The sequence below is a fragment of the Ambystoma mexicanum genome, chromosome 7q (genome assembly GCF_040938575.1).
Source record: "Ambystoma mexicanum isolate Mex_15411 chromosome 7q, UKY_AmexF1_1, whole genome shotgun sequence".
Lineage (NCBI taxonomy): Eukaryota > Metazoa > Chordata > Amphibia > Caudata > Ambystomatidae > Ambystoma > Ambystoma mexicanum.
The window spans coordinates 695,620,128-695,692,216 of NC_090941.1; positions in this window are offsets into that span (position 1 = coordinate 695,620,128).

Sequence of the window (72,089 nt, forward strand, 5' to 3'; positions counted from 1 at the left end):
TCAGGAGACCGTCCTCCAGCCGCAGAAGGGAGTATATCACTAGAACAGCCACTGTCTCTCCCCACAGTGTGCCCCGCAGCATCACGAGATGGCCACAGGGGTCCTGCTCCATTGCAGATAGTTGAAAAGGGAGACGCTTATGTAAGAGGATCAGGACTCCCCGGTATCCCATTGTGTACCCCACATGATACGCTAGTCGGTAGTTGGTTCTACGGAAGAACTGGCAGGATGAGCCCGCTAAATGGGTCTCAGTAAGCAGGGCTATGTCAGGAGATCGCCTGTTAAGGAACTGCATAATGAGCCGGCGTTTAATGCTTGAGCCCATGCCATTTACATTCCAGGTAAGGATCTTTAAGGACATGTGGCGTTCGTTGGGTGTCATTGGGGTTTTTGCATCTCCACTAGTGGACCCATCATGGTGCTGTGTGGCCATCACTGTCTGGGAGTCTGGGGTGTTGTGCCAGGTAAGTACGTAGTGCGTTTGGCCATGGAGACAAAGCGATCGCGCTTGGTGGGGGCATGAGCAATGAGCACAGTGTGTTTAGCGGCATCTTGGTAAACATTGGCATGATGTAACCTCCCGGAGAGTATCTAACATAAAACAACTTCCCTTCCACCCTCCCCATACTCCTCCCCAACATGAAGTATCTGTCGCCCAAACTCTACTGGCACTTAAAAACTATGTCGCCAGATCAACTTAGTGTAAACTGTTTTCACCTTCCCACCAACTTACTACTCCTTTGTGGGTCAAGCGTCTTGGGTCGGGGGTGTGGCTTCTGCCAATGGTATGGCATATTAGTGATGAGAGCATGTGACTCATTTGATCCTTCGTGCAAGGGTGAAGGCAGCCCTCTGTTGATGTCAATCCAGGAGGAGTGCGTTGTTGCAAGTGATTGCTGGTCATAGAGCGCACCAGTGTTTCAATCCGTTCTTGCCTCTGGCCGGTGTCATTCTTAACATTGCTAGGGATTGGGGCCTCCATCCGACTCAATCAGGATCTCCGGTATGGATTGCTGGGCAGGTCTTTCTCCCCTTGGTCAAGGTCCCGGTTTTCCCCTGCGGTTTTGATCAGATCTGGTCCAGTCTCCTCCGATATGGGTCTCCGCCCATTTCCAGGCTTCCTGCGGATCGGTAAAATGGACAGTTTTGCCTTTGTGTTGGATTTTCAACTGGGCCGGGAACAGTAGCCCATACCTCACATTCGTAGAGTGAAGCTTCCTTTTTAAGTGTTCGAAGGATTGTCTGGCCTTCTGGATTTAAGGCGATTCTGGCTCCATTATATGTGATCAACCCTTTTGTTCGGGCCATTTGTAGAATGGCGTCCCTATCGCGATAGTTAAGAAGCCTGGCAATGATTGTCCTCGGGGGTGCACCTGGGGCCGGGCGACCTGCAGGCATGCAGTGTGCATGTTCCACTGAGAAGAAGTTTGAGAAGGTCTTTGGCGCAAAGAGGTCAGCCAGCCACTCCTCCAGGAAAAGTTCCATGCTTGGTCCTTCTGTACATTCCGGCAGGCCCAGAATTCAAATATTATTGCGACGGGACCTGCCCTCTCCCTCGTCAACTCGGGCTTCCAGGGCTTTCAGTCGAGTTAGTGCTTGTGTAAGTTGTTGGTGCACCCCACCGAGATTGTCCTCCATGCCGGACATTCGTTGTTCCACCTCCCCCGTCCGGGATGAAAGTTTCTGGAGGGTGTGGCGGAGGAATGAGACCTCGGTGGAGATGCCGTCCATTTTCGACTCCATCGAGGAGCGCGAGTTGGCAATGGCGGCCATCACGTCTCTTAACGACAGTGGCTCGTCTGGCGGCGGGGGGGTCGCCCTCAGGTCCCCGACGCTCGGTGCAGTAAGTGTGCTCATGGCATATTGGTCCATGGTGCTTTGCGTCGAGGTTTTCTTGCTTTTGTCTTTGCCCATGATATCGCTTTGCGCAGATCGCTAGGTGTAAGTTCTGGAGGTGCACTCTTTCTCGTGGCGTTGTTCAAGCCTCTGTGTTGGTTGTGTTTCTTATTGCCTTGTATAAAGGCTCAGTTGGTTTTGCTGTTAGTTCCCCACCAGTTCCCTGGGGCAGTAGAGTGCTGATCCGGTCCCTGCTCAGCCAGTCTGCGTGGATCACTGCATGCCTCGTGGGCGTGTGGGGCCACCACTCATGAGGTTAAGTCTGGAGCCCTCTGGGTGCAGTAGAGCTGTCCTTCTTTTGGTGATCCTTCTCTCAGGCGGGTGCAGTGGCCAAGACAAAATTCGTTTTCACTTTCCCACTGGTCCTTGCTGATTTACTGGAGTTTGGTGTGGCCAAGAGGGAAGTGTGGTGAAAAGAAGCATATGGGGAGTGGGAGAACTGCCCTGGCGCCCGCCAATGGGCCGCACCCCGGGCCCGTCGTGTCCCAACACCGGTTGGTGGTCTATGCTAGTCAAGGTGGGGGCCCACCTGTTTGGAGGCGCCCCTCGTCCACACCGCGTCCAACTCTGCTGCCTCCCTTGCCGGCCCGTTGCCTCCCAGACTATGCCGCTATTTCTCCGGCTGTTGTGGTCTCTCCTCCTGGATGGGGGCCGGGGGGAAACCCTGCGCAGCATGTTACCGGTCTGTCTCCTGTCCCCTGGCAGTGTCTCTTATGCAGGGGTGTTCGAGCTCCGGGGAGAGAGACCGGAGGGCAGCTTCAGGAGTGACGCCCCCACCGCCCCGTTGCCTCCCAGTCTATGTCGCTGTCTTTCCCAGTGGTGTGGTCCTCCCAGGCCTCCGGCACGTGGACAGTCCGCAATTGCAGTTCGTCCCTCTTCCCTGGCCGTTTCACAGTGTCTCTTATGCAGGGGGGGAAAGAAAGCCTCAGGTCTCAAGAGCAACTCCCTCGCCCGTTGCGGCACACCACTCACAGCTTCCTGCGGGTCCGGGAGTGCTCACGATCGGGCCAGGCTCCCTCCGTCTCACCTCGAGTTGGTGCCTCTCTCGGAGGACGGGTTCCCCTTGGAGCTCCGGTCCGTCAGCTGCTCCAGATGGCAAGGCCCCTCCGGTCCACGCATCGTCCAGGAGCCAGGCAGCACTGGGTGGCTCTGTTCCATCGCGCCCCCTCCTTTCTCTGCCCCGGCGCTGATGATTTCCGCAGATGCAGGCAAAATACATGGAGTGTTGGCCCTCATTCACTGGAGGCGGCCCGCCGTGGCCATCTTGCGGGGAACCTCTTCTCTGGGCGGGAGCGGCGTTCGGCCCGAAATATCTCCTTCAGTATTGCGCCTCAGGTCTTCTAATGCTCGCCGTTTCCTCTGGAGGCTATTGTCTTGCCGGACATATGTTTATGTCGGTATTCTGATTGCCAATACAGGCTGTTTTTAGGATATTTTTTGGCGTCTCGGAGCTAGTGGGAATCACGTCTTCCTCGCTCGCATGCTGGCCATGTCCCCGCCAGAAGTCATTTTCGATGGTTTGCTTTTAAACCAGCTTTTCTTAGATCCTGTGTGATCAACTACAGATCATGCAAGTGTTTGGGCCAGTTGTCACTGTGAGCAACTATATCATTGAGGCTCCACAGAACGCCGAGTAAGGATTTAATACTCTGTCCATCAGCCACTGAATGGTAGCCAGAGCTCACTGCATGCCAAATGGTAAGGCCTTAAATTGGAATAATCCTTGTGGAGTTGAAAAGGCAGTCTTTTCCCTATCATCATCAGGATTTAACAGTACTTGCCAGTAACGCTTTGTCAGGTGTAGTGTCGATATGTACCTGGCCAAACCTAGTTTTTCGATTAGGTGTCAATCCATGGCATAGGGTAGTTGTCAAAAAATAAAATAGAATTTAGTTTTTTGAAGTCTATACAAAAACACCAGGACCGATCCTGCCTGGCCACTAAGACAATAGGAGAAAATCAAGGACTCTCAAAGGGCTTGAGGATATCAGTCTTGAGCATCCCCTCAATCTCTTTCTCAATATTCTTTCTGGCTTCTCATATAGGATTTTAGATAATGGTTTTCCCCCCTGGGGTATGGATGTAATCGAAGAAGTGTGCAACTCTTCCAGGTTGCTCCGAAAATGCCTCAGTAAATTGAGAAAGTTAGTCATTCATGGCTGCCTGTTGGGAAGTATGAGGTTGGGAGAAACTATGGTGTTTTCAGTTTCTACATTTGTGAGTAGAGCAGCCATTGTAACTGCAATAACATGATAGATTTGTTCTTTCTGGCAACATGATAGATTTGTTCTTTCTGGCATCTATCAGGTTGGGATACAAGGTATCTCAAGGTACCTTTATTTCTAGCATTTTATATGGACTGTGACAGTGGAAATCATCTTATTCTCAGATGCTGAAAGGAGCACTAAGACTGATTGTCCTATTGAAAAGAACGGGGTATAGTCTGTTTATTATAAGCTGCTTATTGTTGTTCTTGGGCTTGCCACAGATTTTATTTACAATTTCTCTTACTCTGGTCATATGGGATTTCAATTTCTGTGTGGTTCGGGAAATTGGTAAAATGGCTTCCTCTCTTTATCCCCACATTTCCTTCAGCATCTCTAACACAACACGGGATTTCATCCCATAGAGTCGTTCAAACGAGGAATATCCCTGGGATGCTATTGGGGTGTTCCTAACAGCAAACAAGGCCCGAGGCATCATGACATACCAGTTTTTCCCATTGGTTTTCACCCACTTCTACAAGATTCTTTTTAACGTCTGATTAAAAGATTGCACCAAACCATCTGTCTGGGGATGGTAGATCAGCGTTCTTAGGATTTTGATATTAAGTAACACTTTAACCTCTTGCATCAAGGGGGACATGAAGGTGGTGCCTTGGTCTGTAAGGATTTCCTTTGGCAATCATACGCAGGATAAGAATGGTCACAGATGTTTCATTTTCTTTTGTGTAGGGTTATTGCATAAGGGAAAAACTTCTGGACAGCGAGTAGCATAATCCTGAATTACTAAAATAAAGTGATTCCCTGATTTAGAATACTCCAACGGCCCCACCATGTCCATCCCTATTCTTGAGAATGGAACATCTATGATGAGTTTTGGTTGTAATGGGCGGTCAGGACTGGTGTTTTAGGAGGCTCCTAACAGATTTCACAGGTCACACAACATTTTTAACATCTGCAAAGACCCCATGCTAATAAAAGCTAGGTATTAAGTCAGTCAATATGTTTTGAAGGGGCCCCTGAGGGACCCTCGGATGTGGAAACAAGGCACAATCACCACACACGAACTGATATGCCAGACACAAGGTTGTATTCCCAATAAATCTAGGGTTTATTGAAAAGCAAATAGTCCCATTTGGCCAAATGGTTCCACGCCCCGCGACGTGTGTCTAACAGACCTCTGGGGACGCAAGAGAGCAAAAATTGTACATCAGTTACATATATACAAAATGAGCATCTTACAATCAGTACTGACACATTTGATGCCGCCCCCAATTCATTCCCTTTGAATTGGAGGCGATGATTGACCATTGTGACGAATATGACACCTTAGACCACCATATTTAGTAACAGTTTGCAATCTCAAATTTACAGACACTATTCTTTATTTGAGAGAACACAGCGCTTCTGTTTTCATGGACAAGCTGCGCGTAGGGGACTGGCACATTCCAGGCCTCACTATCTTCTGGTTTTGATTCATGCTCTAGAGGTCAGCTTGCTCTTTGGGCATCACAGTGCTCACAGAGAAGGGGGGCCGTAAAGAAGAACATAATTCAAACCCTTTAATATTCGTTTTGTACATTGCTATTCTTTCTAGGAGACTCGCTGGCATCCGTGTACTTATTACAATGCCTTGCTCCTTGCCTTCAAGGATATGTGCGCGAGGGAACCGGGCATTTCTGTCTGGCTCTCCAGCGTAATGTTTCAACATGTCTTTAGTAACCTTGGACCATTGAAGCGGAACAATATCTTCTGCAAATTAGTTTTACATGAGGCAAAGTAGCAGCGTTAGAGAAAACAGAGAGAGAAAACAAAATGGCTATTCTGGTCATCTTAAAATGGCTGCACTCTAGTTGAGCTAATAGCCACGTAATAACTAATGAGCATATATTCTTAACACTTTAAATGATGCGGTTGGTCTTCGGCCAATCAATTTTCATGCATTTCTTTCCTCTCTAGGGGTGTTTAGTTTTTTTAGACTGACAAACCCTCCTCTTGGCCGTATGCCAAACGCCTCATCCATACATTGAATCTTCCCCCGACTAAGTGTTTTGACTGGATTCGGAATCTGATTCCAACTCTGACTCATATACACTCGTTGTCTCCTCCTTATTATTATCAATATCAATCGCCATGAATTCTTTAATGGTTTTGGATTCATTACTATTGTGAGTGTTTGATTTAGTAATGTTTTTTCGTTCTACCATTTGTACACATTCCTCACTAATTTCAGTGCATACTATGGGGAGACAATGCATGCAACACCAACACGTCACGAATATTCCTAAAATTGCTACTAAGATTGCAAATAGCTTCCATCCCCAGGACCGCAACACTTCCCAGAACCAGGAGCTTATGTTCAATTCCCAGCCTCCTTCAGGGGGGTGAAGATCAAAGCTTAATACATGCAATTTTCTTATCGCTTTGAAAATCGTGGGGGAGGAGTCACTTACAAATACGCAACACGCTGATCCCACGATTTTGCAAACACCGCTGCGATCAACTAAGATTATATCAAGGGCCATTCTGTTTTGCAGTGACATCAATCTAATTCCCTTTCCCTCAAGAGTCATATTATTTAATATGTCGGTGGTTCCATTTATTGTTTCTTCCAATATTCTAGACAGTCATCTTATTTTATAAGAGTTTATTGCCTGGCCCCAAAATTGTATGAATGACTTTGCTATGTCTTCTGCAATCAACCCTCCTTCAACATTCCGGCGAGGTCGTGACCTTGTTAATTTGGCTATGTCTGCTGTTTCCGAAAGAAACACCCCAGGAAACAGAAAGCCTAAATAACACGTGCCTCCCCAGTTCCTAGGTAACCAAGGATATGCTTTTTCTCCACATATAAAGTACACAGGATCTCCCACATATATTGGTTCCACTTCTTTATCAAGGAATGCTATGTTCCTGCATCTAGTAAATCTTCCTACCTGGAAGGGACCCTTTTTCTTTAAACAAAATGGAACAGAATGAGGGTTATAATTCAGTGTATATGAAGGGGGTTCCGCATCCTTATTCCCCTATGGGCTCATGTGGAACGTGATCACAGAAGATTTATAAGGTACAGACAATCTATCCTGTGGCATTATTGCTGGTGTAATTAATCGTGTTCTATGGAATATAGAGCAACCCACTGGTTTCATAATCACTTCTTCGAACTCATTCATGTTTGTCTTGTCTAATTGACCGGTTTCCCTTTCGTTCCATTTCCCATAATACAGGGCACTCAGAGAAGCATAACATGCAGAAGTCAATGGCAGGGGCTGTATCTACCATCCTATTCCCTTACCACCATGTTGGGGCAAGTGGGCACAAACCCAACAGTTGTTTTTTCTTAGTATTGAGTGTGTCATGTTTATTATTAATAACAATGTGTTGTTCCCGTATCCTTCCCTATGTCTCTCTTCTATTGGGGACAAGGTATAGGAAATCACATGAACTGGGCTTTCCGTCGTGGAAATGTTCACAATAGGCAACAGTACCATAAGGGGGTACATTTCTTCTAGGTACCATAATACTGATATGGTCAATATTGGGGCTAATATACTCATTATACACATTATTATCGTTAAACCCAGCATACAATACTTTCGACCATGTCCCTTTTTCACCTTTCTATGTACTGCGTTTAACTCGCTATCAGCATTGGTTCAGGTGGGGGCATTTGCTGGTTCCGACATTTTTTTTTCCATCCTTCTTCTTCTACTATGCTCGTCTTGAATATCTCATGATGATGCACTTCTTGGGATGTTAAAGAGTTCGATAAATGTCTACAGTCTCTCGATGCTAGTTCTTACCAGCCTGGATTGCTTAATCATTTGGCAAGATCTCCGTGCATTCACACATTGCTCTAGAGTTTCAGAGCAGTTGCCTTTGTACCATGTGCACCCCGCTTGTTCGCTCGGGTTCCGGACACATGGATTTAGCACCGAGGAGTTGCGTTTATTGAGCTGTCTGGCTTGCACAACTCTCACGCCATTCTCCTCTAGGCCTCCGCTTCCTACTTCATCCGAGAATAGGAAACAGAGGCAATAAAATCACAAAAAGATGAAGATGTGATCACTCCTTTTTCTGCTCCGCCGGTTATACCGATTTGCTCCCGCTATCATGTGGTCGACAAATAGTGCGGGTGCACTTCCGGTCTCAAGCTTAGAGTCAGCCTGGGGCACAATGGCAAATGATGATGAGTGCCCAGGCGACGATGCAGGCTACGGCGCAACAGAAGATGGTGGGCGCCACAGAGGTATACACTTGATATCGGCCAGCAGTGATGCAGAATCTGCTGGACAACGTTGGGGCACTCTTTGCCCTTCCTCTTTTATGGCAATCTCATCAGGCTTTGTTTCAGGCAGTTTCTGTGGCAAAGAACTGGCAATTGCATTTTTCGTTTCTGGAGCCGCTGCTGTCTCTTTCTGGTCTTTGTCCCGATCAGTCGAAGTGTCAAATGGCGGTGGGACTTTATTGGCGTGCGTGGTGTGGATCCATGCTTTCCGTCCATCCACGCGTATCGCTGTCTGTGTGGTCAAAAGGATTTGGTAGGGCCCACGCCACCTGGGTGCCAGTGATGTTTTCCGCTCATAATTTCTAATCAGCACCCAGGTTCCTGGCTCCAATGAATGTCCTGGGCCAGTGTACCGCACCGGTAATGCCTCCTGCACCTGCTGATGAATCAAACGCAGTTTATTTACTAACAGATTACAGTAAATGCTGAGTACAGGGTATTCTACCTCTCTCTTTCTTTTCGGCTGGGGTGCACACCACACATTCGCCGGTCTCCACATTATGATTTCGTATGGGGAGAGCCCAGTTCTGGCTTGTACTGATGTTCGCATACACAGTAACGCTATTGGCAATGCATCTACCCAACTTAGATTGATGCATGCATAAATCTTACTTATTTTGGATTTCAGGATGCCGTTATGACGTTCAATAAGTCCGGCACTCATGGGATGCCTGGAGCAATGGAATTGCTTATCGATTTGGAGACCTGCACAAATCTGCAATATTACTGCACCTACAAAATGCGGACCATTTTCCGACCATATGACACGGGGCAGACCGAAGCGAGAGAAATAATCTTTCAGCATTACTTTCGCCGTGCTCATGGCTGTGCAGTCTTTCAATGGATACGCTTCCACCCATTTGCTGAATGCACATATGATCACCAGAACATACTTCAGGTTTTGGCATCTCTCCATTTCTATGAAGTCAAAGTGCATAGAGGGAGGTCTGAAACTTCCTGTTGGAGTCACCGTTCCCTTTCCCACATTGTGCTGTAGGCACGTTATGCAGTTCTGTAGTAGCCTTTCAGCATTCTTTTTTATGAGAGGATTTTCCCAGATTGTGGCTCAATGTTGGACTATTTTCTTCGCACAGATGTGGGTGGGACTGTGAACCATTGTTACCATCGCATTTACATAAACATTCGGCAACATCCGATTCCCGCTCTTCTTGTCCACCCAACAACCCTCCAAGTCCAGTTCTGCAGAGCCCTTGGCCCATCCCTGTATTTCGTTGGCGGTAGCTTCCGCCTGCATCTCTCTAACAATTACAAATCACATTTTCTATCATACAGAGTACTTCCTTCGATTGTACTGTTAACAATTTTGTATTCAAATCAGTGGCAGTTTGTTTCGCAATTCTGTCTGCAAATGCGTTTCCTTCTCCTACTTTGCATGTCACCTTTTTATGCGCCTCGCATTTCACTATCGGCAGGTGCTTTGGACACGTAAGTGCAGACAATAATTGTACAATCAAAGGGCCATGTTGAATTCTAGCCCCATGTGATGTTAGGAAACCTCTCTCGGCCCACAGTCGGCCGAACTTATGAACCACGCCAAAGGCGTACTGGCTATCAGTGTAGATATTTACGCTCAAGTTCCCTGAAATTTCACAAGCCCTTGTTAAGGCAATTATCTCTGCTGCTTAGGCAGAGTTGTATGGGATTCTTTTACTCTCCACAATGCTTTTTAACGTGGTGATAGATATGCGGCGGTTGATGTGCCTTCAGGTAATTTAAAGCAAGAACCATCACAAAACGGTTCTCCATCTGGTTCTTTTAATGGCGTATCATGTAGATCAATTCTCCCTTTTGTTTTTTCCTCAGTAACCATTAAGCAATCATGGGGAGGTGATTCAGTCTCATCAATGTTTCCCCGGGCATTGGCATTAATTCTACTGGATTCAAAGTGCTAAACCTCATAATTTGGATGTGGGGGGCGAACAATACAATTTCATATCTAGTCAATCTAGCAGAGGTGAGGTGTTGCGTCTGCGTACTATTGAGTAGAACATCTATGGCATGTGGCACCATTAAAATTAAAGTGTGCCCCAATACCATCCCTTCAGTTTGTTTCACTGACGCAGCAGCTGCTGCAGCAGCTGCTGCAACAGCTCGCAAACATCGTGGTAGTGCACGCGCTACAGGGTCCAGCGCGGAAGAAAAATAACCGCACAGCCTATTTCTTCCACCTTGTTCCTGTGTTAGGACAGACAATGCACATCCTTCGCTCTCATGCACAAACAACCTAAAAACCTTTTCATAATTCGGTGTGCCCAAAACTGGAGCAGAACTCAAAATGATTTTTAGCGAATCAAATGCTTTCTGACATTCTTTATTCCACTGCCAAGGCATCACAGCATCCTTTTCTGTCAATTCCACCATTGGTTTTACAATTAAGGCGAAGTTCACAATCCATTGACGGCAATATGAAGCCATCCCGATTATAGCTCTCACTCCTTTCTGCATCTTTGGAATAAGAATACCAGAAATGCTCTCTATCCTCTCTGGCGTTAATCTTCTCCCTTCCTTTGAAAGTAGATGACCCAAATAAGCTACTTCCTTCTGACAGTATTGGAATTTCTTTAAGATTGCTTTATGGCCATGCACAGCTAGGTGAGTCAATAATAAGACAGTACCTTTTATACAAATCTCTTCCGTGTCAGCAGCGATTAGTAAATCATCAATATATTGTAGCAACACACAGTCTGCCGGTAATTCTAACATGTCTAGCTGTTCTTTCAATGCTCTACTGTATATGCTCGGACTTTCAGTATAGCCTTGTGGAATACGTGTGAATGTGAATGATTGTCCTCCTAAAGTGAAAGCAAATAAATACCTGCTTTCTTTGTACTGGAATGCCGAAGAAAGCATTCTTCAGATCGATAACATTAAAGTATTCTGCCGAAGCAGGGATCATTGTCAAAATCGTAGTGACATCTGGCACTAACGGGAATTGGGGATCTACTACTTTGTTTAGTGCACAGAGATCAATTATGAAACGGTACGGTACCTCATTACACCCTTTCTTATACACTGGAAGAATGGGGCTGTTACATATACTGCCTGTAATCTCTTCAATCACTCCCAATTTCACCAAATCAGAAACAATACTTTTCAATCCTTTCTCCCTTCTGCTGAAATTTTATACTGCGGAATACACGGTAGCGTTACTCCTTATTTTAAAACAATTTTCACTGACTCTATTTTCAAGCATCCCACATCATTGTCATTCACAGCCCAAATACAAGTTGGCACCTCACTCAATTCCCCTGTTAAAGATTTCGTCACAAATTCAGAAGTCGGCCCACTCTGAGGACAAATAGTCAAAAATACCCCATCTGGTGTGCAGTGGGTAACCGCGCTTAGCTTTTTCAATAGATTCAATCCTAGGAGATTTTCCCCACAATTCTCTGTCAGAAGAAATGGACAATGTTCAGTAAAAGGCCCTATTGTCACTGCTATTGGTTTGGACTCAGGATTTATTAGTGGGGCTCATGCGATATTTTGTCGCCCTGACAGAGGTATATCTGGAACCAAGTGATGATCTATCAAGCATTTCTGTGCCCCCGTGTCTACGAGGAATCTATGCTCTTCATTCCCAACTTTAATTTCTACGTAGGGTCCTTTCTGATTCATGGGAATGGATACTGGTTCCGACCCCTGTCCTGGGCTGTCCTATTGGGGTAACAACACATCATCCAAGGTGTAATCACTACTGTTACTATAGTATGCACCTGTCTGAGTATCAAAAATATTCCCACCTCTTCCTCTGTTTCCATTTTGTCCAGCCTGATGATTTTGGCATTTTGATTTGGCGCCTGGCCCTGATTCTGTGCACCATTCCCTACTCTGGTGCTGCTGCATATGGTTTCTATTATGGCCATTTGTTCCTGGATGCCCTCTATGTTGTCTTCTCTGACCATATCCGCCTCTGTTTTGCAAGTGCGGTCATTGTTCCCACCAGTGTCCTTCCTCTCTACAATATGCACATTGGTTTAACCCCAGAGGCCCTCCATGCATATTAGAATTGACCCTGCTCTGCACATTTCCCCTTCCCCTGTTATGTCCTGCTACCTGCTGAAGTAAGACTCTTGTTTTCAAGTTTGTTCTATCCTTCGCTTCTCTTTCTTTCTCAGTATTTACCCGGTTCTCATAATATTGGGCCATGTGTAATACTTCTCCTAACGTTTTTGCTTGCCATGCACTTTCTGATGCCATTATCAAATTTTGAATCGGGAGTATTAATCCCCTCACATATTTATCAACAAATAACCTTTTTCCTGCTTCTGTGCTCACATCCTGCCCACAGAAATCTGTAAATACGTCTTTGAATCTGTTAAAATAATCTGTGGCCAGCTCATCTTTACCTTGAGCGCACACAGTCATTTTGTCCCACTGAATTATTTTCTCTGGGACAAATTCTTTTAACTTTTGTACTATTCGTACCGGTAATGCTAACATATTCGCCCCTGGCTGTGCACCCACCTCTTTATTTCTATCCTCCAGTATTAAATTTGCCCAAGTGGCGCCATAGGCCGTCTCATCATCTACCTTCCTTATTCGTTTCCATATATCCGCTGGCAGAATCACTGGGAATATTAGATCTATATCACTCATAGTGAACACTGAGGATTGCAATAAAGACTCTACTTCTTTATAAAAACCCGATGGATTTTTCCGTATGTCAGGGATCGTTTGTTTTATATTATTCACTTCCTGTCTAGAGATGGGAACGTGCACATATTGGGCTGTGTAATGTGCTGGAATTACCTGAGGTGGCGCATTGCCTACCCCAGGAGTCTCTACCTTTGGTACAAAGGTAGGGGGCACTTCTCTCATGGGGAATGCCACACTCACTGTTCCTCCCCCCTCTCTCATATGCAACAATATTCCCAAATCGAGGGATAAAGCTGTCTCTCCTGTTCCCCTTTCCATTGCCCTCTTATATACCGCCAACAGCTCAGGAGGGTTCACCTTTTTCTCGCTTATATCTTTGTTTATCAAATATTCAACCATTGTCTGTAACGCTCTCCTTTTCATTGATAGAGTGTATTCATCAAATATTCCATGTCTTTCCATTGTGGGAATACTAGGATCTGAAATCCATTTTAGTGCCTCCCGTATACATACTTTTAGTTCTGCACTAATTTGCGCTGCTGGTGACAAGAATCGCTGCTGTCTACCCCTCTCAATATTCTTTCTCCTATACCGCGGTGTGGCGAGTATCTCAGAATATTCTTCATCAAGTTCATTTTTCAATTCAAACAGTCGCTTCACATGCTCTTCTATTTCCTCATCTCTACCTCTACAACGGGCCAATGCATTTAAATCCAACAATCGCTGAGGTGGTAACTTCCCAACTAACTTTTTCCATTGTGCCAGCAAATATTCCCCCATGCATTCCAACAATACCTGTTTTTCATTGCTCCTCCTGAAGTCATGCATTGACGCTAACATGGCCATCCCATCGTTCTCGTCTATATACATTTCCGCTTGCTCTTGCAGCTCACGCTTTCTCTCCTTACTGATCGCGCTGCGGGTCACTCTCACACACTCGCTTTGTTCTAATTCGCTTATGGGGGTGGCAGTCGGAACAGGATTACCCCCTCGAGCGGAAGGTGTGGAAGGGGCAGTGGGCACGGGAGGGATCTGCTGGGGTTGCAATGGTTGCGAAACACTCAGGGCTGGCTGACTAAAGTGCAGTGCTATTACTAGCACTGCCTGTGGCTGTATTGGAGTTGGGACAGGCTGAGCAATAGGAGGGGGTTGGGTGGTGACTACTGACGTGGTCTTCTTAGTTTCACTCCTCGGGCCTTGTTTTGTCTCGGTTAGTATTTTGTTTATTAATTCATCTGATGAATGTAACTCTCTCTGTGGACATATGTTTTCAATATTGAACTGATCACGTCTATTTGCCTTTCTCAAACTATTGCTCCACTCCTCCTCCTCCTTTTCCTCCGCTCTCTCTGCTTTTGACTTATGCCTGCGTCAATGTTTCTCTCTAATTCTAAATCGGAGCATTGCTTCCCTCCTCCAATCCCTAAGGATATCAAGTGCTGCAGGACGCGCTTTCTTACTTATCAAAACCTTTTCCAGGTTATCTATCCGATCCATCTCAAAACTACCATTCCTCAGCAATTGAAGGTCTTCCTACTTTCTGGTTTGCTTATGCCAAATTTCACAAAACATTATCGCTCCCACACCATACTTCACATACATATCATAAGCCGCGCGACCTGGCCAGTTTCCAAAGATTGTTCGCCACAGCGGAAAAATCCCGCTAAGGTGGACAATACCCCAGGCATGTTTTAACCTTACCCTTGGCTAATCAAACTTACTCTGGGCATTTGATTTTGCAAAATCAACTCTCAACCAATATCAGGATGACTTACGAATCGGGGCACGACTCACCTGATTAGTCAATTTGTCTTTTCAAGACAAAATTCGTCTGTATACTGATGCAACCAATGACGTCGTGTCTGCGTATCTTGGCTCTGCCTCCTTTCGGGACCCTCGCCCCCTTGTTCACTGGCCAGGCACCTCGATCAGGGATCAGCTGTGTGCAGATCTGTAAAGGAGTCTCATCACTTTCGCAGGACACCCCGGACACCTCTTGATCCCGGCTCGATCGCTCCCATCCTCGCTGTTCTTGCCGCCTTCATCAATTTGCAAGGTACACGATGGAACAAGTGGGGGAGGGTCCCTATTTGGGCGCCATCTTGTAGGGGCCCCTGAGGGACCCTCGGATGTGGAAACAAGGCAAAATCACAACACACAAACTGATACGCCAGACACGAGTTTGTATTCCCAACAAATCCAGGGTTTATTGCAAAACAAATAGTCCCAGTTGGCCAAATGGTCCCATGCCCTGCGACGTGTGTCTAACGGACCTCGGGGGATGCAAGAGAGCAAAAATTGTACATCAGTTACATATATACAAAATGAGCACTGACACATTTGATGCCGCCCCCAATTCATTCCCTTTGAATTGGAGGCGATGATTGACAATTGTGACGAATATGACACCTTAGACCACCATATTTAGTAACAGTTTGCAATCTCATATTTACAGACACTATTCTTTATTTGAGAGAACACAGCGCTTCTGTTTTCATGGACAAGCTGCGCTTAGGGGACTGGCACATTCCAGGACTCACTATGTCCTGGTTTCGATTCATGCTCTAGAGGTCAGCTTGCTCTCTGGGCCTCACAGTGCTCACAGAGAAGGGGGGCTGTAAAGAAGAACATAATTCAAACCCTTTAATATTCATTTTGTACATTGCTATTCTTTCTAGGCGACTCGCTGGCATCCGTGTACTGATTAAAATGCCTTGCTCCTTGCCTTCAAGGATATATGCGGGAGCGAACCGGGCATTTCTGTCTGGCTCTCCAGCGTAATGTTTCAACATGTCTTTAGTAACCTTGGACCATTGAAGCGGAATAATATCTTCAGCAAAGCAGTTTTACATGAGGCAAAGTAGCAGCGTTAGAGAAAACAGAGAGAGAAAACAAAATGGCGATTCTGGTCATCTTAAAATGGCCCCACTCTAGTTGAGCTAATAGGTACGTAATAACTAATGAGCATATATTCTTAACACTTTAAATGAGGCGGTTGGTCTTCGGCCAACCAATTATCATGCATTTCTTTCTGCTCTAGGGGTGTTTAGTTTTTTTAGACTGACAGTTTATTCAGATCAATTCAAACATCAAACACATAAAACACAAATACAATACAATTCAAAAGCAGCAATTTAATCTCAATTATAAAACAACAGAGTCCACGTCTCAAGTTTGCACCGGATTCCTCAAACGAAATTGCTATTTAGAGCCCATTGGACACCTGAAAAATTGTTCAAGAGACAACTTTTGGACAGCGATCTTTGCTGGAAGTGTAAGCACTCAAAAGGTTCCCTCAGTCACTTGATTTGGTCATATCCCAAAACGATGCAGTTTTGGTAAAGGGTTTGTGAAAGGCTAAGTTTTGTCCTAAACACTGCGATTCCCATGAATGCTTCTTTGTTAGTTTTGGGCGATATCTCTTTGCTGGATGAAATTGACTTTGGCAGGAAAGTATGGTTACTGCGCGCATGCATAGTGGCTAAAAAAGTAATATTGAGGTCCTGGAAATCAAGTAGTTCTTTTAATATTGAGGACTGGTTGGATGAGCTTCTTACAGTTTCAACGTATGAAAAAGCCATCTACAAAAACACAGATGCAACTGATACATTTCAGATACAAGAACTGACGACCCGAGAATGATGCAAAGAGACGAAACGCCATGAATAAGGATATCGTGAACCTAAAATGAAAGGACGATGTCGAAATGCAAAGAAGTTTAAAGCTGTAAGCAAGATGAAGACATTCGACCAGTTTACACCTGTAAATATGCTTTGAACCGGAAGAAAGCTAAGAAAACAGTGTGGTTTTCTATGCTCAGTAGAAGAATAGTGCGGCAAGCGTCATTATACATAATCTACCTCAAAACGAAGAATAGTATCATAAGTGTATTTCTACTTTGCACAAGAAGCAGAATCAACCCAGGGGACTAAAGGCCAACTGAGAAAGATTCATATTTAGCAAAACGAGAAGAGACGGCTGAAACGAAACTCGGCAGAGCCAACTCATGCCAGGAAAGCCAAGGTCATATTAATAAAAGAGGCGAACAGTAGATCCATCTAATTGAAACTGAGAACAGAATATCCTCCCTCTGAAAGGTCGAGATAAGAAGACAAAGGCAGGTGCAGGCTAAATGAGAATCAAATACACAAATTGAGAGAAAAATTCATGGTGTAGGAACCATGTGACCAGCCGAGCAAGAAGAAGTGAGGGTTCACACCTACATTTGGCACCTGACCATGATTGATTGTAACCATAATTGGAGGAAGGCTGGGTAACTAAGGGGCACCCCGCACCTGGCCGACCATTCTGCGTGCTGCTAAGTGAATTGGAAAAGTATGCATGGGGTTGGTGCCAACCCAATCACAATGGACCAAATAATATAGGGTGCTATAGTTAATAGAACCAATGGAATGTCGTACCTTTAGTGACGTTTACAGTAGTCATTTTTGAAGGAAGGGCTTAGACCCCCACCTCACAGCGTTTACCCAATCCCCTCACTCTGTTACCATATACAGATATAGTACCTCTAGTAAAGTTACCTTTTCCTAACCAATAGAATTGCTATTAACTTTTGAGTGTTACACGTCAATGATGATGATTTTTGAGTATACATATTACAACTTGTATGACGTTCGTTGAAGTTGAAGTGAGAAGGACGATCGCATCACTGCTGATATCCATAACTCCCCGTTTTCTGTACTTGTCATTAAACAGACTCCCTTTGCCGAACCATTGAGTTGTCCTTATTGATTGGTTTTGGAGTAATGAATCTGCACCCCCATCCATCTCAAGGGTGCAGCTATCTAGTCTTAAAGTCTTCTGATCAAACCTCGGCTCTATGGGCCAGCTGGAGGTCTCGGAGTACACTTGGTAGCAGAGATTGATGGTTATCGATTAGAATAAGACACCCATTGACCGTCGACATAAAGTAACTCTAGGTCTTCGGCAATATCACAAGTCCTTTGCCATTCAGCCGAGTAGACCGTGAAGCTCCCCTTAGACAGTGGTAGTGTAAAAAAACAAAACCTGTAGGACAAGGTCTGAAGGGATCTGTGTTTCCCCACGTAAACCCTTCCCATTCGTACAGGCAGCTGAGCGGGAGAAAAGCCGAAGAAGGCGGTAACGAAGGTGGTGAGTGTTTTGGCAAAAGTGCATGCTTTAGAACAAGTAAAGGGAAAAGGTAACGGAGGGAGCCGGGAAAACAAAATATAGCTAGACGTAGAGAATAATGCATATATCTAAGGGGAAGGGAATTATGACTCAAGAGTAACTGAGAAGTAACTAAAGGAATGATACCGGGAGGAGACCCGAGAAGAGAGAGGGTACCGGGGAGGACACCCGAGAAGTGAGAGGATTTGCCTTATTCCTACGCTAATATAGCGGCTAGAAGAAACGTGTATCCAGAGTCCCAAATAAAGGGGAACAAATAGACTACCACAGAGATTAAAGACGCCGCAAAAGGGATATGTTTAAACTCCATGTCGGGGTCAAATTTAGAGGCAGAGATACATGTGACCAGCTGGTGTTCGTCTAGTCTGTTAAACGTCTGTCTTACATGTTGTTTGTTGTGATGTCATAAATTGAACATTTTCTTTAACAAATTGACTTAACTTTTACGCGATTGAATAGCTGAGATAATATAGTATACGGATTGATGTTTTTTGAGTAAAATAGAAGATATACAATTTTGTGAAAAAATCGGGATTCGAGCTTGCAGTGTTTGGTGCTCGCTCATATTGCTGGAACTGTTTAAGTCATGTGAAGCTTTGACAAGTTTACATAAGGAGAAAGGGAACAGATTTAAGCATGGAAGACATGGCACACCAATGCAAACAATTGCTGAAACATGCACCTAAGCTAAAAAAATACAGTACAGAGTCGGTTAAGGGGACCGCCCACAAAATGTTTATGCCATGGCCACAGGGCCGGTCCTTATATAAAGCTGTTTTGCAACACATGACAACATATTTGCATGCCACATACACAGGCAAAAAGTTAGACAAATGCCTAGCTGTTCTAGAGCTTTGGAAAATGTATGAACAGGGAAAGGAAGATGAGCCTCCAATAGATTGGATACTTAATGTTTGTTCAGAGGGGGATTAGACGCCTACCGCGCCACCCGCCCAGCCAAAATGAAGATTGAAGAAATTAAAGACGAGGGGTTATACCCGCTGAGAGAACTTAAAGCAGCTACAGGGTAAAGCAACCTGGCTTATGAGTCTCCTACGCAAAGTAGCGACGAAAATAAAGGGAAAGAAAAGTATAAGGATTTCATCTCCACAGAACCAAGGGACAGGGAGAGACGTGATGATGAAAGAAGGGACCAGACACAGACAAGTGCATCTCTCGATACGGAGATAGAAGATAAAAGATGGAAAGGAAATGAAGATAGAACTGATGAGATAGCATTCGCAAAAAGCAAATGGATGGGAGGGCAAATTGTATTAAAACTTGATGGCAAAGTCATTGATGATGCAAAGCAAAGAAAGAGGCTAGATGATGTACAGAGAAAAGAGAAAGAGAAAGAAGTAAGAGACGAAAGAATAAGAAAGAAAGATAGACAAAGGCGAGGACAGCTATATCGCGAAAAGCAAGAAAGACAGCTTGATCGCAAAAAGAGAGCAGCCAATGATCAAGACAGACAGAAGCAGCACAGGTCAGAGGAAGAGCATAGAGGAAGAGCAAAGAATACGAGAGACGAGAATAAAGAGACGAAGGGATGAGGAAATCCAAAGGGCAGATGAACGTAGAAATGAAAAGAAAAGGGAAGAAGATAGGGTCAGAGAAAAGGCGAGGAAGCGCAGAGAATTCGAAGATGATGTAGAACGTAAGCGAAGACAGAGAGCACGCAATCTTGGATATCTGGGGAGAGAGGTTAAAAAATCTGAGCCAGTTGTAGATTGGGAAGATATAGAAGATTTCTTCACTGCGTACGATTTGATACCAGGCACGTCTAGGGCGAATATCGAGGATGACTTCGACACCAGAAGCATCGGAGAAATGATCAATAGAACATATAATGAAATTGGGTTAGAACAAATACCCCATAGGGATGGAGAAGACGAGCGCCTGGCGAGCACCCAGTTGTACGACCCTGAGGATGTTTCCCAAAGTAGTGGGAATAGGGAACTATCCCTGGATAGACTAGAAATAAGTAGGAACAAAGAAGACACAAGAATTGGCACGAGTTCGGCACAGACAATGTCCGACTCAGAAAGGGAGGAGCGCGAGGAAAAGAAGGAAGAGAGAAGGAGTGAAAGACGACTCCCAAAGAAGAAAGGGATAAGGTGGTCAGATACTAGCGAGTCCGCACTGAGGGCATCGGAGTCAGCTACACAGTCAGACCGACACGAAGAAGTATCTCACTGTCAGAGGGGGGAGTCACCACCGCCCTATGTGAACAGGCTTAGGTCATTGCCAGGCAGGTGGCGATGCAGGAATATTACCCCTGCAATAGATAGCAGAGTAATGAGAGACGAGAGAGAGATCTATTCATCCCAATTTCCGTTACTCGAGAAAGGAGGTGTGAGACCATAATATATTCCCTGGCCACGCATGGATCGAGAAAATTTGAAAAACAAGCTTGCAATGCTGACATCGGGAGCTGGAATTTGCATACACGAGTTAGAAAAAATGACAGGAGGGAACACGTCAGCTATAGGGGATATCAAGGGTCTCCTAATCACCATACTTAGTGAAAGAGCAGACGATGTGTCGACAAGGGCAGGTTACCCTGGTGTGACCACAATTAATAACGTGCATGACGGAGCTCCATTTAACAATTGCAGAGCCGCAGTATGGAAGGCACTACAAGTAATTTACCCAGACACTTCTGATATGGGAGCTATAATGACAAGTAAAATGAAGGAATCTGAGGATCCGTTAATTTACATACAGAATTTTCAAGACGCATGGGTACTCGAGACTCATGAATCTTGGGGGAAATCTATACATGTGTTCTACCATATATTGTGCAAAGGGCTGCCAGAGCCAGAATCGCAAAAAGGAAGCTGCACGAAAGGGTGAGAAAGCGAAATTGGTGCAGAAGAAATTCTCAAAATATGCTCTTGAGGGAGCCATGATAACTAACACAGCTGAATCGAGCATGCAGCAGGTCAATAATCCACAACAGAATAATCAGGGCAATATAGGGTTTTATCCAAGGGGAAGAGGATGGCAGTGCAATCAGGGAGGTTTTCAAAATAATCAAGGAGGTTTTCAAAATATGCAACATGGTAATCAAGATATGTCAAATGGGCAAATGATCCGACCCCAGCCAATATGTTGGTTGTGTGGAATGACAGGGCTTTCAGCGTGCACATGCAGAAACCAAGGCATGGTGCAGAACAACCAAGGGACAGGAGCAGGCACGGTGAACTCGCCTACATTTTTACAGCTGGGTGTTGCACAAAATCACACGGTGCAACAACAAGCGCCATGAGCTCACCAAGGTTTGCAACCTCACTATAGTGAGTTTTCCACAAGGGCAGTCCCAACAGTCACCGCTGCAATTGTCACAAACAATGAGCTCAGGGTGGACCACGAACCCTGGAATGGGAAGTAACACTGCCAATGGGGGAAATCCATCAGTACACGGTGGGTCCAAGATATATATGGATCGGAACAGCTCACTCGGAACCCTGATGTGTTCTATCCTATCAGTGACACCAGACCCTCAACAGGAACCTAGGGTGGATGTAATTATAGGGGATAAAGAATATATCTTCTTAGTGGACACGGGTGCAACACGCTCATGTATACGTGAAGGCAAGTTTTCCTTGTCCGGCGAGGCCATAAATACTCAGCTTCATAGGAGCTACAAGTCGTGTTCCCTTCACAAATGCACTTCCAGTCTCTATAGGAGAATGTGAAATGAATGTCCATTTATTGTATTCACGACAGACCGCAGTAAACATTTTGGGTCGAGATTTAATGACAAAGTTAAATATGACAATCTCATTCACAGAGGAGGGCATAGTATGTTCAACTCCAGGAATGCACTATTCAAATCTATGCAAAATGATTAGAGCATACGCAGGGCACAAAGCCATGAGGGCTATACCATTAGAGCCAGAAATATTCACTTATGGAATACGTGTGCTAATGGCAGGGCTGCCAGGCCTTGCAGACAAAATCATGAGAACCCCAGATGAGTTTCTATTTAGACCAAGAATACCGATGCACAAGGAGAAAGGACAAGTATTTCCCTTGATGATACACACAGCTGCAGTACGAGGGAGAATGGCCTTGATTGATAGTTATGACGACGAAGGCCAGCAATGGTGCGCAGTAATCGCCATTGAAGAAGGATATTGATTGACTGACATCAATGATGACGATCTGTTTGAAGAGCAAGTATATATGGGAGAGACAATGATGGAAGTGAGTCTCACCTTTTGGGTGAGAATGATCAAAAGAGAAGTGCCTCAGAGAATGATGATGGCAAGAAACCGTCCTGAATATTTTGATGACGACATGGCCCAGGTTCCTGTCCCAGCGTGGACCACAGGACCCTATGACGTGGGCCTATTGAAAGGGGTTGGAGAAGTGAAAATCAAACTGAAACCAGGAGCAATTCTATTAAGAGCCCGACAATATCCATGTCCAGAGAGGCAGATGAAGGGATTTTTAAGACAATTTCAGCTATGATGGAGAAAGGCATCTTAGTGACATCAGAGTCATCATGCAATACTGTGGTTTATCCAATCAAGAAATCAAAGGGAGGGTCTTGGAGGCTAATTCAGGATTTACACACAAAAAATGATATTGTTGAGGCCGAGTTGCCTCTAGTCCCGAACCCGGCTACAATTCTATGTAATATACCTTTTGAGGCAAAATATTTCATGGTGATTGATTTGAAAAATGAATTTTTCTCAATCCCCTTGCACCGTGACTCACAAGATCTGACGTCATTCACGTTCAGACAGATGCATCTGAAAAGCATGAGGCTTCCCCAGGGGTACTGTGAGTCTCCTTCATTTTTAACATTGTCCTACAGATGGACCTGAGCAATATTGTATTGGAAAGTGTTGTCCTGCAATGTGTGGATGACATCTTAATCTGCAGCACGACAGAGGAGCAATGCAGGCCCGATTCTGTTCAGCTATTGACTATACTGGCTGAGGAAGGATATAAGGTTGACAAGGAAAAGCTGCAATATTGTGAACCAGAAGTACTGTACATAGGCCAGCTGATCTCAATTGAGGGAAAAAGAGACCCCAGAAAGGGCTGAAGCCATACTGAACACAGCTAAGCAAACACACAATAAAACAGATGCAGAGCTTTTTAGGCCTGTGCAACTATGTCAGGTCATGGGTCTTCAACTATAGCTCTTACACTAAGCCTTTACTTCAGGCCCAACAATGAAAGAAAAAATGGAATGGTCTGAGACCATGGAGGAAGGATTTGCTGAACTCAAAAAAGCTATTTGCACAGCACCAGTTCTAGGTATTGCCAACTATGCAGAGGAATTTTACCTATTTTCACACACGAATGGCAGCGTTATGACGGCAGTGCTCACACAGAGAACCACAATTGGGTACAAGTCCCTGGCATACTATAGGGGAAATTTGGACCCAGTAATGAGACGCATTTCCCCTGCGAACAAAGTTTAGCTGCCACAGCGTTCGCCATAGAGAAGGCTACAACCATTCTGATGGGTTGCTCAATGACGTTGTACATCGAGCACTCACTATTTGCTATTCTAGAGAAACCAAAGGGCACGTTGACATCCCAGAGAGCTTCTGCCTATGAGGTGATCATATCGAATCCATCGATTAAAGTAGTCCAATGTAAAATAGTGAACCCAGCTATGTTTATAGCAGAGCCAGTCACTGAAGGAGAACCAATACATGACTTTGCGAACTATGAAGAATTCTATGATGAAATTCCCAGGGTGAAAGAAAATGCTTTGGCAGAAGAAGAAAGTGTCTTTATTGACGGTTCTTCAAGAATCGATCAAAATGATGTGCAAAGATATACAGGCGTTGCTGTAATGAAACACACGCAAATGGAGAATTTTGAGTACTCCTTAGTCCTCGCACACCATCTCGCTATTCATCACAGGCTGCAGAATTATTGGTGTTGATACTCGCCATTTAAAAATCACGCAGACCAGGAAGTAACGTTGTACAGTGACTCCGCCAATGTGACGTCAACAGTCCACGCAGGGTTAGTGTGCTGGAAAAGGAGGGGCTACCTCCCAGCAGACGGCATGCCAGTGCAGTACAAAGCCTTATTGGACAGGCTGATCATCAAGACACTACAGCTCCCAGTGGGCATAGCGGTCATGAAATGCACCGCCCACACAAAAGGGACAGAGTTTATCTCACGCAGAAACCAAGCAGCAAACACAGAAGCCAAACGTATAGCATCCAAGAATGAGCCGATCATGGAAGTGGAAGTCACCCATACCAACGAAAGAATGATGCTTGCACGAACTACACCTGAAAGCTATAACAATCTAGGGCAAACATAGTTGATGGAACTCCAAGGGGAGGCAACACAGGAAGAGAAAAATCTATGGAAATGGTGAGGGTGTTCTTTAAACCCCTCTGACAGTTTGTGGCGACAAGACAGCAGTGGTAAAACGGTGATGCCTATAGTCCTGTTAAAATTAGTGCTGGAGGAGCTACATTATTCAGCACGCATGACAAAAGAGAATCTTGCGGCAATGCTCGCAGAAGACTGGTTCATACCGAATTTAACTGAGCACGTTGCATTTTTTATAGTGAATTGTATAATCTGCCAACAATTCACAGCTGGGTACACATTAAAAGTAATGAGAGGAGTCATCCCCAGGCCAAATGGGCCTTTTCAGCACTTGCACATCGATTACGTCGACATGATTGAAGTATGTAACGGGTACAGATACTTAATTGTTGTGGTGTGTCCATTCTCTAGATGGATAGAGGCATGTCCATGTACACACCCAGACTCTACCTATGCGGTAAATATTTAGTGAGAGAAGTGTTCCCCAGGTGGGTGTGGTGGGGGGTGTGTGAAGTCATGAGATCAGATAATGGAGCTCACTTTGTAAATGAGACATTCAAACAGATTAGCTTGCTGCTTGGTATAAAGCACAGGTTTTCATCGGCGTATCATCCACAAGATAACATGATCTGTGAGAAGCTCAATGGCTTATTAAAGCAAAGGATAGCCTAGTTGAAGCTTACTCTAATAAAGGGATGGTTGCACTGCCTTTGTTTGGCATTATATGCACTCCAGAACCAACCCGGTTCTGACCATCATCTTACTCCACACGAGATAGCCACAGGAAGAAGAATGCGTACTCCCCTGACACCCTGAGATAGAGCTAGATGTGATGTCCTGTCCACAGGAGAAATCTTAGGGTCTGAAATGCAAAATGATCTGAATTGCATGACATCTTGCCTTATTGTAATTTCAGACCAGCTGCAGCAATGACGAAAAGGGTGCAGGGCAGCACGGAACACAGAGGGAGAGGGGACTACGAGCGACGGGGAAGAACCACAGCACATGCAGACAAGATCCATGACGAAGAAAAAGGACGCATGATCAGCCAGACAAAGACAAAGAATATTTTGCAAATTGTGGCTTCCTCTGAACAAAAAAGGGGATAAGGGCATAAACGAAGGACACTTTGTGCATCCTAGTTGTAGTGTGAAGAAGAGAATTGCATGTATAAGCCACAACATAGTCGGTTGAACTTGAACTTTGGATCAAGACACAATAAAACTGTGACGAGGAAATAACATGCAAAATTTTGATCGAGGACACATACATTGGAAGAAAATACAGTATCCAAACTCATTCCACATTGAGAACATATTCGGAATTACTTACGGCGTCCGACAGTAGTGACATGTGGTAACATATTTTAATCTAGTGCTAAGATCATACCCGTCATTGGTGGGGAGACTCACCAGTGTTACTGACTTTCTTCAAGATCCCGAAAACGAAAAGACAATAAGAAGATTGCTTACTATAATTGCCGAACAATTTCTCCTACTTCCTGAATACAGCAAGGAGAAGCCAAATGTCCCAAGCAGAGAAGGAAGTAAATGAGCTTGTCAATACATTGTTCTTTTGAAAAATTGAAGACTGTTCAAATATTGTCGGAAGAACGACAGACACATTCACGTTTCTCCGAGATCCAGCGAATACAGAACGTCGGACCATACTCCTAAATAACATTGTGATCTTAGTTGCACTCCACACAAACGGACAGTGCAGACATTGTTTACATTGAAGTGAAAGCATACAGTCCTTAACATCAGCAAAATGGGACAGATGTCCCTGTCACCAGAAGACAGTAGATTGGCCCACAAAGTTTCTCTTTTGTTTAGTCACTGATTTTCCAGAACTAGTGGGGAGACCGATCAATGTTGACGTCCTCACATTCATCAGAGACCCAGACAATAATGCACAAATGGGCATGCTCTTGCATGGAATAGTACTGCCAGTGGAACTCTCTAACCATCAGCAGAACTATCTGAGGAGATCCTAAAAGCTTTCCCCGAGGGACAGATCGAGAGAGCATTGCCAGAGATTTCCTTTCTTATTTTCCATTAACAAAGGCAACATGTCTTCGGGACCAAAGCAGATCAGGGCATGGACTGGGAGCTGACATACTTTGAACATGCACAGTAAAGAGTCTGGCTGAATTATCACTTAATTTTGACACTTCTCATATTTTAGTAAAAGACCTGAATCCTGAGATAATAGACAATTCATTATTCACTAGAGGAGGGACAATTGTGTAACACCTGAAACTCACAACAAAGAATCCGAAAGACAATATTCTTTAAAGGAGCATCGTACGAATTAACTTTTTGGCAAATGATCGAGATGGGAATCCAGAGCAGCAACTTCGTCCTCCCGCAGGAGGAACGACGTCCCTATTTCTCTGGAGGTAAATGCTGCCGCCTGATATACAGGCACATAATGTATTTGTGTATTATATTCATCATTGTTTTACTGTCATTAATGATAAGAACTGCATTTTTCATTGGTGCACAAAGCGTACCAATTCCAGTGCACCCACCTAATGATGCACACATGAAGCCTACACAGGCACCCAGACCTTACATAGTCATTCCCGTCTGTAGAAGATCTGATGGTGGAATGAATGAACTTGAAATGGATGTGATTAGCAATGACGCACCAACACTTGTGGTAACAAACAAAAAGGAAAGCCGGAGACTGGGTCGGCAAAGCATGAATGTGACAAGATTACAGACAACCACATGCATGCAAACACAGAATGCACACACAACACGCCTAGTGGCAATGACTACAGAACCACAATCCAAAACATCAGAGAAGAAAAGACTGCATACTATGAGAAACTCCACAACAGACATTGTGGAAACACAAGAGGAGTTGGAGAAGAAACCAACAGAAAAACAGTAATAAACATACCTGAGACAACTACTGATGGAGACGAAGACAAACTCAAAACAAATCTCATGAGCACAGCTGATAGCAGAATCCATCTGGCCGTCATTAGCCAGAGCCAGGAAAAGGCAAGAGGAAATGCAAAGAATTGCCAGACTTTCTTCCACTCAAATGGAACAGATGAGGAGGCCTGCACCATGGACCGGGATACCTGAGAATCCGCCAGCAAGAAAGAAACATACAGATGCATTCAGGGATGTAGTAATAGCAAACTACATGAAAACCTTAAGAATCAAGAGGAGTATGCATGGAGATGACAACAAACTAAACAATTACCTGGACAGCACCGCACATTTGGTACCAGCACATGAAAGAAGTTGGAAGACGAAATTCAGAAGGGGAATGCTTTGTTTGTGCACTCCTACCATACAGAATAGGGAAGTCCAAGATCTTTGTAGCTGTAGAAATGGATGTCCAGACAGCACACTGTCTTTCACACGTAGCATGTGCAAGACCAGAGGCCAGTTCATGGGTAGTGATGCCTCCCTAATATGGGCAACTGAAACAGCCTATCCCGATGAAAATGATTATGTTCAAGACATTAAGACAAGAAACAGAGCTCATATTAGGAACTATGTAATCCGGTACGAGAATCCTGGAGTTAAAGGAGCAGAAATCAGATGGCAAGTGAACCCGAAGCTAAATGTCCAAGGAAAAACTCCAGAAGAGGCTCAAAGTTGGAAGAACAGAGGCCAAATGCAGATTTGGGGAACAGTGCTTTCACCAGACGGATGGGAGAAAGGAGTAGTAATATGTAGAGCCTGGATAGTCACTGGTCGTTACCAAGTCACCATCGACATCGTACAGAATAGATGCAAGCCATTATGGCCAAAGCTTGCAAAACTATTGATATGGGTCGAAGACAGAGGATGACCCTTGCAGATAGTGCCACTAGAAAACCCAAAATTCTGGTTCAGGAATAATGGCACAAGAAAAATGGGAGAGAACCAGAAATGTGGCCGAGTTTTTGATGCTCCAGGAATGGTGCACGGAACTGCAGTAATTATGGATCATTATTGGGCATGTGGATCCAAAGCATACATCAGACTGCCGAAAAACTGGGGAGGTATATGCACAATAGTGAACGTCCACGTTCCATGATTGGGGATCCCGAAAAGTGACCTGAACATTGACAGTTTCCCGAAAAGCAGATGCTCGTCTGAGGAAAAGCAGATCTGTGGAACTGCTAACTTGGATGAAGAGAGAGAACTACTTCTCTGCCAAAATCAGAAGCTTTTCATGCAATCCCATATAAACATAGGCTGTGCAGCCTCACCTCATCAGTGTTCACAACTAGTTTCATGCCAAGATTCCAAGTTTGAGCAAATACTAAATGGTTGCAGATAACCAGATGGGAGTTACTGCAGACCATCAACACGACAATAAAAGTATTCAATGCGATTAAGGAAGAGTTAAGAGCCATCCGACTGATGACTCTCCAGAACAGATATGTGCTTGACATGATCACAGCTATGGATGGAGGAGTTTGTGCAAAAATCAGAGAATCATGTTGCACATTTATAGCTTCTCACGATGAGAAAAATGGAACTTTAAAAGAAGCTATAGGTATACTGACAAAACTGCAGAACCAGATAATTGATGAAACTGACGAAGCAGATGATGACAGCTGGTTTGGATCACTATTCTCATGGGTCCCACAATGTATGGCAGATGCATTCAAGTTCCTGGGAGCCCTGCTAGTGATGATATTACTAAGCTTTTGTGTTATCAAGATAATTATCTCTCAATGCCAGAAGACTGCAAAAAAGCCATAGGGATGAAGATCATGATTGCTGTCAAGCCAGGATGGAAGCCTAAAGACCTGACTGATGAAGAAATAAGAGACTTTGTGAAAGCCAGCATTCACGCACCCGAGGGACCAAAATTTCTCTACCTCAGGAAACATCGAAACTATGTGGGAAGATGGGTCTGCTGCAGCCCAAATGGACAATGTCAACTAATGACATGGAATAAAGACGAACATGTAAGGACCACAGGAAGCCTGAAAGGAGTAATAAAGATATGGACTCCAAAGAGACACTTCTTCAAACCGTCATGTATAGATCTAGAAGATGAAGAAGGAATTAACCCAGGCGATGGAGTGAAGATGAATAAAGAAGAACTGAGTAAGATGAATCCAAAGACAGAAGTGAAAGTGGTTGATGAATCGCCTAGAGGGGGGAGTGTAGAGGAGGTCCCAAATAAAGGCTGCACTCCAATCATCCATTTTGAAAAACCGGGAACGTTCACACCAAAATATGTGACGTATGATGAGCAAATAAACCAGCTGAGAGCCACAGTAGGGCTCTGCCCAGTGCCCATCATAAGAACAGCGCCTATTAAAGTACCAATTACAAGAAAACCATGGACAGTAAGGTATCCATTAAGAAAACCCTACCAACAAATGAAACAAAATGAAGAGTGCCTAATTACAGTCCCGGAGGAAAACCAAAAGGTCTTAAAGAGGAATGGTGACATCACAAGGACCCAGACTGACTTGCAGATAGAAGAACTGACAACCTGAGAATGATGCAAAGAGACGAAACGCCATGAATAAGGATATTGTGAACCTAAAGTGAAAGGACGGTGTCGAAATGCAAAGAAGTTTAAAGCTCTAAGCAAGATGAAGACATTCAACCTGTTTACACCTGTAAATATGCTTGGAACCACAAGAAAGCTTAGAAAACAGCGAGGCTTGCTATGCTTAGTAGTAGAATAGTGCGGCAAGCGCCATTATACATAATCTACCTCAAAACGAAGCACAGTATTATAAGTGTATTTCTACTTTGCACAAGAAGCAGAATCAACCCAGGTTACTAAAGGCCAAATGAGAAAGATTCTTATTTAGCAAAACGAGAAGAGACGGCTGAAACGAAACTCGGCAGAGGCAACTCGTGCCAGGAAAGCCAAGGTCATATTAATAAGTGGTGAACAGTAGCTACATCTAAGTGAAACTGAGAACAGAATATCCTGCCTCTGAAAGGTCGAGATACAAAGAAGGCAGGTGGTGGGCTGAATGAGAATCAAATACACAGAATTTCACCACTTCCTCGTTTTCAACATTGATTACAGTATCATCTGTAAGATCTGCTCAGGCTCTGTGCATTGCACCTAGGGTGTACTTTATCCAACCTGACTCTGCACCGAAGTTCTACCTCTAAAATGGCCGCCATGCTACACTGAGCTGCTGCCCATCTTGTCTGCTGCTCAGCCCCTCGCAGCCCCTCTGGGATAGGTCAACATTTCTACCTTTAACCAATCACCGAGCACTGGCAGGCGCAAATGCCGGCACTTCCAGAGCAAGCCAGAGGCCAGGGCCCTTCACCCTGCCTCTTTTATCTCAGCCTACTCACCCTACTCATTAGACTACCACCTCCGATGCAAGTGTGCAACCAAGTACTCTGACTGGTTGATTCGTACAGGCATATGCATGACCGTCGCATCCAGCTCCTACTAAACGGGCATATCCTCAATACATTGTGGCTCACTATCACCCTTGACCTACCCTTCATCTGGCTATGCACTCGACTACTCTACCATTACCACTCTGCTAGTCGATAGCAACTGCTTATTCCCACGTATTCCTACATCTCCACTTGCACAAGGAATTGCCTCTGTGACAATCGCAATGGTCCTACTACATGTCTCCTTAATTATGTATACCCTGTGTACTTTGTGCTAATTATCATGTCTGGCATTTACATTGTAGCCAGTGTTAGAATTAGCCAGGCCCTCTCCATTGATTACATCTGCCTATGTTAAAGTTCACACCAACCCACTTAAAACTAAATCTAGTAAGCCTAGTACTCATGTTGCAGCTTTACTTGAACTACTACCATTGCAACCAATTAGACATACTGTTGTCTACCATTTGATTGCTGCATTTAGCCCTAGGTGGCTCCCCATTTGATTTTTGCATCTAGCCCTAGGTGGCTCCCCATTTGATTCTTGCATCTTGCCCATATGCTGCTTACCATTTGATTGCTGCATTTAGCCCCAGGTGGCTCCCCATTTGATTGTTGCATCTAGCCCATATACTGCTTACCATTTGATTGCTGCATTTAGCCCTGGGTGGCTCCCCGTTTGATTGTTGCATCTAGCCCCAGGAGGGTCCCCACTTGATTGTTGCATCTTGCCCATATGCTGCTTACCATTTGATTGCTGCATTTAGCCCCAGGTGGCTCCCCATTTGATTGTTGCATCTAGCCCTAGGCGGCTCCCCATTTGATTGCTGCATTTAGCCCCAGGTGGCTCCCCATTTGATTGTTGCATCTAGCCCATATGCTGCTTACCATTTGATTGCTGCATTTAGCACTAGGTGCCTCCCCATTTGATTGTCACCATCATACAAAGCATGGCACAAGGTCCAAGCTCTGACTTTACCTCTTAAGAGTGATCACCTGCCTCTATTATTAATACCTCTATTAGTTTTCCCCTATTCCAATTCATATTCCATAGAAAGTTTATCTCCACTATTTACTAGTATGATCCCAACAGCTACCAGCCACACTGCCTACATCACAGTCCTCTTACAAAGCATTACATTCTACATCATGTTTCTCCACTCACCAAACCTTGGGTCTCCACCCATCTTGATGCCTTCCACTATTTCGATTAATACCACTACTAAATTATACATAGAGATGAAAGATTCTAAAAATCCCATACCAAGTAATCCCTGCCCAACCACGGCTAGGAACACACACCTTATTGCTAGGTTAGCCAAAATATACGAGCCTCCTGTCAGCTCTATCCCTACCATTACAGAAATAAGGACTCCTAAAACTCTGCCTAGCCGAACGACCACAAACACAAACTTAGTTCACTACTGTGGCCCTAGGTCAAAAAACAGTACAGCCAAGCACGGCAAAGCTAAACCTCCACAGGCCTCCCAACCGACAACAACAATCGATACGAACCCTCAGATCAAAGGAGCTCTAATAAACTCCAGATCCCTTGTAGCACATGCCACAGAAATTGCTGACCTGATCCAGAGAGATGACCTAGATTTCCTTGCCATCACTGAGACTTGGCTACACCCCGCTGCAGGTCCTATGCTTATGCTAGCAATCCCTGATGGCTACTCTATTTTGAGACAAGACAGACTAAAATCCAGAGGTGGTGGCATCGCTATTATTTACAAATGTAGCCTCGCTATGAGAATAGCTACCCCGATCAACTTCCACTCATGTGAACTATTATCAGTTACAGTACCACTTACCAATGCACAAACCCTTAATATCCACCTGATATATTGCACCCCGGGCCCTCCCGGAACATTTTAGGATGATATTAACACTATCCTGTCTAGTAATCTCAAAAGCGCAATGCAAGTACATCTACTCAGAGTCTTTACTATGGGCTTTAATGACCCATCAGACCAGCTTGCCCTAACTACAGCCAACATCCTTTCAGAACTTGGATTCACCCAAAGAGGTAAAACTTCCACCCACAACAAAGGTAGAATACTTGACTGGGTGGCAGACTACAACTGTCAGCAAAAATCCTCTCCATCTCACCACTAGTTTGGACTGACCACCACCTTCTGTCATTTATGCTTTCTTCTAACAGACCCCCACCTCCACCTGCCCTTAGGTCTCCACACACTAACTAGAAACAAAAAGAATATTACTGCAGACAGGCTTATCCCAGCCTTACTTCCAACCCTCAACCTGCTCCGAAACAACACTGATCCCGAGAGCTTGGTTGAGGAATACAACAAAATTATGACCACCTCTTTGGACCAGATTGCTCTCCTTAAACTGAGACCAAGCAAGTCGAAAACCCACTTGAATAAATGGTTTACACCCTTCCTGAAAAACCTAAGGCAACAAAAAAGAAATTGTGAGGCTGCCTGGAAAAAACATCCATCAGAAGCCAACAAACTTGAACTCTCCAAACTGTCTTCCCACTATAAAAAAAGAAATATAAAAATATGCCTAGCTAAACGAATCTCTTTCGACACACATATATCCCAAGCCAAGTCCAATTTGAAGGAACTATTCACCATTCTTAAAGAAATAGAGACCCCTATAGCATTACCGGAAACATGCACTAAAGATAAAAAATGGTTCTCAGATATCAAACATGCTCTAGCCAATAAAATATCCACCTTACAAAACAAAATTTCCTGTAAAAGAGCCTGCCTAAATGACCCTCCTCCATCCAAAACAACTGGGAATACCAATGCTGATGAATCCACCCGATACAACTTCACCAAAGTTTCTATACCTGAAGTGGAAAGAATTATTCTGTCCCTCCAAAGCTTCCAATTGTCAGGGTGATCGCTGCCCTGCGCAGCTCATCAAGAATGCGCCCCACGACCTATCACCCTTCATAACAAAACTTATCAACGCGTCCTTCTCTACTGGTATCATCCCCACCAACCTTAAACAATCCTGGGTACTCCCACTCCTAAAAAAACCTACTCTCGACCCATCTACACCTACCAATTATAGGCCAATTACTACAGTGCCCTTCCTTCTAAAAATTCTGGACAAGGTTGCATATATACAAATACAAAAGCACCTGGAATTACACCACCTACTAGGAACCAGACAATCAGGCTTCCGTCCCCAACATGGAACAGAGACATCCCTCATCGATCTTAAGACCCAAGTGGATGAGCTTAGAGATAATGGCAAATCAGCCCTACTCCTCCTCCTAGATCTCTCGGCTGCGTTTGACCTGGTTGACCACACTATTCTTTGCAAATACCTTGACATTGCAGCACACTTCTCTGACAATGCTGTTACTTGGATCATATCCTTCTTAAATGGTAGAACTATGAGGGTCTTCTTGCCACTAGCAGCTGCTGACCCCATACCCATCACCTGTGGTGTGCCTCAGGGATCTTGCGTCTCGCCCACACTCTACAACATTTTTACCAAGCCTCTTTTCGATGATCTGGATCATCTCGGTATCACCTACACTAACTATGCAGATGCTACCCAGATCCTCCTCCCGCTTTCAGGGGATTATGGAAAGGATTTGGCCTTGGTAACTAGAGTGTACATCATCATCCAGGCGTGGAGGGCCACGCATGGTCTATGCCTGAATGATGATAAAACTGAACTCATCATCCTGGGCACCCCTCTAACCTAAAAAAAACTAGGATCTGATTATTCTTCATTCATAATCGATGGCGATAGCATTAAAGTAGAACACGAGGTAAAAACACTAGGCTTTTATCTTGACTCAAACCTCTCATTTGCCCAACAGGTCAATTCCTTAGTGTCCTCCACGGCTTACACGTGCAAACTCATTCGCACCGGCAAACCATTTCTCTCTGACAGTGGCTGAACCATCCTGGCCAGAGCCCTCATCCTGTCTCGCCTGGACTATTGCAATGCCCTCTATTTTGGATCGACTAAAGCTACTATCAGAAGAATCCAAACATTACAAAATAATGCCCTTAGAGCGGCATTAGGCTTCTCCAGAAGAGATCACATCACCGAGACCAGCCGTCAGAACAACTGGCTCCCAACTAATGACAAAATTCTTCTAAAAATCTTTCCGCTCACCCACAAATCTCTCAGCAATGCTGCCCCCATCTACCTGGGCGAGAGATTCCATAAACAGACATCCCTGAGACCACCTAGATCAGCCAACAGAGATCGCCTCTCCATACCTAATTTCAAACACTCTACAATTGGAGGCAATAGCTTCCCCGTGAAAGCAGCCAAATTGTGGAACTCCTTGCCTCCCACACTGAGAATAGACCAATCTTACCAAAACTTCAGATCCAAAATCATTATGTGGCTGAAATCTAATGAGCAGTAATGATAACACCTGTTCAAGCAAGCAGCTAGGACTCACTGATACAATACCTTATGCCTATTGGAGGTATCCTTCCATGCTTCTCTCGACCTGCTACCCTTGTGGCAACCACAACTGCCCTACTCACTGCCTGTACACTTGTACTTTCTCCGCCCACCCGGTTATATCTATAAACACCTTAAACCTTGTATATATTGCCTCTGTAAGATGTCTGTATCATTTGTATATACCCCTCTTGTATCCTACACCTGTAAATAGATACCATCTGTATATACCCTCTTGTAATTAATGACTTGTATGTAGATTTTATACCTTTTTGTGTAACTAAGCCTTGCATATACTTGTAACTGCTGCGCCCTGTTACCCCCGGGTATGATGCACATTGTAAATAATAAAACAAACAAACAAACAAATACACAAATTGAGAAAAAATAGGCAAATTCATGGTGTAGGAATCCCGTGACCAGCCGAGCAAGAAGAAGTGAGGGTTCAACCTATGCTTGGCACCTGACCATGCGGAGATATCAGAACTTTTCCAGACAGAAGATGCAGTCTCGAGGCCAAACACAGTGAACTAATTGACACATGACTACTAAAGTGATGATTGATTGTAACCATAATCGGAGGAAGGCCAGGTAACTAAGGGGCACCTGGCCGACCATTCTGCGTGTTGCTAAGCGAAGTGGAAAAGCATGCATGGGGTTGGTGCCAACCCAATCACAATGGACCAAATAATCTAGGGTCCTATAGTTAGTAGAACCAATGGGACGTCATACTTTTAGTGACATCTCAGTAGTCATTTTTGAAGGAAGGGCTTAGGCGCCCACCTGACAGTGTTTACCTAATCCCCTCACTCCGTTACCATATACAGATATAGTACCTATAGTAAAGTTACCTTTTCCTAAGCAATAGAATTGCATGTTAACTTTTGAGTGTTACACGTCAATGATGACGATTTTTGAGTATAAATGTTACAACTTGTATGAAGTTCGTTGGAGTTGAAGCGAGAAGGATGATCGCATCACTGCTGATATCCATAACTCCCCGTTTTCTGTACTTGTCATTAAACTTGTCATTAAATGGACTCCCTTTGCCAGTTGTCCTTATTGATTGGTGTTGGAGTAATGCATCTGCACCCCCATCCATCTCAAGGGTGCAGCTATCTCGTCTTAAAGTACTTCTGAGCAAACCTCAGCTCTATGGGCTAGCCGGGGGTCTCAGAGTACATCCTCATCGCCATTATTTGTGTATCTCCTCTTAAAGGGACAGAACCCTTCTTCTTGTGCATAAAAGGGTTTACCTACAGCCAAGTCTCTAGCACTTGCAATATTCTTCATATCTGATAGTCCCATGTATGCCACAATGGTGGAGGGCTTAAGGAACGGGAGTCATTTTCCCCAAAGGGGAAGTCTCTCCCAGTGAAGTCCCACTTGTCCAGACTCGTAGGGAGGGTCTTGCAGAACGGGCTCACCTGCCTAGCCTCAAATGGGGATTCTCCCCTTGGACTGAAGGGACGGATACATGCGATTCATCGCACTTTCTAATGGAAGCCTAAGGCAGGTCATAGTTGCAAATAGGCCAAAGCTAGGTCCAAAGTCCTCCACATGTTATGCTATGTATGTTAATATGGTACCTAACTTTAAACAATACAAAGTATTGATAACATGTTGCGCCTCATCTCATTCAATACACTTCTTCGAGTTATACATCCATCAATAGGTGAGCAAAGAGAAGCTTACACAGCACTGCTGGCCGAGACAATATCACAATATCTGGTTTCTACCATAGAGCCTTGCAAAAAATGCAAACACTGGCTCTACCCCTTGATTTACTGATACCTGTAAATAGAAGTATTTGCTGTTTTTTACATATTGCTGACGCACATTTGCAGGAAAATATGAGTAACTTGCATTTTTATTTCATTTTGTGAATCGGTGCATTTTACTCCTATGTAAATTACACATCTAACTTAGGTCTTAGGATTTTATAGTAAGCTTTCTTTATGGACTTCAATAATTTGAATATGTCATGTTGTGCAATATTTTGGATTGGTGAACCTTTGATGACTGGGCCTGTGGGTGATGTATTGGATATATGTGCGCTTATTGAAGATTGATCACGTTACCTAAACTGGAATCTTAATGTAAAGAATGCTCGGCCTTACCCCACACATGATTTACACATCAACTAGTCGTCAGTGGGCACGCAAAAAACAGCACTGTGCTTACTTGTTATTTTTTAAAATCAAGAAAGATGGTCTTTAAATAAGGTTCATGTGAGCTCAAGTGCCCCTACCTGGTTAAATAAAACTACATTGGTTACCAGTCCTGTCAATTCTGCTTTCGCTAATAGTGACACCGGCAAAATAAGATGTGTCTATATAACATTAACCACCATAGCTCAAAGGAATTGCAAACTGGGAAGGAACAGAACATATCTCAAAGGAATCACTCTGCAATAGGCTCGTTTAAATGTCAGCAACTGCTAAGACTAATAAAATATGTTTGATCCTTTACAAAACATATTGAGCTCCATCAAAACAAACACACATTTGATGGAGAAATAGAACATCTACAAAGTAAACGTCATGCCTCTAGATTGGCTAATTATATCTGTAAGGATCAAAGTCTTCTCTGTAAGGAAATCTGTCATCAGCCACTGACAACTGGGATTCTTGGCTGCCTTTTGTGTCTGTGAAGTGATGAAATCTATGCATCGTCAGTTTCCATCCTGCCTGGGCATGCACATTCTTCACAGCAAAGGTTTAAGGAAACAAAGATGGACCTGAGCAGGCCTTCCCCAATGCTTAAAAGACGCAAGAATATTATTTAAATGTTAGACTACAGTCATTATGAATGCATTGAAGGAATGGACGATTGGATGAGCAGTATTGAATGGATGCACGGTTTGATCATAAGCTTTCCCTGCTCCTGCTACAAAGGCGAGGTGCAGGAGAGATTTTTGATGGTGTTAGAAAAGAAGTGAGCATGGCCGTGCGTGGGAGGATTTAATCAACATAAACCTTTTTGAATATATCTGTGCTTGTCTACATTATTTTCATAATCATTGTTTCAATGGCAACAGAGATCAAGGGTATCCTGATGCCACCTCAAATGTCATGTCCTTTATTTAGTAAGGTCTGTATGGGTTCTGCCCTTTTGGTCTATTGTCCACATTGTGGGTATTTTGGGCCTATCGCCTATTTTATAGATTCCATTTTGTGCTACTCTTTTATGAGTTAGGGTTGTCTTGTTGTTATGTTATCTTATGACATGATATTTCTATCATGCCAAAGCCCTAGGGCATCTAAGTGCTGCCACATACAAGGACATCTCAGTGGACTAGCCAGGGTCACAGCTGTTTACTCAAACAGTCTGGTCTTTAGCAATTTCCTGAAAACCAAATGGTTCTATTCTTTACGAAGAGCCTCCGGTAGCTAGTTCCAGGCCTGTGTCCCCAGAAATGGGAAGGCACAGCCATTTCCCTGAGCCCTTTTTATACAATCTACTCAAAGGTTTCTCATCGGGCTATAAATAGTCACTTTTTCTTTCAAATACTGTGGAGCAGATCCAAAAATACTTTTGTGACATACTGTCAGCAATTTAAACAAGATCCTTGCAGAGACTGGTAACCAGTGCAACTCCCTCCTAGCTGTGGATGTAGGTTCATTTTTGACCCATCTGATAAACAACGCGTACTGCTGCAATCTGCACCTTCTGTAACTTCTGAACATCTTCTTTGTTGGCACCACTCAGAAGGGCATTACAATAGTCCAGCCGAGGAAGTATCAGTGCCCTGGCAAGCTTGGCCTGATTGTCTTTTGAGATCAAGGACGCAACCTGTCTCAGTATTTTTAGATGGTAGTTAGTGCTTTTTACAATAGATTCCACATGAGCCCAAGCATTCAAATTGGCCTCCATGTAGTTGCTAAGGGTTTTTACTCTGGGGGCTATTGTTATCCGGCTACCGTCAACCTCAAAACTATCAAAAGCCTGGTCCAAGCTATCTCTAGCATGTTGCGACCCAAATATCATTAACTTTGTCTTAGTGCCATTTAAACACAGCCAATTGGTCAGCATCCAGTCTTTTATAATCTGATACACATGGTTTAGCCTTACCTGATCCACTGTGCGGTTTCTACTGATCTCGACGGACAACTGAAAGTCATCAGCATAATTCGTAAAAGAAGAGACCAAACTCCTCCAATTCTAAACACAAGGGGACAATATGTATATATTAAAAAAGCAAAGGGGACAAACATGCCCCCTGAGGTACTCCACAAGTAATAATTCCTCCTTCTGATGAAGTGCCTCCCCAATAAACCCTCGATTTCAAGCCCTGCAAGAATGATTTTAGCCATCTGGCAGCCTCCTCTGAGAGACCACCCACAGAACCCAGTCTGTCCAGCAGGATTTTGTGATCGAGCACATCAAAGGCTGCTGACAAATCAAGGAAGACCAGGAGCCCGATCTGCTCTTCTCCAATATGGACAGCATCTGGGTCTGAAGATCTAGTAAGGCACTTTCTGTGCCATGAAAGCATCGGAAGCCCGACTGCTTCTTGTGCAAAATGCCGGCCATTGCCATATGAGATTGAAGCTGTATGGTTGCTACTTTATCCACTAGCTTCAAAAGGAATAGCGTGTTTGTGATAGGACACAGATTAGCTGCGTCATTAGAATTTAAACCCACTTTTTTTCAAAGCGGAGTCACCCCCACATCCTTCATAGCTAGCGGTATAATACATGATTTAAAAGAGGCATTCACAAATCTACATAAAAACGGAGCAAACATTTCTTTATGCTCTAAAATTATCTTGGATGGAAGGAGGTCTCCTGGGCAGCTTGTGGGGTGCATAGTTGTAAGTACATTCTGTATTTCTGCAATGGTCAGCACAGAGAAACAAAACCCTTCAGTAAATGACCCCTGGCATCCCAGATGTTTCATCATACTACCCTCCTTCTGATGTTCTTGCCCACCACCACCTTTAGAAATGATGCTTTTCCATCTCTTCCTTAATTCTTTTTTGTGCGCATTCAAGTTTGTCAGAGAAAGTTTTTTGAACCTGCATACACTCGTCCTTAATGAGTTTAATAGTGTGATTAAGAACTTTGGGTTTTTCCCAAGATCTAAAACGTTTTAAAAGTTATTTCGTTTGATTTCCCACCTGATTTATCTGGTCGTTAAAATAATTACATTTTGCTTCAGTAATCTTGTCTTTATACTGTTTTTCCTCAAGTTTCCATGCTGCTTTGTTTCCAGAGGTTCTATCTTTCAGCCATGCATGCTCAGCTTACTCGCATTCATCATTTTCCTGCTCCATGGGGTCCATTATTCTGGGGATGGTCACTGAATTCATGAAACTGTGTCACTGAATGTTTGGATATACACACTCTTGCAGCTGTGCATCAGAGGCGGTCAGTGGTTCACACTTCTCATTGGTCAGTGACTCGAACGGCACCTCTGGAGATTATCTTAAGGTAGGTGATGGTCTTGTGGGATCGTAAATATCAGCAGGCATTTCTGGACGCGTTCATAGTATTGCATTATTTGAGTTGCCCTTTGTTGCATGCATTTATTGTTTATTGGAGCACTAGAACCATGGGACTGCCGCACTTGATTTGAAGGTTGCGGTATACTTTGCTGCATGTGGTGGGGTCTATATGGGACAGTGATTCACTGTCCTTGGCTAGACAATTGCAATTGGGGTTTGAGACCCTTCACACTCGTGGCAGGTATCAAAATAATGATGAGAGCATATTCTATATAAAAAGACCAGTATTAGATATAGTTTAGGACATAGTATGATGACTTATTAGAGGAATTCCAAAGTAACTAAGAGTGAAAACAATATGTGTGCTAGTATAATCACCCATACTTCGTCGAACAAACTAGTGTGTTAATCTTGGCAGACAAGTTTTCCCAAAGTGCAGTTTACCTCATTGATTGCTTTTGAGACACTTGGATGTGAAAGTGGGCATTGGGGTACAGTGTTCATGGGTTTCAGAGAACCAGGTATGGAACCGAGGCAATAGAATGTGGTTTTGGGCGTCATCTCAGTAACCAGCAAGCACATTAAGATTTGTTTTCCATGGGTTGAACTCTAGGGCACAGTATGGTTCTATTTCATTGGCCTCCCCGGATCCTCTGGTGCTGTACCTGTCCTTTGGCCATGCCCACCCGGATATACCTCTCTTACTGCGGCCCCACATCGGTCAAGCCCGCGGCGGGGCAAGGGCACAGTGTTTGGCACTGCAGGTGTTCGGTGCCTGAGGTGGGAGGCTTGTCTGGTCCAGTCCAGGCTCGTGGATAAGAAGATAGACAATAGAAGGCCACGTAAGTGCCCACACGAGGCCCGCACAAGGGATGTCAACCTGCAACTGTAACTGCAACTTTAACTGCTGCCAAGGGGGAATGGTGAACGTTGACACTCTTAAAGTCTTTAAGGTCCCTAAAGACCTATGCTGTACCAAGGGTAGCTCCCCCTGTTTTGCCCCTCCCCCCACCTCTTTTCAGCCCAGAGTCTGCTCCCCATGAAAACGGTCTCAAACCGGAACGCAAGGTCCTGGTTGTCAAGAGGCAGCGACAGCAATGTCATCCAGTTAAACCCCCTACCCTGGTCCTTCGGAACCCTGATGAAGTCAACCTCCCTGCCCCTCCTCCCCATGCGATACCCAGTGCCTCATATGGGATCCCTGTATCTGGTCATATCTGCCTCGACCCAGAGGGGGAAGCTGCCGGGACTGTAGCATCGGATAGCAGCTTCCCATCATTAAACCCTACTCCTGTAATCCTCACCATGGTCTTCATCCCAGCCCTTTGCTCTAACCGTGGCTCCTGCACAGAGGTGGCCCCGTCCAGCTCCACCCCTGAACGTTTACTCAACGAGGGCAGTCAGCATATTGACGTCCCTCCACTGAATCTTCCCTCTGGCTCTAGTAGTCTCTGGAGCGAGCATTTGTCACCGACAAGCCCTTCGGTCGGCTCGTATTTTCATCTATCCTTACTCAGGGCTCCGAAGCAACAATGTGATGACCCCATTTCCGCTGCAGGACTAGCCATTGACTCCTCAATTGGGGGTGATCATACACCTAGGGGGTGCAAATGTGAATGTATCCAAGTGATGGCTGAGTTGGCAGTTATTAAAAATCTGCTCTCAGTCCTCATAGGAACTCAGAGGAAAGTGCAGCGGGAGGGGTAGCCCTGCAATATCCCAACAGCTTGCAAAGGGCCCATTGTCTCACCCCTGGTTCACCCTCCGGCACAACTCCCGGAACAGGCCCCCCGTGACATCCACGTCCACAGAACCTTGTCCTAGCAAGGTGCTTGGGAATCTACAAGCAGTCAAGGAAAATAAAAACAGTACATGTGTCGAGTCCAGAGTGTCCAATGGGTTGCCCAAATCTAAGGTAAAACCTACATCTCTGGAGGATTCTGTACCAAGCAAAATGGGCTCAAGATGCCCTATTCCTGGAGAGAAGAGAGCCTATGGCTCGGGGAGTAGAGAGAGAGGTTACCATCAACCCATGCCCAAGGTCGGACCGGATGAGCTACCGTGTACCTGCATGGCGTACCCAGGCTGGCAAGAGATATGAAGGAATCAAGGGCCGCCCTCCTAAATAAAAGCCTACATTGGCTGCGGTCCATAAGAGGATGCTCTCTTGTGTCCAGGGAAACCTTGGAAGGGTGTCGCAGAGTGTCAAGATTGGGCAATCAGCTGGGTAACATTGTGGAACTAGCATTTTGGGAATGTAGAGTGGGAAAGGCGGTCCTAGGAAAATGCGGGGGGGCTATTTGGTCACCCAGGAGTGGCATTCTAATTACCACATATTTCCTCATAGACTCTGATTGCCCCACAAGGACAACTATGAGGCCCTCTCCCCTGACTGGTGCTACCCCTTACCCCTTTGGGATGTGATTCGTCAGGCCCCTTGGGGGACAGGCCCTTGCAGTGGGGGACATCCTGAAGATAATGGGGACTTCAGGTTAACTTATTTTCTTCCTCAGTGACTCTTGATGGCGTGCATTTTGTTATTATATTTTGGATTATTGATTGTAATTGTTTTTGTATGATGTTTTTTTTGTGTTTGATGGATTTTTTTGAATCCGAATAAACTTGTTGACTGACTGTTTCATTGGTTAGTTTATACACTAAGGTATTGTGTAATAGGAGCCTGAGAGAGAACCAGCAGTGTATGTGAATTTTGGGAGTTGCTGCAGTCATTGTTTAACATGATGCATGTTTTGAGGTGTCAGATTTGGCACGAATATGGTAACATTTGCAGATTTGTTTTGTCACGGTTTCCTGTGTGGGCTGGGATTAAAAATGCCCTTAGGAGCAGAAAATGCCGGCACCATTCATTTTCTAATGGCACATGGAGGGACGAGGAAAAACTTGAATAGTTACTATTTATCTGCTTCTCCATTGTTTGGGTCCAGAAAGAAAAAATATTTTCCGAACTTTTGCCATTGATGAGAGGACGAGGATAATCCTTAATGGGCATGAAGAATATTTGAGCTTTAATTTTGTGGTCAAATCAATCTGCAATTTTGGCATTGGTGGTGAATCATGAAAGACAGTTTAGGTCTATGTTATGGTCCCGAGGGATTTAGTTTCCACTAGACCTTTTTGTGAACAACTAGAATCATTATTAATGGTTCTATTTATACTGTATTGCAATCATGTTGCAGTGCAGTAGAACTATGGTTAAGTGACAGCCTAGTCTGCATGAAACCTTAGTCAGTACTAAATGGATTGAATGTACTGTGGAATGTGTGTATGGGAATTGGCTAATTGTAGAGAGTACTAGAACTAGGAGAGGTACACACAGTGAGAGGAACAGCAGGTGCCTTGAATAATGTAAAATATGTTGTGGGCTGAAATATAGCCCCTGAAGGCCAGAAACCAAGAGGCCCAAGTGTTTTGTAAATGCCCATTGAAATCTAAGGACAGCACAGAAATGGTAATGCCAGACCTGAGGCCTATGGAACCAAAACGGGCCCAAAAAAAGGAAAGAACGTGGCTTGACTCTAAAAAGCCCACAAACTTCCTTCTCATATAGCCCCCCTTCCTGATGAAGGCCGTGTCAGATACGAGGCTCACTTAGCCCACACAGACGGCTGAAACACCCGGTGTAGACGCACCTTTTTAAACTACAGTGTATCATCACTGTTCTCTGAATGAACATTTTGTCATCTGTTTTGTTGTCCTTGTTAGAAATGTTCAGTTATTCCCTTTACAACACTGTACCCAGATCATGGCAGTTAAGGATTCATTTTCTGTTTCGATACACAGGCAATTGGATTAATCACTGTTTATGCTTCTGTGTTTTTTTTCTCACCCTGTATGACTATGATGGAAAAATGTGTGTTTGTTTGACCAATGCAACTTGTGTAATTATAAAAATCAAGCAGTTACCCTCTCTGGGTACTACAAATTGAGTGTTGTGTATATTGTTATGGCCATAGGACCCAGAGGGAGTGCAAAAGTGAATTTCGTTTGACCTATTCAATTGTATCTTTGTTTGATAATGCCATGTTACACAATCCATGGAGAGCTTCCTGATATATAAAGAAACGGCTGTGCGTACATTATCTTCAAGGGAATACCAGATTGTGCTCCAAGCAGCTAAAGTGAAACTGAGCTCCTTGCATTTACAATAATTAAAATAATTCCTTTTTGTTTTTCCCTCATCCAAATGACATTATGCTAAGAGAAATGCTCACTAGACTTTGAAGTTTGAACATGGTGTTCTCATGTCACTGCCCTATACATATGGACAATCCAGAAGTGCTACTCATGTATTTTGAAATGGTGAAATTAAAATGAAACTTGGCACATAAGGATAAGGTCCGGCTGCCTTATACGATGTCCTGCATAATGCATTTCTTTGTGAGTTTAAAAGGCCATTTCTACAGAGATTAAACTTAACCTCCAGGACCTTTCCTCTGCTGCCCTGAAGAGGAGGCATGGGTGTCATCATCAATCAGGGCCATTACTTAAACATATAAAAAAGAAATACACTACTTAGATGTAAACCATGGTAAGGTCTGATAAGCCCATGTCTGTTCTTTCAGCAGAAGTGACTTGGAGGTCACAATTCCCATGCAAATATCCATTGGCGTTTCTATTAGGCCTTGTAGGGGGAGGCAGAGATAAATATGAGCCAGGCTCCGCCTATCACATGCGTAAAGGAGAAATGAAACTGAGAGGAAAAAGGGTGGGGGCCACAGTGAAAGAGGCCTGTGAAACTGCAGTTTGATTAATGGAAAAATGCATGTTATCGCATAAAAAGAGCAGCGTAGATGCCACAGTGGTCATTCCAGACTTTTATTAAAGGTGATAGTAACATCCTTGTAACCGTGCTAAAACAATGTTTGTTTGATAAACATAACAAATGTTATTAATACAAATGTGATTTAATCCTTCCTTTGATTCCGAGAGATTTGAAATTTGGTATAAGCATGAGGGAGCTAGGTAACATGAAAACTATAAAGTGGCATATTTCTCACTGATATGGCTCCTAAATGAAGTAAAACTGTATATCTGCACAGGAAGGGCATGCTCATTTAAGATTAGCATCATCTGATTTGCCTTAAAATGTTATTCGTAAAAATATATTCATACATTTAAAGATTTGAAAATTCAGGGTACTTGCCATTTTGAGAGATTTTTGAGTTTTAAAACATGCCAAGCCCACCTGTCAAAGTGGGATGATAAAGCTTTCTCCTCCCACATTTGTCAGAACTAACCCCACCCCCATCTCCTTGTCCTATTAGCACACATGTGGGAGGTGGGTAGAGAAAACCAGCCAATCCCTTTTTTGCAGGAATCATGAAAAGTTTGTGATGTCATCTGCCCTATAAGTAGACCAGTATGCATTATAATTGGACTTTTTTTTCGACTGATTCCTGGAGGCAACCTGCTGCTGAAATCTGGTGAGAAATATCCCAGCAAAGTAACCCCAAATCTGGCATTGGAGACAGGAACCAGGAGACATAGAAACTGACTGGGACCCCTTGGAGGATTCAGAGGAGATCCTTGACTGACCCCCTTGCTGCCCCAGCGGTGCCCTGCTGTTCCCTGATGCCCATTTCAAGGCCTCTCCTGTAAGGAAGACTATCCCCAAAGCCATAGATTGTATAGGCTCTGCATTTTTCAGGTAGTGTTCTACTTATTTCCCCATAGAAAAATATCCTGTTTGTTTGTGTAGATGCGGAGCATAATTAATCAAAGTAAATCAATTAGTTCCCCTATAGTGATCACGGGATGTGTTTTGATGGCATTCAAAACCAACAAGCTTTTCCCAGTGTGTTTTGAGCCACTATAGACATAAGGATCTGGTAAAAGAATGAATCCCTAATCCCTGTTTCCATGTGAGTGCGCAAGGTGCAAAGCGAAATTCTCCTTTGAGCCCCTTCATTTTAATTCACAAGTGTGAAGCCTGGTAGTGTAATTGTATGTGCAGAGTGCAAAAGGAAATTTCCCCCATGTTCTTTTTAGGTGTGGCAAAATCAAATTCCCATTGTTTTCTTTCCCTCATATTGCACTTGTGATTAGAATACCCAAAATTATTTTTTTCCATTGTGCTTTGACCAAAACCACAAAGCCCTGCCTGTTCTGTTTAGGAGTGGCAAAATGAATTTCCTATTGCTTTTCTTCCCTCCTATTACATCTGTGATTATAATCTGAAAAACAATTGTACCATTGTGTTCCCACTCTTTGCCAGTGGCCTTCAATTCAGAGGGGTCAAGTCTCACTGAGGTTTGGAGGGTGGTGGTTGCTGGGAGAAACACTATTATAACTAAATCAACAATCATTGTGTGTCTTGAATTGTTATTTTTTTGTATTGGTGGGCGTTTTGAAATTATACTGTGACTCCATATCTCAGTATTATCTCTTCGTTGGTGCCTTTACTCAAGTAATTTTGTTCTTGTGTTGCGACAGCACTGGTGGCTGATGTTAATATATATATATATATATATATATATATATATATATATATATATATATATATATATATATATATATATATATATATATTAGATGGCCACGGTAGTGGCCATGTAGTTATGGCTAAGTTGCTGTTTCCATAGGAAGAGCACTTTTTGGGTGGCTTATAACTTCGCTCTCCCTGGACGGATCCTCACCAAACTTTGCAAAAAAAGTATTTGGGTCACTCTGAATTTTGGTGAGGATTCGTCCAGGGGGGGCAAAGTTATAGGGGGGGTCCCAAAACTTTTTTTTTTCCCATAGACTGAATGGGAAAACATTTTTGCTTGCGCCTACAGCCCAAACTGCTGGACGGGTTTCCACCAAATTTGGACCAGGAGCAGCGGCTTGGTCCCGAAAGCGTGCTGTGTTCGGTTCGCGGACACACTTCCCTGTTCGCTCCGCGGACAGTGTCCTGATTGGCCAATCGTCTTGCGTGATGTTCGCGGACATGCAACATGTTCGCTGATTGGACGGCATGGAGCGTGAAGCGCGTCAGATTTTTCGGTAGCGCCCGCCATCTTGGATTCGCGGACGTCCGCGGACAGCGCGGTGAAACTTTGTTCAAAATGTATATTTTGTAGAGTGTGTTGGTGTGTAGGAGTGTTTGGGGAGGGTGGCAGTGTATGAGATAGGATGAAAGTTGTGTTTTTTATGTGTTAGACGTTCTTTTTATGTTGGATTTGTTTGCGGACATCACGGGTGTTCTGAAATGTTCTAAATAAACTGACTAGGGGGTGTTCTAAGGACTCAATATGTGTCCGTTTTGTTCGCAAGCAAAGTGAAACTGTTCTAAGAACACTCGCGGTGGCCGGGGAGTGTTCGTAGGGGGTGTCCTGAGGACGCTGTCCGTATTGCTCTCTGTCAAGTTGAATGTGTTCTAAGAACACTCGCGGTGTCCTGAAATGTTCGCAAATAAACAAAATGGGGGTGTTCTGAAGATGTTTTTGAGAACACTCCCGGTGTCCTGAAATGTTTGTAGGGGGTGTCCTGAGGACGCTGTCCGTATTGTTCTCTGTCAAGTTGAATGTGTTCCAAGAACACTTGCGGTGTCCTGAAATGTTCGCAAATAAACAAAATGGGGGTGTTCTGAAGACGCTTCTAAGAACACTCGCGGTGTCCGGGGAGTGTTCGTAGGGGGTGTCCTGAGGACGCTGTCCGTATTGTTCTCTGTCAAGTTGAATGTGTCCTAAGAACACTCGCGGTGTCCTGAAATGTTCGCAAATAAACAAGATGGTGGTGTTCTGAAGACGCTTCTAAGAACACTCGCGGTGTCCGGGGAGTGTTCGTAGGGGGTGTCCTGAGGACGCAGTCCGTATTGTTCTCTGTCAAGTTGAATGTGTCCTAAGAACACTCGCGGTGTCCTGAAATGTTCGCAAATAAACAATATGGTGGTGTTCTGAAGACGCTTCTAAGAATACTCGTGGTGACCGGGGAGTTTTCGTAGGGGGTGTCCTGAGGACGCTGTCCGTATTGTTCTCTGTGAAGTTGAATGTGTTCTAAGAACACCCGCAGTGTCCTGAAATGTTCACAAATAAACAAAATGGGGGTGTTCTGAAGACGTTTTTGAGAACACTCCCGGTGTCCTGGAATGTTCGTAGGGGGTGTCCTTAGGACGCTGTCCGTATTGTTTGTTGTTAAGTTGAAAGTGTTCTAAGAACTATCGCGTTGTTTGAAATGTTCGTAGGGGGTGTCCTGAAAACGGTGTCCGTATTGTTCGCTGGCAAGTTCAAAGTGTTCTAAGAACAATCACATTGTTCGCGGACATTAAAAGTTTCCCATAGATCATAGTTGAAATGTTTGACTCTATGGATGTGATATGCTGCGGTGGTTGTCGCCAGGGCATAGAGTCTTGGGTGCATGGTCATTTGGCCATGCACCCAAGACTCTATGCCCTGGCAACAACCACCGCAGGATATCACATTCATATTTGCTTATAACTTTGGGTGAAAAACAAATGTATAAGGAACAAAGGTATTAGATACTATGGATGTGATATGCTGCTATGGTTGTCCTTATTATTGTATACTTACTGTTTGGTCTAGTAATGGGAGTCCATGTTTTTCTTCTTCATTTCTGTGATAAAAGAAAATAGCATGTTAGTATTAGTATTTTGTAATGACTTATTACATTGTATAAGCAATATAGTTTTATTTTTTTTCGACCCTCATATTTAGTAGAGTACAAATCAGAGTACTGTGCAATTTGCTCAGTTTCTGTATTTGTTGCTAAAATCATTGGGTCTGTGGGAGAAAAAAAAAACATGTTGGATTAAAAAAAAAACCTTTTTCTGTTATACTACAGTTTATTTGTTTGTTTGTTTTCAGTGTTCACGTGTTGTTTCTGACTAATGATTTATACTTTGCTTTGTTGTATTTTTTTTGGAGCAGTAACAGATTCTTCATTTGTTTTGATATTATAAAATTTTGGAGCAGTTAGATACCAATTGGCGTATTCTAACTGTCTATTTTTTTAATATATTTTAGTGGTTTTGATTTATCTATTTGGATATTGTTAAATTTTGGGACAGTTAGATACCAATTGGAGTATTCTAACTGTGTATTTTTTGGCCTAATTTAGTGGTATTCATTTATCTGATTAGTTGTTGTAGAATCTTTGAGCTGTTAGATAGCTTTAGGAGTATTCTAACAGTTTATATTATTTTAACACAAATTTATAATTTTGGGACAGTTAGATACCAATTAGCGTATTCTAACTGTGTATTTTTTGGTCTAATTTAGTGGTATTCATTTATCTGATTAGTTGTTGTAGAATCTTTGAGCAGTTAGATAGCTTTTGGAGTATTCTAACAGTTTATATTTTTTTACCACAAATTTATTTAAAGGTTTAAATACAGTTTATTTATCAAATTTTGGTTTTAAGAACATCAAATAAGCATTTGTAAGATTTGCTGGTAATCTCGGCTTTAGAGTAATGGTACTATCATTACATTCAAACTGTCCACATTTCTTTTTTATATATGCAGTGTAGTGCCCTGAATTGGCTGTGGCTCCTGCGTGGTAGATTATACCTATTGTTGTGAAGGTTTTCTTACCAAGTGATATTTGACCATGTGTGAATCCAGTCAACTTGCAGTTGTTTTTGGTACCATCTGCATTGTAACGTAGAAGCATTAGTATTACGTATTTACTATGTGTTTGTATTACTAACGTGGAGCGATTATCTGAATTGCAGGTAGAGCATAATCTACCATGGTTTGCATTTTGTACAAGTTGCTGAAATGGAATGGATTCACAATTTGGTATTGATATATATATGAAGCGTTCATTGGGGATTTCTTCTTGTGTCACATTGTTGCAGAGAGTGCATGTATGTTTCCATATGTATGAAATCTGAAAGATTTCATTTATATGTATGTTTTTGTTTTTCAGTACTTGTAGTAAGTACATTAGAAATTCTTGTGGGTCTTCCTGTGAGTTTATAGTGAATTTCACCATTCCAGCACAGTAGTCCAATTGTCGTCTTATTCCAAAAACACTATATGTGTTGTCAGGATTGTTTGCTGCATTTCTGTGAAGTACTAACATTTGCAAACACAATGGGTCTGTACTGTGTAAATAAATGTTGTCAACAATTGGTGGTAATTGAAATAGAATATTCATTGCTACATTTGCATAGCAACTTACACCAACTAAATTTGAGAATTTAAATGGTCCAGGTAGTTCTGTATCTAACTGCTTTTTTTGGAGTTTGTCTTCCTTCTTTAAAGAAATTCCTGGTTCACTTTCTCTAATTGATTCTTTTTTGTTTGTGGTACTTGATGAAGTATTAGTTTCTTTTACTCTCTTTGGAGGATTTGCAGTGACGTCCTGTTGCATTTCTGTTTGATTTAGTTTTCTTTTACAACGTTTTAGTTTTTGTGGAACAGAATATGTGGTTAGATGGGGAGTGTATAGTGAGCGAAGTCTATTATATTCTAAAATGCAAGGAATATCAGCGTTTACTTTACTTGCATCAAAGTTGATTAGAAATAGACCGTCAAGTGTACGTAAGCGTGATAGTGCTACGTAGCTCATGCCTTCTTTAAAGACTGTGTTACCAATATCTATCATTGCTTTGTCTAGGGTAAGACCTTGTGATTTATGAATCGTGACTGCATATGCAAGAGTTAGAGAAAATTGTTCTCTGCGTACATACATATCTTTGAAGAGAAGGAATCTAGCTGTTGAGCGTCCTATCCGTTTTACTTCTGAAAGTTTGTCAAAGAGTATATTGACAAACTGAATTTTGTTGTCACATGGGTATGTTTGAAAGCCAACAACTGTACCCAGTGCTCCATTAACTAGTCCTTGGTCCACGTCAACGTTACGTTTAAGCATTACTCTGCAATTTAAGGATAATTTTAACATCTTTTCTAAGCCTGCTGTGTTTGAGATTGATTTTTCTAAATTATTTAGTCTTGTTGTGGCTTGGTCACACATGGGTAGTGTCATACCATGTACATCTAGTTTGTCTGTGGAGCTAATTTCCATTATTGGTTGCATTTCTTTACTTAACATTATTTCATTGAATTTGAGACAGCTTGCAAGAGTTGGCATTAAGGCCATACAATTGACATTTTTGTGGGCTAATTGTTCCATAACATCTGTAGCACATGCATTATCGCCATAAAGTGCATTAATGTGCCGGGTTTTCAATGTTGCTTCTGCTTCTTTAGAAAGTATACCAATTCTCAAACTTTTTAAAATGTTGGCATAAGTTAGATCTGCAGATTGGCACATGTTTTCTGTTAATTCTCTGTATTGGAAATGTTGCCAAAGGTTGACATTTCCAATGCTGCCAACAGTTTTACGGCAGAGTTTGTGTCCTAATGTTTTAAAAATAGGTTCACCTTTTACTGGTGTTAATTGAAGCAGATCTCCAAAAACAATAATGTGTTTTCCTGCAAAGAGCTCTTCATAGTCTGTTTTGAGTACTTCTTGTAATCTGAGGTGAATCAAAGCTAACATCAGGTTGGAGACCATGCTCACTTCATCTATTAGTAGCATTTTCATTTGTTTCAATACTCTGCGTAATTCCATTGCAGCTTCTGCAGAAAGTTTGTAATAGTCTAATTTGTTCTGGTGTTCTACTGGTAATAGTAGTAATCGGTGTAATGTAACACCACCTATATTGTAGGCAGCTAAACCTGTGGGGGCAGTGACAACAGCTGACAGTTTGTTGTTTGTCAATTGTTGAAGGAACTTACTAATGATTTTGATTAGGAATGTTTTGCCAGAACCAGCTTCACCACTGACGTACAGTAGTATAGGTTTATAATTATGGCAGGAACATTGTTTATTTTCATGTTTTACACCATGTGCAATTTGTTTTGTTACTTCTTGAAAAATGCTACTTTGCTCATTGTTTAGTTTTGATTGTAGTATAGTTAAGTCTTCCTTATTTTCATACTGACACATGGTGTTTTCTACTTCTATCATAGCTAATTCTGCCTCATTTGTTATTAGTGGTTCTCCCAGTGGTTCTTGGATTCCTGTTACAGACGGTTGACTACTGTCAGGAGTATCCTTATCTAGTTGGGCTTGGAGTTCTTCTTCATGTTGCTGTTCATTGTGCAACATTGTTTTGTACTGTGTAAAGTTTACATCAGTTATAGTGCTGTCACTCTATATTTACCTTTTTTTTCATCAGGTTTCATATTATTTTTGTATGTGTAGTTTTGGGCTATTTGGTATAGACACATGTTTTCCAAAGTATTACTTCTGTTTGGGTAGTATGTGTCCAATAAACTGTTTTTTAAAATGTCTTGGCTGTTGGGATCATTTTTGGCTATTGTTTCTATATCTTCATATGATTTTAGAACTCTTTTTCTAGATTTAGCTGGACCAAGACTTTGCCATACTATATTTTCAGATTTACCATACAATGAAGTACCAGTTAAACGATCAGCTGCTTCATAAGATCCACATTCTCTATGGGTGAGCATTTTTATGCCCAAGCTGTATAATTTCTGAGATACTGTTTTATCTGATGACAGGTCATTCCAGAGGTCTTGGAGCTCTGTCTTTTCTGTTTTAGTTAAGTATGCTGTGACATATCGTGCAACTGCAGTAGAATTGTCTGCAATGTACTGCACATCTATGTTTGCATTCCATAAGTGGGCAATGATTGCATTATAATCATAGATTTATTTTTCTTCTTCTTTTCTTTTTATGTAATATGTATTTTTAGGTGACTTACCTTTAACACTATGTCTAACTGAAGACATGAGGTTGTTTACTTGACCTGTATTTGTAACTGGTCTAGGGAAACCAAATCGGCATTTGGTTTAGTATTTGCCTTTGTTTTTGTATTTGCGACAACAATATTTTCCACATTTGTGTCTTTGAAATAGTAAAATTTGTGCACAAAGATCACTATTTGTGGCTTCTGATGGAATTTCACAAGTGACATATTTTTCAATAAACTGTAAAACAGTGGCATCACTGTCTTGACCAAATTTAGGAGCATCTTTAATCCATAAAAGCATGTGGCTATGTGGTGCTCCTCTGGCTTGGTATTCCTTTCTCCAAAAGAAGTGTTGCACTTCTCCAAGGGGAGGAACAGTTTTATTACAAATAAAATGTAGCATAGCAATGAAGCGATGGTGAAAATATCTTGAAACATTAACAGGATCCAAAGAACAAAGTTCTCCAGGTGTTAGAATATCTATGTTTGTTTTGTTTTTATTTGATATGCATAGGAAATCATGTAAATCTTCCCATGCATATTCTGCACAACTTAATGTAACAAACCAAGTGAGTGGGCCAAGGTTTCTGATCATACAACGTGCATCTCCATGACGTCGAAACCAGTACTCTTTAGTACCACGCATATTTGCTAATAGATTTGTAATATTTGATTGTAAAACCTCATCCTTTTGTTGCACTTTCTCTAATAATTGTGTAGCTGTCATATTTTGAAAGTGTGATCCTGATTTTAATATGTGTGCAACTCCGTAACATAAAGTTGCTAGTTTACTTTCAAAGAGTAGGTGGAATATGTATTCCACATTTTGTCTAAATCTGGGATCTTCAGAATACATCCGTAATGAGCGGTATTCTGAAGCTGATATTTGAATAGGTCTATCATCATACCTTCCTCCTTTGCCAGTAGGAAAGAGTAGAGGAAAAGCACGTGCTTCTATACTTTTTTCCCATATACTGATTGGTGATCCTTTTGTTTGACGCATTTGGTAAGTTTCCAGTACATCTTGTACGGTGTCATTACAGTTCAAAGGATGAATTGTATAATGGTCTAAAGTATTTGATGTTGTAGCAGGATCTAGTAGCTCAAATTGACCAGCTTCTTGTGTTTCTTGAATTATTTCAGTTGTATCTTTCAAGTTTTCTTCAATATTAATTTCTTTGTAATATTCATTATTCTCTTTAAGATATTGGAAGGCTTTTCTAACTTTATATAAATCTACCAGCTGTTGCCATATTTTCTTTGTCTTTTGTAGGTACTCCATTTAATAATATAATTAATGATTGCTGCATTGGACGTTGCACTCCTAGAGTATGCACATTTTCTTTTAGATTTAATGGTAAATAAACTACTTTTCCACGAATGCCTTTTACCAATTCAGAGGGAGGTAATTTTGCTGTTTTTGGTTGAGGGCGTATTATTGCTTGAAATGGGTGTACTGTTTGATTTATGATGCTCTCAAATAAATTAATTTGTTGTAGAGGTTTTGGTACTGGGTATAATTCCAAATTATTTGTGATAGAACGTGAAGGAGTTTGGTTGTTGTCAAGTTTTGTAGTGCAATAACTGCAAAGTATTAAGAGCTCAGTTATTTCATATTTGTTTTCTGCTCAAGATAGAGAGCTAATTCAAACCATTTAGAATCTTCATTGTCTTCTATTTTGTATGATAGGTCCACAGTTTTTGTGTTACTTTTATAAAAAATTCTACGGCAACATACACATACATGGTTTGGTACTTCAGCTGATGTACTTTTGAATTTTAGTATTTCTTTTTTGTATGTGTTTAGCAAAAGGTTGCCATGTGTAGAATTGTTGCTTAATTGGTTTAAAGCTATTTCATTCTGTAAATGGCTTTCACTTCCAAAATATTTTTTCTGGATATAGTGAATTTCTTCAAGTAGGTCTTTTGCTGTACCATGTAGAAGGATGTTATTTAACTTTGCTAGTGCTAAAGCAGGACTTTTAGCATAGTACAGTTTATAGACTAGATTTCTTATAGTTGAATGATGTGTTGATATCGTTTTGATATCATGGAAAGTGGTTTTACAAGTAGGTCCTGTAATGCAGGCCAATGAATGTCCTTGTAGTCCTGTGTAGTTGAGCACTGGACATGTATCTATATTTTGCAGTAATTTAATTTTGATTTTGTCTTTGCTTTTTACATATTTATTGAGGAATTGGCGTAAAGATTTGAAACATTGTTTGGGAATGTTACACATTGACGTGCATGGCCATTTGTACAGTAGACGTTCTGATTCAGTTGAATGGAGGGGTAATTCTAAGTTTTCAGGGCATATTTTTGTAAAGAGTACTTTTTGTTCCATTATGGTATTATTCACTTTTTCTTAACCTCGACCACTGGTATTTATGGCAATTGTGTTCGTTTGCTTTTGTTTTTACGCTTCTTCATTAAAATATGGTTCTGTGCTAGTAGTGTGATTGCATTCACATCCGCAGATACTTAAGAATTTCTTTCTGTTGACATTTCGCTTATTGAGAAGTGTATTTTTTGGAATTTAGTTATTAGTTTTGTTAGTGGTTTCATTTTGTTTAACAGTAAAATAAATAAATTTCTTTTGAGAAGAATTGCACTGTCCATCAATGCTTCTAAGATTAATTTCCTATGATAGGTTTTAAGCTTTGAACCTGATTTCTCTCCTGTTTTTATAAGATTTTGAAGGACTTTGTGACGGTATATTTTGGCTAAAATACTTTTCTTGGTATGCTTACTTTGCACTATATTAAAATTTGAAGAAGTAGTTTTATGTGTACTGATAGCTGATTTTCTGTTAATTGTTTTTTGGTTTGTTTTACATTTTGATAGAGGAAGCAAAGTTGTTGTACTTGAAACTTCTTGTGTTTCACTAAATGATTGTATTAGCTGTTTTGTTTCAACTTTTTTTTTACAAATTCTGCTAGAGATGAATGCTTATGTTGGACACCTTTATTTTCATTTGCTCTACTTTTGCATTGCTTTCTACGGACTTGACTTTTGGTAGGCATTCTTTAGGGTCTGTTGAAAAAAATAAAGAAGATATGGGTTGGGGTGTTCTGGAATGTATGTGTGCTGTGTGCATGAGTGTTTGAGTAAGATGATAAAGATGTATGTAATGGTGTGGGATTGTGCATTGGGAACTAAAACTAGTAGGGATAGGTATTCTTGAATTTATGTGTTACTAAACTGGGGTTCAGATGACAAAAAAAAGTAAGCTAGTGGTGTGGAAAAGTACAAATAGTAAATCTAATGTATACAATTAAAACAGTTGTTTGTTCTATAATATGGGAATTGTAGTGGTTCAGTTGGCTAATTTGTGTGTCCAAAAATAGAAATTTTTGGGCCATTCTGGCTGTAAATCGCTGTTTAAGACATGGACATTTTTGGACAAAATGGTACAAAATCTCTATTTTAAGAAACCAAAATAGCTTGTATTAATGTTATAGTATATTTGATTAATAATACAAATATTATGGTGATATTTTACTTACTTTTTTTTTTTAATTAACAGGTAACTTCTTAGTTTTTCTTTCTTCTTCGAATTCGGCTGCTTCTTTTCAGGAAACTGGTCTTCACTGCAATTGTAAAAGCTTCAAATTAGTAACCTTGTTTGTATATAGCACTGTTTTTAATTTAGATATTGATTTTTTTAATTGAAATCCTCAGTGCCTTCTGTAAAACCATTAAACTAATTTATTTACATAAGATACATTGCATCAGTTCAGTACATATGATATGTTCTTAATGAACAAATTGTATTGAATGACTAACTGTAGCAAAAAAAAAATATCTTTACTATGTCTTGTGAAATTTATAATATATTAGAGAATACCACTATTTCTGTAAGTAAACTGTTCTAGGTAATAGCGCCTCAATGTCATGTCTAGTTTAAAGTAATTAAGTAAATAAATAAATAAAAACAAAAAATATGAAATTGTATAAGTATTTTTATAAAGGTTTAAACGTAGATTGTGTTTGCATGCAATTTTGTTTGACTATATGTAGTCTATATATTTCATTTAAAAAATGTTAGTTTAACATGATTTGAGTGTGTGTGTATAAAGAAAGTAAAAAGTAGAAAGGTTAACAAGTGATAGTTGATTTTAGGAAATTGAAAAAAGTACAGTAAATTCATTTTACAGATTTTACAAGGTAAAAGTCTGTTTGAAAATGTGTTCATCTACTATACAGAAAATATGCATACCTGAAGTTTGTGTTCATGCATATGGATATGCATGGAGCTGCAAGTAGAAATCTTGAAGACTTGTACAGTATTTCTGGTAGATGCTGCTTGCCAATGATATGACACTTGTACTCAGAGAGATTCAGAGTACATTTGCAGTGCTGATCTATGATGATGCAGTTAGATGTAGAGGTCTTGAATGTGATTGGTGCATGGTCATGTGATTTTTGAGGTACATCCAATGAGGCAATGGCAGAGAGAGTGTAGTGGAAATGGTAGAAGGGCTGTTCATGTTACGATATGTCCGCGGACATGGTGGTAGTTCGCGGACATCGGGAGTTACATCCGGGGATTTTTGGGTTCAGAAGTCATGCAAATGAGAATAAGCACTGAAAGGGATTGGTCAGGAAAGTTTGGTGGGTGTGTTGTGCCAGGAGAGATTTTCTCAGATACTCTTTTTGCTGAGAGAACAAAAGATAGCTATGGCTGTGTGTTTCAGAAAACAGATTGTTTGGATTTTAGGAGATTCGTGGATACATTGGTTGAAGGTGCATGCAGAAAGCTGTGGAGTAGCTGCAGATCTTGGATTCCCACATGTGGAAGTACACTGGCATGGAGTACGTGGAATGAAGTGGTTGGACTTGCTACTTCTCTGTGCTACTTTGGAGACAGAGCAACATCCAGACATAATTGTAATTCATTGTGGAGGGAACAGTTTAGGACATGTGACTGGAAATTTTTTGCAATTTGCTATGAAAGAAGGACTTAGGAAGGTTATGGACATGTTTCCTAATTCTCAAGTGATATTTTCACGGATTGCGCAGAGACAAATGTGGCTTCGTTCTTCTTCATTTGGTCCACAAATGGAAAAAGCAAGGCGCAATGTTAATAAGGCTGTTTGTGGCTTTCTAAGAGATTTTGGCATGTCTTCTTTTCACAATGAAAATATTATGTTTTGTAGTACATACATTTTTCGCAGAGATGGAGTCCATCTTACTTATGCTGGCAATCAGATTTTTCTGAGAAATGTACAAAATGCATTGCGACCTTTTTTGGAATTACAACAACGATTTTGAAGTAGATGTTAAGCATTTACAATTTTTGACTTACAAACACCACCCAAAGGCTCTTTTCAGAGCCACCACTTCTTTCCAGAGAAAATTACAATGTTTGTGATGGAGTAGCAACCCAATTTTTTTAATGTTCGCAAACTGTCCGCGGACTTCTAAAAAATACAAAGAGCCCTGCTTCATTTATTTTCACTTCTATTTTTTAACTGGGAAAGGCGGCTCTGAAAAGAGCCTTATTTTTTGTAATTTTGTATTTTTTTTGTTTTTTCAGACACGACACACTAGGAGAGGAGGGTAAAGGAGGGTAAAGGGGGGGACACCAACCACAGGGATAAGAAAGGGCGAGCTGAGAGAGGAAGATGTAGAGTGGGTTTTATTTGGGTAGTGAGCAGGTCTTCTCGTGCTCTGAGATGATAGTCTCAAAAGCACTCCGAAGTCGCTCCCCCGTGCAGAGTACTGTGTCACAGTACATACATACAACTGTGACCCTCGAAAGGTAAGGTTCATCAGCCTTCTGTATGGCCTGTGAGGCAGCTTGAGAAAGACGCTGTCCCACAGAGGTGGTCCTTGTGGTGACAGGATCAGAAACAGAGGATGAAGTAGAGGAAATCAACCTGCTACGTTCTTCGCAAGGTACAACCCTGCGAATAGCCCCAGAGTGAAATGACCTCAGGTGTCGCTTCATAGTAGTGGTCCCAAAGCTGTACTTACCGTGCTTCCCGCGACTGAGTATCATTTTGCACTCATTGCAGGTAACACGGTTCGCACGAGCCTTAGGACCATTCCCATGAATGGTAAATAACCGCCACACCCAAGACTCACGCCTAGTGCGGGTAGTAGGGATTTCCTCTACCTCATTCTCATCATCCTCTTCTTCCTCCTCTGCATCCTCACTCCTGTTCCCCTCTTCAGGCCCTTGGGGAGGTGGTGGTGGTGGAGGGGGTGGGGGTGGTGCTGAAGCAGGTGCAGCACCAAGTGGCAGTTCAGCAGCCAAGGATGCCATCTCGATGATGGTGTAGTCTGCAGGTGGCAGCAAAAATCACTGTATTCTGAAGAATATCCAGAAACACAATGGGAATATGCTCTTGGGCGTGGTCTTTTATAGGGGTGCTTGTCCGTGGACATGCACACTGTCAGTGGACAGATCGAACACAAAAAAAGGATTGGAAAGTTTCAAAAGGTATATAGAAACTCAAGATTGCTATGTGGGACTTGTGCCATGGTGAGATTTTATTGAAAAATATTATGGATTAACTGAAAATGTACTTTTAAATTGTTCGGGGACACGAACAGTGTCCGCATTTCAGGACACACGATGAGCGTGGGCGCAGTCATATGATCTGTTTGCGAACCAGTCCGCGAAGGAAGCGCCTGTCCGCAGGACACCAAGTGCACGGAGATTGGTTAGCACATGCGCATTGATGTCCTACGGACACTGTTCGGGTTCTGAAGTAATTAAAAGTGCGTCACACGTGAAACGAACATTTCAGGACACCGCGTGTGTTCTTAGAACAGTTTAAACTTGGTAGCGAACAGTAAGGACAGATATAGTGTTCTTCAGGACACGTGTAATTTAGTGTATGTACGAACATTTCAGGACGCCAATTGTGTTCTTAGAACAGTTTCAATTGGGTAGCGAACACTACGAACAGGTATAGTGTTCTTCAGGACACCTCCATTTTCGTTTACGTACGAACATTTCAGGACACCAATAGCGTTCTTAGAACAGTTTGAACTTGCTAGCGAACAGTACCGGACAGGTATAGTGTTCTTTAGGACACTTTAATTTTTGTTTGTTTATGAACAATTCAGGACACCGCGTGTGTTCTTAGTACAGTTTCATGTTGCTAGCGAACACTACGAACAGTTGTACTGTTGTTCAGGACACATCATTTTCGTTTATTTACGAACATTTCAGGACACCAATTGTGTTCTTAGACAGTTTTAAGTTGATAGCGAACATTACGGACAGATATAGTGTTCTTTAGAACACTTTAATTTTTGTTTCTTTACGAACATTTCAGGACACCACGTGTGTTCTTAGAACAGTTTCAACTTGCTAGCGGACAGTACGAACAGGTGTGGTGTTCTTCAGGACACCTCCATTTTCGTTTATGTATGAACAGTTCAGAACACTCGCACTGTCCGTGGACACTTTTGTTGTTTTTTTAAAAAAAAAAGAACACTATTCACAATACAATATAAAAATTAAACTTTATTTAACATATATTAATAATTTATGACAGAGAAGGTGAGGCAGAAACAGAAACAAAAACAGGAGAATTTGGGGTTTCAACATGATTGGTATTAGGTGAAGAAGGGATGGAAATCTCATCAAAACGTTTTGGATTATGGAGAGGGTTTGGGGATAATTGACTGGGATATGATGAGGAGGGACAAGTACATGTGGGGCAATGGTACAAGGTTTTTGGTTTGAAATGATTTTCTACAAAAGCTTTTAAATTATTAAAATTAGCCAACAATACATCCATTTTTTCTTCTATAGTGTGAAGACTGTTATCCATAACAGGGTTTTCTGAAGTTGTTTCTATTCTGGTATGCTCTGTACAAAAAAATAATATATATGTTATATGTATATAAAAACATAAAAAATAAATGGTTTATATTATAAAGTGTTTACCATTAGTTTCACTATCTTGTGACATTTCTTCATGTGGGAAATTGTCCTCTAACCATTCCAGAGTACTAGACATTTATGTGAGAAAAAAAAAAAAAGATAATATATTTTTTAATCTAATACAGCATGTTTATAAATATATGAGTAAAATGAAGTACACTTACTATTTCTGGTAAGATAAGTCCTATGTATTCAGTGGGTCTGGTCTTGTTCTCAGTTCTGTTGTGTCTGTGAGGTAATTATGTTGGAAGCCAATTTATCTTCTTGTGGTATATTCCATTTCAGAACATATTGTATTTAAATGAATGGTTAGTGTGTTACATATATGGGTTACATTTCTTATGTATTACTATATATAATGTGTTTGTGTGCTGCTTTTTGAATTTGTTAAATGTTCCTATATTATGATATAACAATCAAACATACCCCCCCTCCCACAGTTTTTAGGTAGTGGTACTGTTCTTCGAACATGTCCGCGAACATTAAATAAGTTTGCGGACATCAAGTTCATAAGAAGAGATCTAGTCAGTTCCATATGACATGTATATAAAGTCAAAGTCATTATTGTTAAGTTGTGCTACTAAAAAACTATGAAATTCAGTGAAAAAACTTTGTTAAAGGGACGTTATGGTTAAGGTGCGCTATTAAAAACCTATGAAATTCAGTGAAAAAAACTTTGTTAAAGGGACGTTATGGTTAAGTTGCGCTACTAAAAACCTATGAAATTCAGTGAAAAAACTTTGTTAAAGGGACGTTATGGTTCCAAGTAAAACCGAAAAACCCTTGAAATTCGCCAGTTATGGTAAGCTAAGCAACCATAACTCGCGCCACCACCGTGCACTGCTAAGGCTAACACCCAGGACATTAAAGATGACATCACAAATGTCATTGATGACATCACTGATGACATCACATGTCTGGCTCACTATTTTTTCTTTTGCTGACATATCTAGGCCACATGGTTTTCTTCAGTAACAGTCAGAAACTAAGAATTTTATTTTATTTGTAGACATATCCTTCTAGTAGGTTCTTACAGTAATTCCCTTAGAGTACAGTCACATCATATGAAACATATACATATGGGAAAACACAAGCTTGAAAGACAGCAATCCTTTTTGTGCATAAAGATAATCACTAGACTTATGAGAACTTTCTGATAGTTCTGTTGTTTTTTTTATGGCTGTACTTTCCCTGTATATGGTCATATTTGTATACATTGTACTCACACTACTTTCCTTAGGGTCCAATCACATCAAGTGATACATATACATAGGGTAAATAGCAGCTTTGAAACAGAGCAATCATTTATTTTCATGAAACTAATCAGTTAAGTTATGAATTGTTTCTGCTACTACTTGTGCTTTTTTGCTTACTTCACTTTCCCTGTATATACCCATATTGGTATGTGTTCTTGTGTCTTTGTGTTTTGTATATAGTAATGCAATTATGTAATACATGGGTTTTATTAGCTACTTATTACATATTTCACAGTACACAAAAATCTATTAAGAAAACAATGATCATTTCCTTATTCAACATATTAACATTACAAATATCATACCTTCTTCTTGTACGCTGCACACAATGTTATGTTTCTGCATGAGTAGCTTAGTATACTAGATAGAACCCCATAATAGGATGCTATTTATATCAATGCATCGTTCAATACACTTATTAGGGTATATTTCTTTCAATGATTCTTGACACTTTTTTCGCAACATAATAAGAATCCCTTCTACACATATTTCATGAGAAGTACATACACATGTGATGTCATCAGTGATGTCATCAATGACATTTGTGATGTCAACTTTGATGTCCTGGGTGTTAGGCTTAGCAGTGCATGGTGGTGGCGCGAGTTATGGTTGCTTAGCTTACCATAACTGGCGAATTTCAAGGGTTTTTCGGTTTTACTTGGAACCATAACGTCCCTTTAACAAAGTTTTTTCACTGAATATATATATATATATATATATATATATATATATATATATATATATATATATATATATATATATATATATTCTTGATACAAACCAGCCTTGTCCATTGTGGCACTGGGTGCTTGTTGGGGTTTGGTGCACAACGTATTGGAGGCCTTACCAAATTAAACTGAATTAAAATCGTAGTGCTTTATTCTGCCCAACATTCACTGGGGGAAAGGAACTCTGAATTGAGTGTGACCACGTAATAAACTGCAACAATGTGAAGCCTGTTGAGAAAAATACCCAAGCTAGGGGAAGTGATAAAATCAGCAGCCTTGTAAGCTGTTGTGTTTCAGATATTTCACATTATTTTTGATGTGGTGAATTCAGGGGACTTAAGAGGTAATAGCGCCTCTTAAACATGCCGGTAAAACTTCTTCCCAAGCAATCAAATTCCAAAAAATTCTCACTTATGGCCAGTGTCACTGCTTGCACTGGAAAAACAATCACATTTTCATAAGGTCAGCATGGCTTAATAGTGTTGTCTCAGTTGATGTTAGGAAATGTATCATCTCTGATCATGCAGGTGTGTCAGTAATTTGAAACCTACTAGAGGCATTTGCAGGTTATGTACAACTACAGCACAGTCAGGGCAAATTCAGAAACACATAGGCACACTCCACAGGTGTTTACGTTGCCATTGTGATGCATCGTGGGATCCAGTCACTTCTCCCCAGGGGGAGCCTTTCCTTGTGAGACTAGGGAGGTGAGTAGTTATAGGGGTCCCCTTTTCTCCAATGTTAAATTATGGTGGGAGCCCCCCCTGGTTTTTCTTATCTCTGCCCCTTTTTGATATGGGTTTGATTTCTTTTTTATATGGATTTTGATGTCAATTTTTTTTATATAAAAATGTTTCGAAATCCAATGTATATATTGATTGATATCTGTTTTATATAAACGGATATGTTAAGTGTGTTTGTGTACTTTGATACGGTTTGATATAAAGTTTTATATCAAAATGATAGAAAGCATATATCAAAATATTTTTAATATGGGAGAGCATGTGTGCACTGTTGCTTGGTCGAGGGCATAGTGAGTTGTGCAGAGTTAGATGTCAAGTGTTAGGGTTTGGTGACACGGCTATGATGCAGGAGTGGTTTGGACCTTCATGACATCATAATGTTGTGTAGATTTGAAATAATTGAACAACAGATTTGATATAAACGTTATATCATTTGGATATATCAAAATTATCAAAAATAAAAAAGTATTAAAACTATATTGGACATTTTATAATATTGCAATCATTTTTATATCAAATATTTTATATCAATGGTTTATATCAACATTTTTTATTTAAAAATGATATTGGATATTTTTATATCACAATACATTTTTTGATCCATGTTTTTATATCAATTTTTTATATCAAAAATGTTTGATATCAAAATATAAGATATTTTTATATCGCAATACATTTTTTATATCAATTTTTTGATATCAACTTTTTTTATATCAAAATTATAAACCATTTTTATATAAAAATGGTGCAAAAATGTTATGTACAAACACATTTTTGCTATCAAAATAATATGGATTTAAGGAAAGGGCTGACATTAAAAAAATCATATACAAATTCAAAAATAATTGATAACAATTTTTGGCGGCCTTGTGAATTTGCCGGGGCATGCTTGTGAATGTCTGTGCGTGTCCCGATGCATTGTGAACATATTATGCCAAAAGCTGCGCTTTGGTTTTTTTTATTTGTAAAATTTGTGAGTATATAGTTTACAATCTATAACAAAATGAAATATAAAGATCTAATTCCAGGGTTCCAGGCAACACAGGTAAACCCATGGAACATGCTGGGACACTGGATTCCGCCATTCTACCTGTTGTGCAGAAAGCAATGTTCCAGCAACACAGCTGCAGCATGGCTTTATGTAAATGCAGCGCCAGGCAGAGAATTCACAGATGATGACACACACACACGAGGCCCGAAGGTTTGACTCCTCTATTTTGGTGTCTCTGTTTATTACAAATGATATGAAGCCACATCAGAATGATCCAACCTTGCAATGAAACCCGAGGCTATTGTAATCATGCGCCACCATGTTCCTGGTGTGACTAAATTGTATCTGCATGGCCCCATTCATTGTAAAGTCACAGGACCCCCGAGGCTATTTTAATCAACCATTGATTAGGCCACCCTTTTGTAGCTGGCTCTTGCAACTATGTACTCATATAGATTGGTGTAATGTGACTGCTATCTACTATAATTGATGTACTGCACAAGTCACTGGAGATGAAGGATGTGTTCACAAACAGCACTTTAAACCATTGAGTTCCTGATGCTTATATCACCAAAAAATACTCAGTTAAAAGATTAAAAACAGAACAAGAAGACCAATAAATACTGATAAAAACCTGTGTTTTCGATTGTTGTTTATGGTTGAAAATAATGTGTATGATACAGTTAAATCGCTTTACAGTGTACCCCTCATGACAAAGACATAAGTCTGTTTTACCAAAATGAATAGTAAAACAGCAAAACACAAGGGTAGGACACTCCCCTTGTATCTATATGTTAATCAAGAGCAAGCATTGTAAGCTGCTGTGTTTCATGCAGTTGGTGTGTCTAATCAGCAGCCATTCATGGTAAATTATCTGTGACTAATGGGCCATTCAAAGGGCCTAGCAGCCTGCACGTAGAATATTGTCATGGGCAGGATGGGGGCTGTTCTCATAGGGGGGGAGATTTCTTTAAAACCCATGCTTTGGAAGCTTGTCAAAACATCCTGTGGATTTTGGGACAACTGCAAGCCACGGATGGAACTGAAGACCCCAGGACATCTAAAGTCTGGTGCCGAAAGAGGCATTCTATTTAGAAATGTGGCAAACATACATTTCAAAACAAAATGTGCTTATTCTTTAGGTAAATGCTTGTTGCTAAATAACTGTTTTTCTGACCAGGTGGGCTATGAAGTTGATCAAGGCGCAGATATGTGTTTGTGATGCTGCAGTTCCAAGTGTTTTAGATCAGCTATTTAATATGCAGGATAAATTAAGTGTTTTCCCCAGCTATTTAATATGCAGGATAAGCAAAATACAGGTGTTTTCTATGGGCAGGGCAATATGTAAGTCAGTTTATTTAAAGTGTGTTATAGAATTTAGCCCTGTGTATATTTATTTAATGGTGCAAACAAGTATTTTAAAAACAAAACATGCTTATTCTTTAGCTGCAGGCAGGATTAACTGCCAGCCTGTATTTTTGCAATACGCATTTTATGTTTGTTGCATTCCAAGTGTTTTTGGACCATCTATTTAATTTGCAGGATAAGCCAATTGTTTTGACCAGTTATTTATTGTGCAGGATAATCAAAATACAGGCGTTTTTCTATGGGCAGGGCAATATGTAGGTCAGTTTATTTAAAGTATGTTCTGGAATCTAGCACTATGTATTATTATTCAACAGCGGCAAACACATATTTTAACACAAAACATGCTTATTCTTTCCAGCAATTCCAACAAAGTGTGCATGTCTGCGTATGCATCTGTGTGTCCATTTTTAAAACACAAATGTGTGTTGCATACGTAATATTGTGTGTTAAATATTTATTTTAAACACAAGAGCTCTTTCAAATTTGCTGGAGAGCACAGTTGAACATCAGGGACAGTGCAGACATTTGGACCAGTAGGGACAGTCCAGCCATTTGGACCAATAGGGACAGGATTGCTGTTGTGTTGTTTTCTTTCTGTGTGTCATTTTTGTGTGTCATGATTTTAAAATATAAAGGCACCTTTTAATAAAAGAATGCCCGGTTTGTAAATGTGTCACAGATCACACAAGCGGTTGACATTTTTAAAGCCGCTGAGACTCATGATCTTATATTCTGGTTCTGATTCCATCTTTCTCTAATTTTGTAGAAATGGCCTAAAACACCCGGATGGCACCGGCATTCAATCTCTGGATGTGAATTGTAGAGCGAGTGATTCAGCAAATCACGGATGGCAGGATGGGGCTTTTGGCAGACGGTGCAACAAATCTTGGATGTCCTGATGCGAATGGAATAATGCAACCCGTTTCTACTGGGGCTTTTGAGGGTACTGGGACGCGGTCTGTTCTGCATGGATCAACAATTTTGGAATGTTTTAACAACCCATGGATGGGGTCTGGCAGTGTTGCAGCGGTAAATCCCAATGGATTTGAGGGGCATATGCTGCAGAGTTCTTTTGTAAATTCAACACCGGGCCTATGTGGGTCTGGTGTGTTTGCTACGCCTAATGGAGTATCTGTGGGGCAGACATCGCAGAGTTCTTTTGTAAATTCAACAGCAGGCCCGCTTGGGACTGCATGGCTCCCATTGCTTCATCATCACCAAGGGTTGTACACCGGAGGAGCTGCTGCTACCAAGACATCGATCACAGAGAATGTGAGGGCCCGAGGATAGGTCATCTTGGCTATTGATCGTAAGGGCCCAAGGTATGCCTGGAGGGACCCCATATGATCAAAGTTGTTTTCATCAATAGAATGTCTTTGCTTTTGATTCATCCCGTGGGGGGCCAAAAGAAATGTCTGGGGGCCCCTAGGATCAAAGTTGTTTCTGGTTTCGCCCATCATGGAGTTGTTCCTTTGTTTTTGATTCATCCAGAGGGGCCCAAGGGGCCCCTGAAACGTAGAGTTCTATTTTTTTTCTTGTTTTTTGTTGTTTTTGACCTGAGGAGTACCTTGTTTACCAATGGGTTGATGGATTGCCTAAGGCCCCAACGAGCAGAGATGTTCTATTATTTTTCAAAACCTGTGTCATGACACTGCTAACAAACGCCAACCCAATGTTTTCTTATGGGTGCGCTGGGTGGGGGCACTATATGCTGAATGACTCATTATAACTTCTAAAGCTATGTTGTCTGCGATAAATACTGCATGTGTTTTATACAGTTTTCAGGCGGTATCATGTTTTATATTTAGAGCTTTTTTAATTTCAATTCAGTATTAGTTTCGACATAGCACTTAAACGTCGATTAGAAGCACGCATATGTAGTAATGTTTGTTTTATTAACATTTAGAAGCTTGAAAGGCATTCAATGTGATTTAAACTCACCGAGAGGCTCATACTTGGATATCTGCTCATGCTTCGCTAATGCGCAAGTATTTCTCATTATGGATACCAGCCTACAACACCCCTTCGCGTGTGTGCTGGCAGGCCCTTTTAGCTGCAGCAAGAGTAATTTTGTCAAAAAACCTTTAGAAAAAGCCCACTCCATGATATCACATGCCGCCGAAATGTTATTTGGGTTAACAGCTGTTGGCAACCTCTTCACAACACCCTGCAACAGCAGTTTAAACACCTTTGGTTTGTAGAAGGTATGTCCGAGAGTCTCAATGACGTGCGTTTATTATGCAGACCGTGGTGACTATGATTATTGTGGACAATTTGATGACCGAAGGGGGTCAGAATGCCGAATTAGAAAAGCCTTTATTCAATATTCCATCACCGCAATCTCAGCATATGTTATATTGTGCAAAAGCTATTGTTAACACTAAACGCTAGCCATATAGGTCCTCATTGCGAGTCCGGTGGTAGCCGTGCTGGTAAAACCGGCAGGCTGCCACTGGCCTTGTGATGAATTACCGCTGCCTGACTTCTGGAATAACCACAGCATTAAATCCCAGCAGTCCGGTTAGTCAGGCGGTGCCAATTGTTACTCCCCATTCCCATTCGAGTCCCATAGGGCTCAATGGGAATGGGGAGGACGGAGGCACCGGCACTGTGCACAGCAGTGCCAGTGCTTCTGTCAAAGTCGTCTGCTGGCGCGTCAGACCTGGCAAGCGAAACGGCACCCGCCAACAGACTCGTAGTTTGCTGGTCCGGAAACAACAGTGCTGGTAAACTTACCAGTACTGTTGTTTCCGGACTGGCAAACTTGGAATGAGGCCCATAGTGTTATTTAAAACCCCCCGGGATAAATAGCAACTAGCTGTGATAACCCACCAGATGTATCCGACCAAAACAAAGTTTTTCATGGACGTTTTTGAAGACGCGACCAGTAAGCCCTATGGATATCTCCGGGTTGATTTAAAAACAACCACTCTAGAGGATTATAGATTGTGCACTGATATATTTCCGCTGGATTTGCCTGTTATTTACATCCCTAGAAAGACATCTAAAAAACAATATTAAGCGCAATATTGTGTCAGTACACTCTCGTGCCTTCACCATGTCGAAACACATATGAGAAACATTCCGCTGTTGAAAATGCTTGTGTATGCCAACCCTCAACAACGTAATGACATTCTAACCATGGCCTCCGACGACTTGTTGACTGTTATTGCAGAGATTGCTTTAAAGTGACAGGTCCCCCTAACACACCGTCAAATAAGTGAGTTGAAAAAGAGAAAGGTCATCAAGAAACTGTGCAATAAGCAAATATTGCTAAAGGCTAAAAGAAAAGTGGTCTCACAATCCGGGGGGTTGATAGGATCGCTCATTGGCATAGCCTTACTGTTAGTCACCAGCTGAGGGGTCAATAATGGAACACACCCTGAAAATGTATATGGTGGACAAGCGTCAATTAGAAAATCTGACGACTCTCACACCCCTGACTGATTGGGATATACGAAAAGTTGCTACCATGCGTCTCGATTCGGAAATGAAGGGTGTTTTAAACAGATCTGATTTATCTCTGCATGATAAAGCAGCGTTATACTTGAATATTCTAAACAGATATGTAAACCACGCCTGTCACAGCGATGCATAGAAAAACAAACTTACTTTATACATGACGCCTGAAGAATCTATCGGTATGGGGGAACAACCGGGTTCAGTTCCAGTTGTGGCTGACGTGGTAAACACTCTTAGCCAGCGCTATTAACCTAATGCAGAACTATTGCTACATAAGATGCAACTTTCAAAGGATGTGGCCGCATGGACCGATAGAGGGGAGTTTATTTATAAAGGCAGGGTTTTAAGGTGTCGAACTTGCACAATATAGTACAAAGTGTTACAAACTGAAACCCCACTGCTACAATAAATGCACCCATCGGCTGGTGGCTGATTTAAATATTCTGACTTTGGTCGTGGGTAATGTCGTCCAGCGATGCCTTCTGGAGCGGCTCAAAACTGGGGTTTTCGCAACTCCTTGCCAACAACATAGCACATTAAGCACGCCCGTAAGCAGTCTTCGCTCACCCAGCCCCAAAAAAGATTTGAATACCAGTTGGCTGGATTTTTCAACCGCCTCCGGCATGCGTGCCTCTGAAACGTCTACACCATGCCAGGGCCACGGAAGGCCTATATGGCTATATGAATAATGTGCGGCGTCCCTTGTTGAATGTGTATGATTCTTCTCTGCTATATTCTGCTATAAACTTTCTTTTCTTTCAGTAATAAATATGTTTGTTATTAATAAATGTTTTCAATTCATAAACATGACTGGTTGTTTATTATGTTATATAATTTAGTATGTATTATAATGTACAAAGCATGTTGATATGTTGATTTTTAAAAATATTGTACTGCTACATGTATCAGTGTATAGACAATCCACATTGACATTTTTGAAACACTGTAAACATTTTGCGAGATCTATACATATTAGATAACATTTTATTAACAAATCTGGTCACAATTTGTCATGTTGCATGCAATTGCACCAATACATTTTTAAAACAGCCACCAGCGATTTACATTCTGACATTTAGCTGATAAAGAATATACAGTTCTGACTGCAGGTCTCGGCTTTAGAGTCTTGGACCAGTACAGTAATATAGCGTAAATACTTTGTGATGCTTTTTACATAGTCCATTAAATCTCTGGCTTATACAGGGTGTTGCGGGACGTGCGCCAAACTGTCAAACACAGTTAGCACAGCTCCCTACAGCCACAAAGCTAACAAGTGTGTTCCAGCCTGGGCCTGAGGGTCGGTGTTCACCACCAGGCTAACTGAGCAATTTCTGGGTAGGCGTTTGGGACATGTATCGTTGGCATACACACCATAAAATGTTCTCTGAGCATGTCTATGTTTATGCACAAATACTTTTATCTGTAGAGTATCCATTAAATATCAAAAAGTATGTTTCTTTGCGCACTCATCTCAAGAACTCTATCGAAACCGCTCAACTCAACTCATAGGTTTCAGATCCTCATGTGGTTGAAAAGACCAGCTGATGTGTTATCGTGTCTTAGATCAAAGGCCAGCTAGGTATAGCCGAGTGCATACTCGTTGCGTGTGAATGAAACTGGTACATCGTGCATGTACTTTCCAGTGACAGCCACTAACCCCATGTAATCTCTGATTATGTTCTGCAGTCCAAAATTGGGTGTATATGGTTTGGCAGGAATTAGAACACTGTCCTTGTGCAGAGCCGCCTAGTTCAGGTTACAGTGCTTGAAGTCAAAGGGGTTTTTACCATATGCATCAGTAAGTGCCGTTGTTTTGAAAATTCCCTTGATGATTATCTTTGGGAGCTGCCCCAGAAGCAGGTTTTCTTGACTGGTGCAGCAGCTACCGGCAGGAATGGTGAAGACTTTAAGAGCAACTTGCTTCACAGGATATTTCACGTTAGATATCTGCAGTGCCTCTGCATGCACCATTTTAACAGTCAGAGAGACTCTTACACGTTTAACGAATAAACTGGCCGATATGAGGACTAGTTTGTACTGTTAGGCGTCCCTGCTCATGCAGCAAAAAGCATCTGTGTTTCTAGATATTTTCACTTTAAGATCAACACCGTTGGTGAATAGTTTATCCTGAAAGAAAAAGTCTGCATGTAGGCGGCCCAGTAAATTAAATACTCTATTGGTCCTGGCGTGATGGGCTCTTTTCACAAATCCCTT